The sequence below is a fragment of the Phycodurus eques genome, chromosome 3 (genome assembly GCF_024500275.1).
Source record: "Phycodurus eques isolate BA_2022a chromosome 3, UOR_Pequ_1.1, whole genome shotgun sequence".
Classification (NCBI taxonomy): Eukaryota; Metazoa; Chordata; class Actinopteri; order Syngnathiformes; family Syngnathidae; genus Phycodurus; species Phycodurus eques.
In genome coordinates this window covers 25661022-25733110 of record NC_084527.1, presented here as the reverse complement: position 1 = coordinate 25733110, position 72089 = coordinate 25661022, and the positions used below count along the sequence as shown (strand labels likewise).

Sequence of the window (72089 nt, the reverse complement as noted above, 5' to 3'; positions counted from 1 at the left end):
AAGCGGCAATACTAATTTTAAATTGTTTCATCCCTCCATCAAACCCACTGCCTGTACTCCATTACGATAATAAGCCTTGTTTTATTCTACCTCAGTTGTTGAAATAACAGACTGGTGCATTTACTGATGTGGGCATTTAGCTAGTTTCCACAGTCAAAGGGAGTTGCTGAAGCAATGAAGTCGGACATGATGGATTAGAGCAGCGATAGGGTCATTCTATTCTGAATTAGGTTACTACACTTTCAGGGATAAAGCTAGACAGATCCTTTATTTCCTTCATTACAGAAATAAAACTGAAGGCAGGATTTCAATTAAAGCTGGCCTTATTGAGGGGCATAAGAATAGGGATGGCGATCTATGCAGTGCTTAGGGCTTAGGGTTGTATAATGAAAACTGATTGATGGGATAATAACTTGTGAGAACTTGTGAACAGCATGTCTTTGGCGAAGAGATGAGCACACAAGCTGGCTTTTTAAGAGGTGGTTTTGCAGAACATGTAAAACTTAAACACACACACACACAATGCTAGCATGCTAGTGTAACAAATGCCACAACCACCAGTCAAGTCAACTTCATAAAATAGAGTTCTACTGATGTCATAGGAATAATATGTACAGAGAAAATACAGTAATTATGTTAGCTGGGGGTTGATGGTAGCTTTTACAGAGTTGCTTGCTATGACGAGTCTGAACAACAATAGCAGCCAAGTGAGTTATGTGACTCACAGTATATATAGATTAGTGCAAACAACCTAAATACGATTTAAAATACAATGCTCACAAAAAGTTAGATATTCGGCTTTTTGGGTGAACTTAAATTGACATTGTCTAAATTTTTGAATGCACATGTCAAACTGTCCATCCATCCATCCATTTTCTGAGCCGCTTCTCCTCACTAGGGTCGCGGGGGTGCTGGAGCCTATCCCAGCTGTCATCGGGCAGGAGGCGGGGTTTCATACTGTAGAAATGTGAACAGCATGATGAAGATGACTGTTTCAGTACCAATTCCAATTAAACCAGGAAATGTATTAGTCAATTTATGGATCAAACGTGTTGTGAATATATATATATATATGTGTATGTGCCCAGCCATTGGCTCGCGACCAGTTGAGGGTGTACCGCGCCTCTGGCCCATAGTCAGCTGGGATAGGCTCCAGCACCCCCGCGACCCTAGTGAGGATAAGTGGTTCGGAATATGGATGGGTGTACAGTATATCCTGTGAGATAGGAAACTGAGTATCTGGTTACAGACCAGCTGATCTGAATAAGTTCAATTAACTCTGAGGTAAAACGCGTGTACAGCCACAACAAGAAGACATCATTGGAGCCCCGATTTCTTGATTCACCATGACAAATAATGCATCTTGAATGTTCTCCACTGAAAGCTTTTTATTAATGACAATAATGACATTTTGATACTTAACACTTATATGAATATGCTGTATGTAATATTTATTAAGAGCTTAAATATGGATGGTATAATGTATCCTGCAGTGTCTTTGCGTACTGCATGTATGGTTGTTTGTGTGGCACGGTGACGACTGGTTAGCACATCTGCCTCACAGTTCTGAGGACCCGGGTTCAAATCGGGACTTGCCTGTGTGGAGTTTGCATGTTCTCCCAGTGCCTGCGTGTGTTTTCTCCCGGTACTCCGGTTTCCTCCCACATCCCAAAAACATGCATGGTGGGTTGATTAAAGACTCTAAATTGCCCGTAGGTGTGAATGTAAGTGCGAATGGTTGTTTGTTTATATGTGCCCTGCGATTGGCTGGGGACCTGTTCAGGGTGTACCCCGCCTCTCGCCCAAAGATAGCTTGGATAGGCTCCAGCACGCCCGTGACCCTAGTGAGGATAAGCGGTGCAGAAAATGGATCGATGGATGGTTGTTTGTGTTAATTTTCAAAATAAGACGTACAGCATATGGAGTATTGGTTAGCAGATCATTTAGTAACACAGTGGCCATAAAAAAACAAAAACAAAACAGCATGTACCTCATGATTGATTGCATACTCTAATGTCCATGTGAGGTAAATTGAAAACAGTTTATTTTGCCCAAGCTTTATGTTGGAAGTTTTCACTATTTGTGGTCTGACCATATTAATAACGGATTCAGCAGTGCCCCTGAGTGTGTGGCAGTTTGTCTTCCTGACATTTAGCTGTGTCCTCTATTAGCCCCTCAATTTCTCTGGGGAATCGACTCACTTAATAGTCATGACTAGGCAAACTCCACAAATCAATGTTCAAAGCTCTGCCAGGAGAGTTTTCAGACTCAAACAAGTGGTTTTTATTGTTGCACTTTGTTCTTCAGAATGAAAGAACAGGACAGGAGGCAGAGGGCCCAGGAAAATGTAGACTTTGAGATTAACTGAGACTGTTTTTTGGGGAGGCCTCCTGTGGTGTAAGCGCTGTAATGGCAGTATTAATATTGCTCATACTTATTAGGGGTGATATGCCCCGTCTATGGGTGTCCAGGACATAATATGAAACAAGGTTCACAGCTCCCTCAAGTCCCAGTCATTCACTGAGTCACTTCACTTTGTGTAACAAAAATAATTTATTAACACTTTGTTTTACCATCAATCTCAAATCTAACAAAAACGATTTAAGGATGAACCGATGGCAAAACAACAAACATTTCTCTCTCGGAAAAGTAATCAAAACTTAACAAATAGTGCAACCAAATGCAATTTGCTTACTAACACAAACAGGAGAAAACGACCAAAAATTGTGGCAGTTCGTCCCTGCTTGATACTGCAAGTACTTGATTGTTAAACAGTTTCACTAAGCATGGCTGGTTGGAATTACGAAGAGAGAGATGGGGGTTCCTCTTTTTCATGCTGTAATCACAGGTCCCTTCTGAAATGGGTTGGTCCTCTGATGGCACCAATCAGGAGAGACGATGTCCGTCCACCAATCAATCCTAATCACCACAACTAACCAAAAAACACCTCCTCGGACCTTGGAGCAGACAATAATACATAAACAATAAAACTTACCTCTGGTGTAACATTCGCCTGCTTGGGAGCAGCCCATATTAATATTGCTCATACTTATTGTATCTTATATATCCATCCATTTTCAACACCACTTATGCTTGTTAGGGCCACGGGGCGCTGGAACCTATCCCAGCAGACTTCGGGCGAAAGGCGGACTACACCCTGAACTGGTCGCCAGTCAGTCGCAGGGCACATATAGACACGGACAACCATTCCCACCCGCATTCACACCGTCACTGAGTGGGAACTGAACCCACGCTGCCCGCACCAAAGTCAGGCGAGTGTACCACTACACCATCAGTGACGTATCTTATATATTTGTTCTTCTTTTTTTTCAGACTCAATGCGCCCCACACTGTTGAATGTGCTCCCACAAATGCTGCACAAATGCAAACACAGAAGAAGCGTCATGAAGAAAGGCGGTGGACTGTGACATAACCCTGGACACATCACTGTAAAGAGCAGATTGCATTTACTTTACCTCTTAAGATCACTCTTAGTCTGAGCCACTGTACAGCTGGTATATAAACTGTGCATATGTGCAGTGCCTTGAAATAGTATTCATAGCCCTTTTGATATTTTACCACCTTACAACCGCAAATGTTTTATATTGAGATTTCAAGTAGTCGGCAAACAAAAAGTAGCACATAGCAGTGGTGTGCGATACTGCATATTTTGGTATGGATCTGATACCAAGTAAATAAAGGGCCAGTATCGCCGATGCCAATACTGATACTTTTCAGAAGAAAAGGTAGGTAGTTATCAATTGTTAAATCTCAATTAATTTTCACAACCTTTAAGTGTTTTTTGTGAGGACTTCTTTTTATTGTTAAATAGTTGAAACCCGGGACAGAATAAGGACAAAGTTTATTGGTAAAGATAAATACTTTATTATTTAATAATAATAATAATTATATATCATAATAATAAAGGCACGGTGGATGACTGGTTAGCACATCTGCCTCACAGTTCTGGGGACCAGGATTCAAATCCCGGCCCCACCTGTGTGGAGTTTGCATGTTCTTCCCGTGCCTGGGTGGGTTTTCTCCGGGCACTCTGGTTTCCTCCCACATCCCAAAAAACACCACCATCCTATGCTGTCTAGCCACACTATCCCCTGCCACTACTTTACAGTCGGTAACCTCCTTCAGATTACACCGTCTGCACAAAATGTAATTCACCTGTGTGCTTCTACCTCCACACTTTAGGTCACCCTATGTACCTGCCTCATCTGGAAGAAAGCCTTCACTGCATTCATTTCCATCCTTTTTGCAAAGTCTACCACCATCTGTCCCTCCAAGTTCCTTTCTTGGATGCTGAACTTACCCATCACTTCTTCATCACCCCTGTTTCCTTCACCAACATGTCCATTAAAATCTGCACCAATCACAACTCTCTCTTTGTCTGGGATGTTCAGAACTACTCCATCTAGCTCCTTCCAGAATTTCTCTTCCACCTCTAAGTTACATCCAACCTGTAGGGCATAGTCACTAATTAAATTATACATAACACCCTCAATTTCAAGTTTAGCCTCATCAGTGGGTCTGACACTTTTTTTCACCTCCAAGACATTCTGAGCTATCTCCTCCTTTAAAATAACCCCTACTTCATTTCTCTTCCCATCTACAGTGGGTACAGAAAGTATTAAGACCCCCTTACACGTTTCACTCTTTGTCATATTGCAGCCATTTGCTAAAATAATTTGAGTTATTTTTTTTTCCTCATTGATGTACACACAGGACCCCATATTGACAGAAGAAAATGGAATTGTGGAAATTTTTGCAGATTTATTCACAAAGAAAAACTGAAATATCACACAGCCGGAAGTATTCAGACCCTTTGCTCAGAATTTAGTAGACGCACTCTTTTGAGCTAATCCAGCCATGAGTCATTTTGGGAATGATGCAACAAGTTCACACCTGGATTTGGGGCTCCTCTCCCATTCCTCCTTGCAGATCCTCTCCAGTTCTGTCAGGTTGGATGGTCAACGTTGGTGGACAGCCATTTTCAGATCTCTCTGGAGATGCTCAATTGGGTTTAAGTAAGGGCTCTGGCTGGGCCATTCAAGAACAGTCACGGAGTTGTTCTGAAGCCACCCATTCGTTATTTTAGCTATGTGCTTAGGGCCATTGTCTTGTTGGAAGGTGAACCTTCGGCCCAGTCTGAAGTCCTGAGCACTCTGGAAAAGGTTTTCATCCAAGATATCCCTGTACTTGGCCACATCCAGCTTTCCTTCGATTACAACCAGTCGTCCTGTCCCTCCAGCTGAAGAACACCCCCACAACATACTTATGGCTGTGTGATCTTTTTTAATAAATTGCAAAAATTTCAACAATTCCGTTTTTTTCTGTCAATATGGGGTGCTGTGTGTACATTAATGAGGTAAAAAATGAACAAAGGATTTTAGCAAATGGCTGCAATATAACAAAGAGTAAACTATTTAACAGGGTCTGAATACTTTCCGTACCCACTGTACACCATAGTAAAATAAATTAAACCGTGCCCCTAAACATATACCCTTACTGCCTTTCCACCTGGTCTCCTGGACACACAATATATCAACCTTTCTCCTAATCACATGTCAACCAACTCCCGAGCTTTTCCTGCCATAGTCCCAACATTCAAAGTGTGTGTGTGTGTGTGTGTGTGTGTGTGTGTGCGTGGGTTTCCTTCCACATCCCCAAAACATGCATGGTAGGTTGATTGAAGACTCTAAATTGCCCGTAGGTGTGAATGTGAGTGCGGATGGTTGTTTGTTGATGTGTGCCCTGTGATTGGCTGGCGACCAGATCAGTGTGTACACCCCCTCTCGCCTGAAGATAGGTAGGATAGGCTCCAGCACACCCGTGACCCTAGCGAGGATAAGCGATACAGAAAATGGATGGATATTTATTATAAACAGTTTAATCACCCATTTCTCACAGAATCTCAGTAAGATTTTAATTTGGGTCTGATGGGTAAATTCACTTTTATATTCCTGATTCCTGTTTAAAACGGTAACACGTGGAGAGCTCACTGAAATGGAAAGTTTCAGCATTGTTGGACGGATCATTACGGATCATTACGACAGGTGGTCTAACAAGTTTGTTGAGCACTATATGTGGGAAATAGAAATAATTCGCCAAGCTGTACTGTCATTATAAAACAATAACTGTGCAGTCAGTTTTGTTAATAAAAATGAACCATTCTTAACAGTCATACAAGTCTAAAAATAATGTATCCATTCATTTTATGTAACGCTTATCCTCACTGGACCCTATCCCAGCTGGCTTTGGACGAGAGGGGGGTACACCTTCAGCTCGCCGCCACCCAAACGCAGGGCTCTAAAAATAATGTAACTTCTGCTATTAGTAAAATAGAAAAACAGTAAAACATTCAAGTTGTAATGTGAATGACAAATGATGAAGGCCGATGGAAAGAACATGTGAATTTTACTGAATAAAATAATTGTCAGACAAGTCTAAAATTAACCACGTTTAAACCACAAACCCAATTTTGATAACACATTATGCAAAAAAAAAATTGCAGAATTCCACAAATGTTATTTGTTTTGGGGAAAAGGTGCAAGTGGTATGGAACAAACCATTCCAGCCAACCAACCAGCCTCAGACTTTTGCAAAGTTCTGTATAGGCCTGCACAATATGTCGTTTGAACATCGTCAGTGCAATGTACGCATGTGCAATAGTCGCATCGCAGGGTCCTGCGCAATGTTGATGTATTGATATGCAGTCAATCAAATGTACCGGTAATATTAATAAGTGATGAGCAGAGGGACGTGGCTGGACATGCTAATAAGATTACCACCGATGTTACAGTAAACGATAACACATCAAACAACACACATGGAGCTGCCCAGAGTTTTATATATTTATATTTTTATATAACTATTAATTAGGGTGGCACGGTGAACGAATGGTTAGCACATCTGCCTCAAAGTTCTGAGGAAGTTTATATGTTCTGCGTGGGTTTTCTCCGGGTACTCCGGTTATCCGGTTTCCTCCCACATCCCCAAAACATGCAAGGTAGGCTAATTGAAGACTCTAAATTTTCCATAGGTGTGAATGTGAGTGTGAATGGTTGTTTGTTTGTAAGTGCCCTGCGATTGGCTGGCGACCAGGTCAGGGTGTACCCCGCCTCCTGCCCGATGACAGCTGGGATAGGCTCCAGCACGCACGCGACCCTAGTGAGGAGAAGCGGCTCAGAAAATGGATGGATGGATGGATGTTTCAACAAATTACACTTAGCGGGAGGAGGGAAAGCCGCAGCATTATTGAAGGGACCAACTTCAGGTGTATACAACGTGTTTTGCTATTGCACTCAAATACAAAAATACTAATGCATATGTTAAAACAGGTGTAAAATAACAGATTGATTAAAAACAAATGGAAAATTAGCAAAGAAAAGCAAATTTATTTACACTGCGCATTTCATACACAAGGTTACTCAATGTGCTTCATATGATCAAAAGCTTTTTAAAAATAAAGAGAAAACTAAAATGCATCTGAAAACTATTTAAAAACAAAGAAAAAAAAATAAAAATAACATACAGTGCAGGAAAGATCATTTAAAAATTGGAATGTTTTAAAAAGTATGAGGAAAAAAGAAGAAAAAAATTAATAGTGTTAGGGATATGCTAATCTCTACAGTATAACTGGATATAACAAAAAAATATTTTAACTTAATGTCTGGCTGGACTATTGCTCAATACTACATTGCATTTAAATACAGGATATTTCATGGAAATAACTCACACCTTTCTGCACAAATGAGCAGTTTTTCTAAAGGTAAAAGAGAAATGTGTGCTAGTGGTCATGTTATGTGTATATTATCCAGTATTTTTCACATTGCAATATATATATATCGCAGGGTTAAAGTCAATCACAATGTCATTTTTTTCCAATATTGTGCAGCCCTAGTTCTGTACCTGTATTTTGATGCATGAATTCTCACATTCATCTAACACATTTTGTAGAGACAGTGCCTTGAATTAGGAATAAGTGCCAATAAAAAGACAGAAAAACACAAAGAAAACGCTAAACAATAATCCTTCTAATGGCGGCTGAACTGAGGTCTCTTGTGGTGTTGTGCGATATGCTTATCTCATGTGAGGTCATGCATGATTGTTTGAATTCTGAGATGAGAGAGCGTTTTTAGAGGCATCGCATCATAGAAATTTCAAATTGTCTCACTTCAGGTTGTTCAACTTTAGAGGTTCCCTGTTATAGTCATTTAATAAATCCCTTCCTACAGAGTAGTTTAATGATGCTTTAATAATCACTATAAAATCACACTTACCCGTAAATACATTTCTCGCTATTGAGAATAATGAAGTGAGAATGCAGGTTTCTTCTAATAAATTGGTATGTTTGGTATATCGTAATGGACTATGTAACCCATTCACCCAATCCTCCACTCCTGGGTGCATTGTCAACATTGTTTGTGTGACTGTTAATGTAACAAGGAATCAGTGGTAGGTCGCTACTGCCTACTATGTGATTATACCCTCCCTGCAGGACTTCTGATCATAGTGCAGTGGAATAATAGCCATTAAGGTTGTGTGAGACAACATGAAGGATTCAAAGATCCTCCCCTCTCTCCTTTTCCCATCATCATTCTATCTCCTTTCTCTCTTGTGCAACTCACTTCTCTCCTGCTCACCATTGCAGTTCTCCATTAGTTCCTCTTCCACAGCTATTCTTCACTCTTGTTCCAGGCAATTTGAGCAGCTACTATGAGCAGCTACTATGCCCCCCCCCCCCCCCCCCCCCAAAAAAAAAGCAGAAGAAGCAAAAGATCCACTAAGAACCAAAATAGGGACTGATTGCTGGATAGATGTCAGTTTAGATTTCGAAACCTTTTCTGTAGCCCCGAACTGCTGACATCTCTAGCCTTCTAAATACTTGTGTATCTTTGAGAATCACAATTTGGAGTTCAACCAACATTTTCGCAATGAAAATTCCTTAAATGTTGTACAAATTTTGGACGTACAGCTGTCATATTGCATCATGTCTGCACCTCACTACAGGTCGTCCAAGCTAGCTGTAATACAATGCTGATTCAAGTTTTTGGGCAACCTTTGAGGGAGAATTTTGATTCAAGAGTTTGGCCAAGGCCGGCACAGTGCCGACTGGTTAGCACATCTGCGTCACAGCTCTGGGGACCAAGGTTCAAGGGTTCAAATCCCGTCCCCGCCTGTGTGGAGTTTGCATGTTCTCCCCGTGCCTGCGTGGGTTTTCTCCTGGTACTCCGGTTTCCTCCCACATGTGTGGTAGGTTGATTGAAGACGCTATGTTGCCCGTAGATGTGACTGTGATAGCTGGGATAGGCTCCAGCAGCCTGCGACCCTAGTGGGGATAAGCGGTAAAGAAAATGGATGGATGGATTTTGGCCAAGGTCTTAACTTTAACAGCCTTTGACTTCGGAGGTTTCACTGAAGAGTCGCTGACAGTGTGACGCTTCATTCAGCTGAAATCTGTGTGCTGTGCGGGTTCTGTTCCCACTCAAGGATGATGTGAATGTGAGTGTGTATGGTTTTCTGTCTCCAATGCCCCTTTTCATTGTACCGGTTCTACCCTCAACCAGTCTCCCTCCGCTCTGTGTGGTTGCTTCTCCATTACAATTTTTCGAGGGTGAGCGGTGACGATGGCACCACTTTTCAGAACCTCCTGCGACTTGGTTCTAACGCAAGCCGAGGAGGGCCGTGACGTAACTGTCATCTGATTGGCTGACAGATCTAGGCGTTTCGTTACGCACGGTGACTTGTCATTTTCACAATCATGGCGTCAAAAGGTTGCCGTACACCGAGCGCCGCCGCCGAACCCGACTGAACTGTCGCATATTGTGCGTGATTTTGACAACTGTTTTCACGAGTCGCCACTGGTTGTATCGTCTTAACGTTGCCGCAGATCAGCTTTCTCTCATGGGGAAAAGACATTTACGCGTTTAGCGAGCAGCACCGCATCAAGCAATATATATAGTATATAAAACATGAAATATTGTGTTTTACATCAATGGTTAACTATATTCATAATGTATAATGTACCTATAGATGAAAAAGCAAAGCTTGTGACCAGAATGTATGCGAACGTACGTACACGCTGGGTACGTTCAAATGGAGCCAGCGAGCCTCCTTTCAAATATCCAAACTCTCGCTTTTATTCTCACCAACACCCCTTCTCTTTAGCAACCTGCTTCTTCTTTAACTATTAGCCTATCGTTTTATGGTTTAAGAAATGTACAATATACTGTATAAAAATACAAGATACTGAATACACAGCATCAAACGCCTATACAGGGTCGCAGGGCATCCACTTGTGCAATCGCTCATGTGTGGAGGGGCATCGGCAACTCTACATGATGGTGCGGTCCAATTGGGTTCGACCACGTCATGCAGTGTGCGGTGGCCTCAAAGCAGCTTTTGTTTTGTGGTCGACTGATTTTTGTCCATATTGGCAGAAGATGAAATACAGCGACAAAAAACAAGGACCTTACCTTCTTCTTTATCCCGATCCAATCCCTCCCACTTTTGATTGTTGCCTGTTGAAATGAAAAAGCAATGCAGGCCAAGCGAGGCGGTCTGGAACTTGTAATGGAAAAGTAGTGCCTTGTGATTGACTGGTGACTCGTCCAGGGTTGAGTCCGCCTTTTCCCTGGAGTCAGCTGAGATAGGCTCCAGCTCCTTGTTACCCTGACCAGGATAAGTGGTAGGCTATAAAAAATGGATGCATGGGTTCCAGTCTGTTTCTACATATTCCAAATTTCACAACAAATTTTACTAACTTGTTTCGTGTGTGTGTGTATGTGGATTTGTCAGACTTGCAAACACAGTCCTAAATTGCACTTTACCAGAACATTATGCAATGTCCTTTAAGTCCTTGGTACCAAATAAGTATCCATCAACTTTTCCAAATATTTCCTAACACCCTGCCCTTCTTTATCAGCCTTTTTTTCGGCGCTAAAGGGAACGCTCCCTTAGTGTCTTAGCTGAACACCAGAGACTCCCCGCCTACACCCCTTTGTGTTGAAAGCAATTGTCACTTTCATGCTGATGTTTCCATAGCAACCTCAATATGTGGACAGCTGTGTGCACGAAAAGAGGTTTGTCTAAAAAGGATGGTACTCATTCCTACTAAAATGCTACTGTTTTGCCTCTGATGCACCACAGGAAGCAGTAGGGATTTTGTTTTGTTAATACCGTCATTGCATCAACTGTAGGAGATGGAAACATAATAGCACCCACACATGTTACACAATATGGCATTATTTAAAATTCAGGCTTACAGACATCTTGTTTTTAGTAAAATATGTGTGGGCTCTACCTGTGACATGACAACACACACACTCAGCCTCCTGGTTGGTTTTCAGCAGCTTACATTCCCTCTCTTTCTCTCTCTCTCACATACAGATACAAAGTTTCTCTCTGTGCACCTGTCCAGGTCAGGATTGAAAAGATCAAGTTTGAACCACTGTGTGAAGTGCATCAACAAAGTAACTCACGCCTTTTTCACTCAGAACACTATAGAAGCTGTTCAGCTTTAGATGCTTCTTGTAATTGATGCTGTCGAGTCAGACACACACACACACACACAGTGTAAAATAAAACAATGCAAACACAATTCGGAACTGTGATCGAAAATTGTAATCACTTATTCTCAGTAGTTGAGGACATTAACACATTTACACCCTGATATTTTGACACACAGCACATAAAACAGCCACTGCACAGTCAACAGCAGATAACAGTGAAGGCAGGAATAGATACAGAGCACATTTCAAAACATTGATAATAGAGAAGATACACTGTACATAGCATTTCAATTTCAAACCACAACAAAAGATGGTCTGGTTTTAGAGAAAGCCACTACAGTACAAAGGAACCATAACAGTTACTTGCTACGTTGCTTTGATGACAAAAAAGCATGAAAGTAACCAGCAATACAAAGACACAATGCAGGCTTACAGAGTCTGAGGGAGTAACTCAACATGCATGGCTGCATCCGATCAGTGTCTAACTCCACACAATCTCTACACAGCCATGTTTTACATTTACTGCACTGACACATGTACAGTACATTCTACTTAATGCGGTCACCGCAAAAGCCATGGTTTGGTCAAAAATGGGGGAACTAGCAGCTTTAAGGATATTCCAAGGTGTTCAAAACAATGCAGGACAGCTAATAGGCTTGGTGCAGCACACACTAATTCCTAAAAGCACCCTACACACCAGCACACCTATAGAAGTTAACACTTACTCATATACACACATGCGCAACTAAAATTAATGCAGTGTTTACCACAAAAAAAGGCTCTCTTTCAAAATAATTAAATATAAGAGTCCTCAGAACTGGAAGGCTGATGTGCTAACCAGTCGCCCACCATGCCTGTCTTATAACTTACAAACCCCAATTCCAATGAAGTTGAGCCGTTGTTTAAAATGAAGAAAACAGAATACAATGATTTGAGAAACCTTTTAAAACTATATTCAATTGAAAACATTACAAAGACAAGATATTTAATGATCAAACTGTTATAATTTTTTTGCAAGTATTTTCTCATTTTGAATTTGATGCTTGCGACATATTTAAAAAAAGCTTGGAGATGGGCAACAAAAGACTGAGAAAGTTGAGGAATGATCATCAAAAACCAGTTTGGAATATTCCAAAGGTGAACAGGTTTATTGGAATCAGGTGAGTGTCATGATTGGATATAAAAGGAGCATCTCCGAAAGTCTCAGTTGTTCCCAAGCAAGGATGGGGCAAGGTTCACCAATTTGTGAACAATTGCGTGAGTAAATAGTCCAACATTTAAAGAACATTTCCCAACGTACAATTGCAAGGAATTTAAGGATTTCATCATCAGATTCAGAGAATCTGGAAAAATTTCTACATGAAAGCGGCAAGGCTGAAAACCAACATTGAATGCCAGTGAGCTATATATTTCAAATTGCTTTTAAAAATCATGGACATCGTGTCCTCCTGGCCCAATAGGAAAAGGACCACCCGGATTGTTATGAGTGCAAAGTTAAAAAGCCAGAATCTGTGATGGTATGGGATTGTGTTCATGCCCATGGCATGGGTAACTTGCACATCTGTGAAGGCACCATTAATGCTGAAAGGTACACACAAGTTTAGGACTAACATATGCTGTCATCCAAGCAACGGCTTTTTCAGGTACGTCACTGCTTATTTCAGCAAGACAATGCCAAGCCATATTCTGCACTTGTTACAACAGCGTGGCTTCGTAGTAAAAGAGTGCAAGTAGTAGACTGGCCTGCCTGCAGTCCAGACGTGTCTCCCGTTAAAAATGTGTGGCACATTATGAAGCACAAAATACAACAACGGAGACCCCGGACTGTTGAGCAACTGAAGCTGTACATCAAACAAGAATGGGAAATAATTCCATGTACAAAGCTTCAACAATTAGTGTCCTCAGTTCCCAAACGTTTATTGAATGTTGTTAAAAGAAAAGGTTATGTAACATAGAGGTAAACATGACCCTGTCCCAGCTTTTTTGGGAATGTGTTGCAGGCATCAAATTTCAAATGAGTGAATATTTGCAAAAAAAAACCATTTATCAATTTGAACAATAAATATCTTGTCTTTGTAGAGCATTCAATTGAATATAGGTTGAAAAATCATTGTATTCTGTTTTTAATTACATTTTACACAACGTCTCAACTTCATCGAAATTGGGGTTTGTATAGCTCAATTGCACTTGTAATTGTGGAACGAGGGAGGATGGACAATATGTATTCCCAAATGTTTATATAGAAACAATGTATTGTTATGCCAAATAATTTTTGCTTTCCCTGTCAGGAATCAGTCAATCAGTGTCCCACACACCATAGATTAATTTTCAATATGCAATATAAATATTTCTATTTCAAATATACACCCATCCATCCATCCATTTTCTGAGCCGCTACTCCTCACTAGGGTCACGGGTGTGCTGGAGCCTATCTCAGCTATCATTGGGCAGGAGGCGGGGTACACCCTGAACTGGTTGCCAGCCAATCAAAATTTCAAATATCAAGGTTAGTTCTCCTTACAGAACATGAGCAACTATTCACATTCAAAGTAGCTTCATTTAAAGAAGAATGCTGGAAAGGTTTAATTTTGACTAACTGGAGCAATAAGTGGAGTGTTTTCACAAAATGACATTTTCGTATTACCCAGTTGTATTATTGAGATTATTATACAAGTATTGTGTTATTTACAACCAATACAATAAGAAATGAGCTCATCAGAGGGACGGCCAAGGTTAGATGTTTTGGAAACAAAGTTAGAGAGAGCAGACTTTGATGGTTTGGACACGTCCAGAGGAGAGATAGTGTGTATATTGGTAGAAGGGGGATGATGATGGAGCTGTCAGGCAAGAGAGCTAGAGGAAGACCGAAGAGAAGGTTGATGGATGTTGTGAGGGAGGACATGAGGGCAGTTGGTGTTAGAGAGGAGGATGCAGGAGATATGACACGCTGTGGCGACCCCTAACGGGACAAGCCGAATGGAAAAGAAGATGTTTTTCCCAACCCTTGGCTTTCCTTTTCATACACAGACGTACTGTCTGCAATGTTCCTTTCTTTAAGTTCGAAATATCCTACAGTGCTGTGAAAAACATTTGCCCGGTTCTTTCTTTCTTATTTTGGGAGGTTTCACCCGGTTAGTTAAATATTTGAGTATAAAATACATGTTTTGAGGCATGCTGGACCCAATTGTGCACACACACACACACACACACACACAACCACACAACCCAAGTCACCATGTGTGTGCTTGTACATATCTACGTGTGTGCTTTCCCCACTCCTCGTCTGTAATTAGCACGATTGAATGGCGAGGGATGGACAGAAACACAGGAAGATATGACGCTGATGAGATCATGCACCCTGCTATTTAGCCTGCCTGGCGCCTCCCCATAATAAACAACAACCTTTAGTCGACATCATCCACGGTGTGTGTGTTGGAGAGAGTGAGGTTACCACAGGCTCATTTAGGCAGCAGTCACAAACAAAGTGGATTAAACATTCATTAAAGCCCCAACATCTTCCCCTGCATCACTTGACCTGTTCAAGGAGAACATATCAGGCAATTAATTGTGTTTTGTGTTGACAAGGCTAGAAATAAAAAATAAAGATGATGAATTATATGATAATTAGTTGATAATATTCGCTTCTCATTCTACTTTCATTCTGTGTTGTCTCAGCTGCTGTAACATTATAATGGTTGGACTTGCAGTACAGTACATCAAATTAAGACAATTGTGCCCCTAAAATTTAATTTGCATTCAAATGCATCTTTATTATTTAACCTTGTACTGACTTAAATCAGATCGATTGTTGAATAACATTCCATACTGAGACAGTGATCAGAAACACTAAGCATTTTCACTCCGTATAAAATAATAAATGCAAGTTTTATATTTGGTGATGTGGGCAATTTAGGAACGGGATATGAGAATAGGCCCGATCAGAACTAATCAGAGAGTGAGTGTCATTAACATGAAGGGAATCTGTGGACGGTGACGAAAGATTCCGCACTTTGAACAATGGTCCTCAATTTAGTCAGCGAGAATCCACTTGGTCCCACTATCTGCATCACAATCAAGAAGCAAATCAACTCATATTCTAGAGCTCATTTAAATGCAGAAGGACACGCAGGGGGAACAGGGCCTAACTGACTCCAAATCTTCACAAAAGGATGCATTGAGGGGCTGGTTGCATTGAGAGTCTAATCAGATATCTCTAATTGAACCAACCGTTGCACTCTTTTCTCCCAGATTCTTCTGTTTGGACTTGTGTGGTACTGACAAGGCTTGCTGCCAATCCAGTCATGCAAATGATGGCTAAATATTGTCCTGCAGCCTGATGGACTTCTTCCAACTAAATTAAATCTGGACTGAATAAATTACTGGCTCGAGTCATGCTTACACAGGTTCAAGGGGCACAAGTACGCTCAAGTGAGTAAGGACACGTTTAAAAATATGCAGCGCCAATATTTATAGGGCTGTAAATATTGTCAATGTATTTTTATATTTTTATGACAATTTCTGCCCAGCATGCACAAGTGGAAACATTGACTGTATTAAATATTAACAACATAATGGAGCAGGAGAAAGATCACAAATTTGGTAGTTTTAAGGCTCTCGCAGATGCAATTGCGCTACACACAAAGGAATGGGGATATTTGTCTTTTGGATGAAATTTCTGGATGAAACTACGATGCACTATAAACCTTGCAGGTAAACTTAATTTAACCTTCTGTAACAATAGCAGCTCACCATTACAAGCTTTCAAACAGGATGTTCTCAGAAGGAAGTGGCCACTGACCCCTGCAGTCTGCCTACCGAGCAAACAGATCTGCAGATGATGCAGTCAACATGGAACTGCACTTCATCCGAGAACACCTCGACGGCGCGGGGACCTACGCGAGTATTCCGTTCGTGGACTTCACCTCTGTGTTCAACACCATCATCCCCGAACTCCTCTGCTCCAAGCTTCTCCAGCTCAACGTTTCGCCTGCCATCTTCTGGTGGATTTACAGCTTCCTGACGCGCAGGACACAGCAGGTGATGCTGGGGGACGCCACCTCATCTACACGCACCACCAGCACCGGGGCACCCCAAGGTTGTTTCCTCTCTGCCACAAGAGCTGTTGAGGCAGTTCTACACAGCAGTCATTGAAGCAGTCCTGTGTTCTTGTATCACAGTCTGGTTTGGTGCTGCTACAAAAAAGAACAAACTCGGACTGCAACGGACAATCAAATCTGCTGAAAAGATTGTCGGTACCCCCCTACCCAGCCTTGAGGACGTGCACGCTGCCAGAACTAAGACAAGAGCATGCAAAACCCTCTTGGATCCTCCACATCCTGGTCACCACCTCTTCCAGCTGCTTCTCTCAGGTAGGCGCAATCGAACAATGCAAACTAAAACAAGCAGACATTCCAACAGCTTCTTCCCTCTTGGCATTAACTTCTTAAACAGTTAACTTGCAATTCCATGGAATTGCAAGTTAAAAAAATTCCATTTTTGTCTTGAGTTTGTCACATCAGGCCAATTGTACATTACTTGTGCACTCCCTGTAGTGGTCAAGCCACGCTGCACTATTTGCATATCTGTTGTTGACAATTATTGACCACTCATGTGCCTGAGTAGCATCTGCAACATTTGCACAATTGATATCGTCCCAGATTATTGCACTACAAGTCACGTTAAACTGCATACATTTCTTGAAGTCTCGGCGCCCTTTGCACAATGGTCATTGCACCGGACTATTGCTCTATTAGTCTATTCAAACTGGTCTAATTGCTAGAGGACTTTGCATGTTTTTGCACAATTGTCAAAAATAAATAAATACATAAAATAAAATGAATAAAAATTGTAACGGCATTACCACATTACTGGCAACCTTTTATTGCTCAATTATCGTACTGGAGCGGTTCCAACTACTGGAGACAAATTCCTTGTGTGTTTTTGACATACTTAACAAATAAATATGATTCTAATTCTGATGCACCGCCTGCCACTGTTATAAATACATGGAGTTGCAGACAATTGTAGGCAGCAGAAGTCATTCGTTGTACTACTCACTTAAAGTCAATGCCTTTGCAAAAATTCAGAGCAAAGAAAAGGTTATGACCATATAAACACTCACATAAATATATGTGATAAATTACAGAGGGTTGGAAAGTAAGCAGAAGCATGCGCAGCACATCCTAGTTGAATAATACTGCATTAAGTGCTAATTATAATAATTCAAATATACTTCACTTCCTTTAACTTTCTATAAGCAAGACTAAATTCATACAATACACTGAGTAAACCAAATTAGTTTTCTGTAAATTTCCAGCTGAAGATACAGACATTCACATTAACGTTGGAGCATCCAGAGACAATGTGAGAGAGCTATGATGTTTATGTCCACAACACTCCACTATTAGTAGACAGTACCATGATTGTTATATAACACCAATGAAAAAACCGGTCCCCTAACCAGAGGTTTAGGAAAGACTGTTCAACACGTTGAAATGTACTGTATCTTTGCACTGAATGTGAATGCCTATTGTCATTGTCCCATTACAGGCCACCTAAACAAGCTTGCTCAATAAAGTAATAAAACAAAGATTGTCATTCAGGAGTTGTCCTGATTCACATCTGCTCCTCAGTTTCACATCAGTTGACAATGGAATTTAAAATAGCAGCTTTTGTATGCTGAGAATAGATCAGGAGCTCGGAGGTGGACTCGAGGCAGAGTGGGGGTATGATGCATTTCAACAGGTGATAGCTGTGTTGCTTAATATATGACCAAGCAACAAGTTGCAAACCCAACCATGTTGCCTGTAATATGAAAAATAACACTTCAGTGAAACAGATTTATCCAGTGACAGTAGTTGTTCAGTACTGGTGAAAGTGTGTGTAAACACAGCAGGTTTGAAAATCTGCAGGGAATCCAATCTGTTGACTTCCATGAATCCGCCTTTGTATAAATCAGCCTGGCTTCCATTAATTAACTTGACTTCTTAGAAAACAAATTTAACAATATTTTAGTTCCACTTCTAGCAATCAATCAGCACAATGAATTTGCATGAGAAACCTATACAGCTTGTCATTTCACACATTATACTGTTTACTGTAGTGTGTATGCGTGCGTGAATCCGAGCCTGCAGGATGCTAAATTAGCCTGGTGGACTTCTGGAGCTCACATTGCCTAGCTGTCCTTTTCCTGGACTCCACCAGAGCGAGCTGCCTCTCTGCTTCCCTTGTCCTTTTACAGTCATTATGCTAAGCAGCGTGGCGCATCGCTATACATTAGCGCCTCAACTAGAGAAGGATGCATGGGCAAATGTTCACAATGAGATGTCTACATAGCTAGGCCTATCCTATTATTACTTTTGACACTGGATTACATGTTGACTGAGCAGAAGAATGCTAGATGCAAATATAGAAGAGAAGCAAAAATCAATAAGGATCTAATAATGATTCTTAAGACAAAGAATAAAATGTATATTTAAATCTACAATATTATGTAATTGCTTCGCAATTGAAAACTATTCCCGAGTGTCTTAATTCATAACATGTCTGTGATATGCTTTTGTCAAAATGACACAAGGATAAAAGATACTGAACAGGTTGACTTAAAATAGATGCATACGCTATCATCTGTGCTGCTACCATCATCTGTGTCATCAGTAATGAAGATTTGTGAGCCCCTCCAAGAAGAAGTCAGGCAAGCTCAAACCATGACATGCCCTCCACTGAGTTTCAAAGGTAGGTTTTTAGGTTTGGGATCATGTGCAGATCCAGTCTCTCTCCAAACCTATGCTGTCTCCTCAATCCACACAACTTCATTTTGGGTCTTTCTTTACAGTTTTTGTTTGCAACTGCTTTGTTTTCTTCAGTCTACCCAATTGACTTCTGTTACACCAGGTGATTATTTTTTCTTCTGGGCATTCCAAATGATTATAATGGCTATGGCCAATGGCTCTGCAATGACTCTCATAAATTGATAAATCATTTCCAGATTTGCTTGTTTTCCATCCATCAACAGCTCCCTTGTTTATGTTGGTTACACCTCTAAAGAGTAATGCAGTGTACACTGGCAAAATCCAAATCTGAAACTGAGCGGAGACGTTCAGCGCTAATTTTTGTTTGGAAAATCAATGAATTACAAAACACCTCGGCAAAAAAAATACTCCAATACTTTTGCTTACATGAAAAATGGGTGGCTCAAAAAAGTTGCTATCTTCTAAGTTGTGTAGTACCTGGAAATAAAAGCTGATTTCAGTTAAATTCTTGTATCACAGTAATTTTTAAGGTCAAACACAAATGTTTTCAGTCTAAATAAAGGGAATGGCCTTACTGGTCCATTTGTTCTGTCTAATGACAATCGTTCGTGCATTTTAGCAAGTTTGGGTCCCAGGCTACCAATTTTTTCCTAAACTGAAAAAGATTGGGCAATATTGGCCTGAACTCGGGGTGGCCAAACCTTTGTGCGTATGGGTCACATTTGATTTGTTAAAACAGAGCCAGGTCATTGGTATATGAGGTAAACAAAAACAAGTGAAAATGTGTACGTAAAATACAGTATATACAGTATTTTACTTTGATAATAGTAAAATGTATTCATATTTTTATGGCATTATTTAAAATACTTTTAATTGCAAGTTAAATAATTAATTATTTTAATAACCAAGTTTTTAAACTAATGCAACAATTATCTCAGGACTTGTGATAATGCAGGCCGCATCAAAGAATGGCGCGGGCTGCATGCGGTCCATGGGTCCTACTTTGCGCAACCCTGGTCTAGACTGACTTTGATAAGCACAATGGACGTATCCTTTTGCAATTACCAAACAAGACTGAATGAACAACCCTGATAAATACAGTTGACCCTCAGAACTTAAACACAATTCATTCTCTGGCTACGTTAACAATTGTCAGGTGTTGTTCGGCTAAAACAAATACCGCTTATCCTCACTAGGGTCATGGGCGTGCTGGAGCCTATCCCAGCTATCTTCAGGCAAGAGGCGGGGTACGCCCTGAACTGGTCACCACCCAATCGCAGGGCAAACAAACAACCATTTGCACCTACGGGCAATTTAAAGTCTTCAATTAACTTACCGTGCATGTTTTTGGGATGTGGGAGGAAACCCGCACACGAACGGGGAGAACATGCAAACTCCACACAGGCGAGGCCGGATTTGAACCCGGGTCCTCAGAACTGTGAGGCAAATGTGCTAACCAGTCATCCACCATGCTGCCTTATTACATCATATCCATCCATATTTCTATAGCACTTGTCCTCATAAGGTTCTTGGGTGAGCTGTAGCCTATCACAATTGACTTTGGGTGAGAGGTGGAGTACTCCCTGGAATGTTTGCTAGTCAATCACAACCATCCATCCATCCATTTTCTGAGCCGCTTCTCCTCACTAGGGTTGCGGGCGCGCTGGAGCCTATCCCAGCTATCATCAGGCAGGAGGCGGGGTACACCCTGAACTGGTTGCCAGCCAATCGCAGGGCACATACAAACAAACAACCAGTCGCACTCACATTCACACCTACGGGCAATTTAGAGTCACCAATTCATGTTTTTGGAATGTGGGAGGAACGGTCTGCCTCACAGAGCGTCTGCCTCACAGTTCTGAGGACCGGGGTTCAATCCCCAGCCCCGCCAGTGTGGAGTTTGCATGTTCCCGCCGTGTCTGCGTGGGTTATCTCCGGGCACTCCGGTTTCCTCCCACATCCCAAAAACGTCCATGGTAGGTTAATTGACAACTCTAAATTGCCCGTAGGTGTGAATGTGAGTGCTAATGGTTGTTTGTTTCTATGTGCCCTGTGATTGGCTGGCAACCAGTTCAGGGTGTACCCCGCCTCCTGCCCGATGATAGGTCCAGCACTCCCGTGACCCTTGTGAGGATAAGTGGCTCAGAAAATGGATGGATGGATTAATGAATGAATATTAAGTCAATTGGGTTAGTTCCACACACATTGCCTTTTATTCATAGGTTTGATATTGATACTGGTTATAAAGAACCCTGAGTCAAATGTTCATTTTAGTCTATGCTGCGGGCTGCTAAGAAAATGGATGTTCATAATTTGGACACTCATTATTTAAACCATGCAAACTATTTTTGACCCAGCCCCCTATAAGAATCGGAATCGAGAATCGTTTGGAACTAGAATTGAAATGAGGAACCGAAATCGGGACCGGAATCGCTCAAATTCAAACGATACCCAACCCTCGTGAGAAGGCCAGATTACCCAGAGAAACCCCACACAAGACGCTCCACATTATAGCGAGAAACAGTATCATGAAAGGCACTGTTGGCATCCCTTAGACTTTTGGTCTGGTGATACAACTGATTACCAAACCAAAAGTGTGAACACAGGCCTTTCCTCTTTTATCATTACTGATAACCTTAGGAAAGTGTACAGGTATACACAATAGTGAAAACGTTAGCTCCATCCTCTCGCCCCATTTTTTTCAGATTCTTGATTTTTAGAGTTTTAGGCCATATTTTCCTTGAAACTATAATTCTATTCCTGAGCTCTACAGCAGGCACACTGTTTGAGTTCCAAGGGTCGACTGTAATAAAAGGTGAGAAGTGTGATGCAGGTATACCCAGCATGCTACAACAAAAAGGAAAAGGTTGCATGTATAAAGGTGGTGTTGGATATTCAGATGTATGTTTGACAGAGGTTGGAGTGCAAGTCAGAAAACTGCTGGGAAATACAGAATTTTTGTCACTTTAGTAGGAAACGTAAATCTGCTTTCTCTATCAAATCAATGTTGGAGCTTCCTTTCTGTGTTTGGTCTACACTGCACAGTTTCAAAACAGAAACTCTTCTTTTGTGTTTGTTGTTCCTGCTCAAGCTTTGCCTTTTCCCATTCACAGTCTTGGGAGAACCTCTATGATGCAGAGAAGATGGAAGCAGCTGTTCCAAGTCAGGGTTTAGCCTGGTGAAAGATGAGTCATGACTGTGTGTCAGGTAATTGGCAGAACATTCAGCAGCACCTGTTGGTGGTCCCACGAGCTTAAGACAAGCGCTCATTCTTGACGTGAGAGTTTAGAAAATCCTGCTTGGGGAGATATTGGCAATCTGATCAGAAAGTTCAAATGAAAACAACGCACTTTCCTCTCTAAAGAACCTGAGTTCTTCCAGTTTTGTTGCTTTTCAGAAAACGGTGTGTATTTGCAGCGTGCTGGTCTCTAACTGGCAAAATAGACTGTGTTAAGTGCTAAAGATAGTGGGATTGAAAATGTCAGAATCTTCCATGTGTAATGACCGAAGGCTGGTGTGACAAGCAGAAGCTGTGAAAAATTGAAGCACTGCGTCGGCTTCAGTGTACAAATTTCAAAGTGGAATGCACTCATGTTGTCCTCTGCACAAGAGAATTCTGGATTAGGAAGGACCGTGCTCAGTGAATAGGAATTCTCACATGCAAATAATGTTCCAGTGTAAGTCAAATTGTTCACAGTCACTTGTACATTAATGCCATCTTTTTTACATGCAGGTCAACACAAGTTTCGTCAGTTAGTGACTCAGATTCTCTCCTGGCTGTCTGACAGAAAGCTGCTTGTGTTTAACATCTGCTCTTGGAGGTTGTTGCGCGAGAAGAAATGAGACGCTTCGGACACGGTTTTGGAGACGCGGCGAGACGAAGAACCATTTGAAGTGAGTTCCACTGAAAAGTTTTGTTGTCCCTCCCCAACAACCGCTCCAACAGGCCCAGGATCGACCGTAGCTTTGGCCTTAGACTGCTCCATTTCATCCCCTGCCTGGACTACAGTTGACACGGTGGTCTCCATCCGGCTTGCCTTGTAAATGCTCGTCTGAGTTTGAAAGTAGCGAGTAGACTTGAGTTCGAGGCCTTCGTATGAGTTTTGAGGGACACAAGGGCAGCAGCGGAAAGCTTGTTTAAAACCTGCACGGAACCTGTAGGGGAAGTACATATTTAATTTGGTTATGCAAACATACACACAGCCACAACCGTAATAGACGATAGCTGGATTGACAGTCCAAAGGTACGACTGTTAATGGTTAACAAAACATCAAATTTATTTTTACTTCCTTTTTCAATTCCCTTTACAGCCCTGGCAAACTCGGAATTACTTCACTCTCTGCTGATTGCTGACAATTAGTGAAATCCCTTTTTTTTTTCTTTAAAGTTTTTCAAGCGACTATATACAAAAGATCTCTAATACAAATGTTGGACTGTACCTGATAAAAATCTGAGAAAGCAATTACTAATGTTATTTATTATTTTTTAAAATATTTTAATGTTGGTGAAAATGATACTATAGTTAATTATTTCTTAGGACAACTCTCAAAGGCTCTAAAGCTTATTTGTCTTTTATTTGGACAACACGCCCTCCCCCATATCACTTCAGTGATTTGTTTTTCAAATTTTTGTCATTGGGATGTCATAATGCATGACAAAATCTCAAGAGGTGTCAGATAGGCCTCATTTTTAGACAGCATTGAACGATCAACTGTGTGTTTTGCTTTTTCTAAGCTTTTTGGACTCCTTTACAGAATATTCCAGTTTGCCATTCTCACAAATCTTAAAAGGAGACATCACTTGCATATGATATGCCTGTGCAACATTATGTTGAGCATTTATAAGTGTATTTAGCTAATTATTGAGACTTTGTATTACGTATTTAGGTATAACCAATGCTGTACATATCAACACACACACACACATATATATATATATATCTATATCTATCTATATATATATATATAGATATATATATATATATACATATATGAACGGTGCAGATTTGGGAACTATTTAGTTTCAAAAGGTCATTCATATTTATTCTATCATTTTACAATTCTAAATACTTAAGTGAAATCACACCACCAACTGTCAATACCACAACAGGAGGGAATATGTACAGGTATATACTCTATGTATATGTATGTGTTTCATATACAGTACTCACCCAAAAATGAATACAGATAATACACTTAAGTCTCACATAAATGAAGCAATTCTAATTCTATAATCATTAAAAAAGCTCGTGTTCAATCTCTCAGGCAGGAATAACATATTGATTCTCATTCAACAGCATTTTATCAGTATATACTGTATTTCCCCCAATCATAATACTCACAATCATATGTCATCGGTCACAGTCATACAAAATGGCTGTATTTTCCACACCAGCAACCATTTTAATATCTCCATTTGCTTAATAGAATTGTACTGCGATAGCTTGAGCGATAGATGCCTTTGTTTAACTGAACTGTATTCGAATTAAACATTTGTGTAAGTGAACTTCATTGAGACAGTATTTTTGCAACACTTAATGAGGATAACATCTAAAACGATTCCAGAGTAAAAATAAGAGTAGTGACAACAGAAAGGACTGAGCACCCGAATTGAAAAAATCTGGTGAGGCAGGGTGAAATCACAAGCAGAGGAGAGAGAAGTGAATGAAGTGAAAACTAAAATGTTCATCGTGGACAAACGAGAGAAGACTATGGATGGAAGATGGAATGAGCGAACCATCATCGGTCACATTTGTTTTAATTATCTGAGCTGGCAGAGACAAAAGTCGCTCAGTGCCTTACGAAGAATGACTAAACCTCAGCTTGCGTCAATACACCCACATATTTTCAAATAATTTCACACTACATTAATTTTAGAAGCAAAAACAACTAAGTGTGAACTCTAATTTTTCTGACAACACAGATACAATTAACAGGTGGAAGACAATGTTAGAGGATTGATTGAATCTAACACGCACCATCTGTCTTCTTTTGTCAAACAAAATCCATTTGGCAGGCATCACGCTATTTTGTCACGGTGTGAGAGTCAATCTAAGAGTGCGAGCACGTTGGGCTTTTTAGACTACTGGGTTTATTCTACTATTTTAAAGTGAAGAACACTGTCTTTCAAGTGAGCGGGAGCTATTAAAAGGATTGCCAACGAGAAAATAAGGCTGGCAACTAATCAGGAGGTATGTAGCTCCTTGGATTATCTACAGTAAATTATTAATTCAAATGTTGTCTCTTGTTGTCGTCACCACGGTAACGATTAGTTAGGTTCTTAAGCACTGGAAAGATGGGAGCTAGTTGCTGGAAAATTGTTGCTCGTAGTCATTGCCTGTTCGATCGTGTGTTTTGCGTCCACATTTCATCTCGCACTTGTTTCCCCTTGTAAATATTTCTGGCTTTCCTTAGTCCTAATATTATCTTTTTTTCCTTTATTGTATTTCACATCAGCCTTTTGCTATGTAATTTTCATTTTTGTATTAGCCTTGCTTAGAAAGAAATTGTTTATTGGCTCTTATTACTGTGTTCGGTCTGCTTTGGGGTTAAAAATTCTGTACACGCAAACGTAACAGGCTTATTTCGCCGGAAACATTCCGACCGCCAAAATTTCAGGGCATCACCAGTAAGTACTACTGTGTTTTCTGTTATCAGCCTTGTGTAGGCTTTTGAGTTTGTTTTTGCTCTCTTACAGCAGCTTCCTCCTGTGGCACTCTGTCCACCTCTTTTAGTTTGTTCAGGTTAATTTTGGTTTTTCACGTCAGTCTTTTGTCACAGTGCTTTTTGTTGTTTGCATTATCACGCTTGCATATGCATGTTCTATTTAATAAGATCTGTTATACCTGCTCAGTTTGTGGTGTTTGCGTTGGGGTTCAACTCATTTGTGTGTTTACGCAGCCATGATAGTGGTGTTTGGTAACTCAAGCAAGATGTCCTTTTTTACTTTTCTGAAAAGTAGTGATTTTGGAGATGCAAGGAAATGTGCTAATCCATATACAGTCCTGTACATACAGTACGTCCTACTTGCTAATCCACTCATCTGAGCTCTTCCAATAATTAACAAACCATCTAAATGTGGTATGAGTTTAGAATGCACATGCTTACCTGTCATTAAGGCAGCAGTAGATGATCGGGTTGTACATGGTGGAACTCATGGCCAACCACATGATGCCCAAATACACTTGCTGGATGAATGTTTCCTCAAACATGTCGGGAAAAAACTGGTGCAGCAGGAAGTAGACATGGAAGGGCAGCCAGCAGATAGCAAATGTACACACCACCACAATCATCATCTTCACCACCTGCAACACAGATTAGGGCTCACATGTTCCTCCACACCAAAATTCACCAAAAATGACTTAAATGGACTTCACAATGCTTTATGTTCTAGGGAACAGTCATACTGGACCAGAAAATAATTTTCCCCAAACGCTCCAACAAGATAGGAAGCAAAAGAACTAAGTGTGTGTGTCTGTGTATAAAGTGATGGCATGCTCGTAACTCAAAAGGCTCACATCTCAAATCATCATTCCCTATTGCAATGAAGGGAAATGCCATTAATCCGTTCCAGCCGTTCCATAATACAGTTATGCAGACACAAACAAAGAATAGTTATTCTACGACTACTCTGACCGACTCTGTATGGTGCTGTTATATTAGTATTTTTTTTTTGCAGAGGATAAAGAATATATGCCTGTGAGTATTGTTACATTATCTATTTACCTCTGTTGCTCCACCCATTTGTGTTCAAATATCCGATCCTGTTTGTATGACAACGACGTTTACGATTATATGTTAGCATTAAGCTAGCGGGCCATTCTTCAAGGTAATGTTTTAGGATTGGTTTAAACACACAATGTGTAATTCTCTTTAAGTTTCGTTTGACAGTAAACTTTAACTTTGAGTGGCATTAAACAGCTTGAAGGCTCCTTTCTGATTAATTGTTCACTATTTGCAAAACTGTTGCTTATTGTGAAGTGAGTTGAATCGACTTCACTGCCACCATATAGTGCTGGTATTTCAAAGCAAAAAAATCAGCTTGGAATGACAACTTGCTGAGAATCGCTATGTTGGTTAGGGGGTTTGATTACCACAGAAACCTATGCAATGCTAGCATGTAGCGAGCTAGCTTTTAAAAAGTTGGTTGCATAAACACAAACTGTTGTAATTCCTACACCGTTGACCTCATTTGGATGTAAATACCCTCCAATTAAAGTTGAAAGTCTGCAGTTAAAGCACATCCTGTTTGTTTCATTTCAATTGCATTGTGGTGGTGTTTAGACCCAATAAGATGAGAATTGTGTCCATGCCCCAATATTTATGGACCTGACTGGAAGTATATATCTATGCAGCTAGTAACCTAAAGATGAAGTTGATAGAGTGAACTTTATGCATGAGCTGAGCTCATTCACATAATATTATCATCTGTAGACCTTTGTTGAGCCAAGGCACCTATTTACTTTAGAAAAACTTCATGCTCAACCACCCAACAAAAATATAATATAAAGTATGAATTATACTGAAAATAATGATCTTATCTCAATTTTGTCACAGATGTACTTTCTAAGCGTGAAGTGTATGGGAAGAAAATCCAAACTCCACACAGGCGAGACCAGATTTGAACCAGGGTCCTCCGAACTGTGAGGCAGACGTACTAATCAGTCGTCCACCGTTCCACCTCCATTCTATCTATCTATCTATCTATCTATCTATCTATCTATCTATCTATCTATCTATCTATCTATCTATCTATCTATCTATCTATCTATCTATCTGACTTGACAAGAATTTAAAAGCACATCAGATATACACAGATCTCTCGTGTAAATCTGTTTTACATTGAGTGTTTAAGTCCCCATAATTGAATACATTCACAATTATAATGTATACATTAATTAAATCTGTCAGCCCTTTAAATATCACAGAGCTGCAGGAAGAAAACAAACATGTCAACTTAATAAACCATGCACAACGGGACCAACTCAATTAATTATTCATGATAAGTATTGCCAGGGCAATGAAATTGGAAATTAATAGCATATTATACGGTATTGTGTACTTTTCTGCACATTACGTGCTGTCAATTGAAAAATGAAGCTGCTATACTTGGCTCCACCAAGGTCTATCAGTGTAGTTTATTGTTGATGAAGCCATTATGGATGACATGAAATCAAGACATATAAGAATCTTTAATTAGAGATTGTCAAATAAAATAGAATAAACGGTTGTGGGTGTACCTTGCGTTTGGCAGTCAGTTGCTCCTTATAGCGATCGGAAGAGTCTCCTGGGATTTCACTGGCCCAGAGGGTTAGTCCCACCACTAGATAAGCACAGCCCATCACCAACAAAGGAAGGAAGTAGATCAGGATGGCCACACACACATAATACCTATGGAACACAGCCAATCTTAATTAATCAAGGAGCCTTCAAATATAAATTCATCATCACTGCAGCACGCTGCTTCTCGCTGAATGACATTAAACGGTGCAGCGGGGAAGATCATTTTTTATAAATGGAAGAACACCAGTTAGCCAGCAGCTTTAAGTGGAGGTAGTCAGAAGGGTAACTCAATAAGCTTGGCCTTTAGTGACAAGCAAAATGTGCATCATAAAACCAATTCAGTGACAATGGACGCAATTGAAGGATGCATGTGGGGCTGTAGAAGCTCAAGAATTCTTTTAAGACTGCATGTAGCAGGCTTGAGACCCACCTCAGAAGGAGTTGTTGTGGAAAATAAAAAGGACTGCTTTTTTGGGGAGAGACAATTTTTTTATTTAGTTTTTTTGTCTGAATGTTTATCCTGTATATTGTTTGTGTCAATACTGGTTAAAACCGAAAAAAATCCAACATGCATTACTTGTCTTGCAGTATACAAGTTTTATTACTGTGCTTGAGTGTAATGTCCTATCTCTACAACACAAGAAAAATAAAACATAGCTATTTTATTTCTTTATTATTTGAAGCTAAAACCCATCTCATCCAACGGGCATGATACACCATATGTGATGCAAAGCAAGACAGAAAAGACAGGCAGAAACATAAGGGTAAGCAGTTGAGCATTGGACTGATTTGTACTACAAATCCATATTTTTATATTGTGGCCCTTCCTACAGGTTTGCCTTAAAATGCTTTGGGAGACATGCTATCACAGAGAGCGATTAAGGCCTGCCCCTGCAAAAACATTTTGGTTAATGGAAACTAAACTTCACTGACGGGTATGTCAGCAGACTTTGTCAGAGTCACTACGGCATCAATGGAACGCCCCACACCCCAGAATCGTCACGGCACCACGTCTTCCATCAACCTGGAATTAGCCTGCAAACTTACAAATACGACAACCCGCAAATGTTTTTAGTGAGTGACATTTTAGTCATATGTTCTTTATAACATTGCAAAAACACAAAATCTAATGGTGGCCCAAGATTTCTGCACAGCATTGCTTTTCTACAGGATACGGTATGTAGGTGTAGGTACGATATGTTTTGCATCTTTGCCCATTTGAATGTCCTCTTTAGGGACTAATATAATTCCTTTACTTCTTGTTTCTTCTTTAAATTTAGGGTTTTTTATTATTTTACAAGCTCATGAATACAATAAACATTGCGGTATCATTTCAACCTCTCCTCCAGTAAATGTCCATTGATTTTAAACCCTTTACAATGTAATCAAATGTGACAGTTTCAGTGATTAGCAAATTTTTCATGCATAATTTATCATAGACACGTTTTTTCCCCCTTTTTAATCATGTTAACCTTGGTAAATGGACATGTCTGATTATGCAGCGTCGTGTATAAATCTGTATGTGTGTACATTTTTGCTATGCAAAAATTAGAAAATAAAACACACAGAGCACAGAGAGACACAATCTGTTTGCTCCTCAGCGAATGCTGTGGAAGAGCCTCACAGGCCATTTCTATTGCTATTGAGTACAATTATGTTAAATCCACTGAAATTCCCAGTGGCTTTCGTCAGGGTGAAATTGACCATGCACGCAGACATAAAGTTACACTGCAAGAGGTAAGGTTACCAAATAAAAGGAGAACTGTTGAGAAGCTCAAATATGGAGCTCAGTGGACTTAATCTGTGTGTACAACCCAGCAAAATGATTACGGTAACAGCATAAAAGGCAGTCGCTATTTGCATTAATATTGAATGTTTATGGAATAAACAAATGGAAAATCTAAAGTGGGGGGCCTGCATTTCAATCTCAATCTCAATTTCAATCTCTGGACTCTCATTGAATGGCAATGACCTACGGGCTCCCTCAAAGGTCAGTTCTTGGACCCCTCCTGTTTAGCCTGTATATGCTACCCTTGGGTCAAATTCTTCAGAAATGTAATTTTGACTATTATAGCTATGCAGATGAAACAGTTATATCTAGCAGTGTCTCCAGATGACTACAGTTCAATTGAGGTGTTGTGTCACTGTCTAAAACAGATAAATAACTGGATGAGCCAAAATCTTCTTCAATTAAACCACAACAAAACTGAGATAATTGTTTTTGGCAATAAATAAAAGAGGATTGCTGTTAGTAAATACCTGGAGTCACTTTCTTTAAAAACAAAAGGTCAAGTCCGAAAACTTGATGTTGTGATAGATTCTGACCTGACTTTCAACAGTTATATCAAATCAATAACTAAAACTGCCTTCGACCGTCTGAAGAACATATCCAGAGTGAATGCTTGTGTGTGTCAAGCGGACCAGGGGCCTCATGCACAAAAGGTGCGTACGCACAAAAACGTGGTGTACGTTCTTTTTCACGGCAAAGTTCAGATGTATCAAGAGTGACATGACCGTGGAAATGTGCGGTGCCTCACGCCAACTGCATGGCTGGCGTAAGCACGTTTCTGCAGCTATTGGTGCTTTGGCAACACTTAGAGGGGATACTGAGAAACTGTTATAATAAATCTGCACATCAGAGACATGAACAGTTAGGACTGATGAACAATTCATGCCCGACAACAATTGATTTCGACAATGTAAAAGAAGCAAGGACTTGGAATTCACTTGTTGACCAGCGTATTTAATGAATCACAGATATTTGTGAGGACGCCAAGGTGATCATTTATGCTGCCTATTGCCCTCACAATCTCCTCCTGACTCCAGCACAGCACGGGTGAGAAGACGGCCAGCAGCTGGTTGTTGGAGTGTAATTGCGTTGGAGACGCTGGGGATGCCGGAGGAGACGCAAAGGAACGGTGGACGAAACCTCCGCGTTTGCGTGTGTGCCATTTTAAATTTTTTTTAGAGAAGGGGTAAATTATGTCATTGTAACACATTTTAATCATGTGCAACCGATGTACATGTTCAAGTTAAGGAAAATCAAATTAGTCTTTTTTTCAGTGAGGGATGTTGGAGGAATCCTCCACGTCTGTGGGGACGGTGGACGTATACCCCGAACATGTAACACGTGGCTGCGACTGCGTGTTCTCTCCTGTGTATTAAAATAATAAATTGAGTAATCAAACAGGAGTCACAGTTTTTGATATCCTCTTTGATATGTGCTTCTATTTGAATTCAAAAGGTTTATTACAAATACCATACATACATTTATGCATGAACCTTTCTCTCATAGGGCTGAGTGTAGGTTACTATGAACACATTTGTTGTGAGTTATAAAAATACTTACCTTCTGTGGCGATCAGATTCAGCCACGTGCCCTCACCACCCCTGAGAGAGCAGTGTCACCCATGATTGCAGCGACTCTCTCCTCAAATGTGGTGAGGCCCTCCGCGTCGGTTCCTCCGCTTGTTTTGGGCAGACTTTGGCAGTGGGCAGCTGTCCTCCGCTTCACATCCACCTGAATGTCTGCACTTCTTTTTTAGTTCAGTGTGTGTGCGCTGTTCCGATCCCACAGCGTTGACAGCCGCATCATGCTGTCCCAATCGCTCCCCTTCGCTTGTTGTTAACACCGCAGGACAGTGTGCCAAAGAGGATTTTCTTGCGCACCTCCACATTGAGCAACTTCACATTCAGAATTTTTTTTTTCTTCATTAGCTTCAGGATCTCAGGCGCAGGGTTCATTTGAATATGATTTGCAGATTTAAATGTGGGCGTGGTACAAGGAGGGCCGGCTCCTCCAACATGTGCGCTCATTTCCACGTTGATTGGGATCAGAATCAGAATCAGAATCAGAATCATCTTTATTTGCCAAGTATGTCCAAAACACACAAGGAATTTGTCTTCGGTAGTTGGAGCCGCTCTAGTACAACAGACAGTCAATTTACAGAACACTTTGGGGACATAAAGACATTGACAAAAAACAATTGTGCAAAAAGATGCAGAGTCCTCTAGCACTTAGAGCAGTTCGAACGACTAATATTGCAATAGTCCGGTGCAATGACCATTGTGCAAAGGGCGCTGAGACTTCAAGGAGTGTATCCGGTTTAAAGTGACGAGTACTGCGATCATCTGGGACAATGTTGGTTGTGCAAATGTTACAGATACTCCTCAATCAGTGTGCAAATGGAGCAGATGCTACTCTGGCATGAGTGGCCAGAATATGCAAATAGTGCAGCATGGCGAGACAACTACAGTGAGTGCACGAGTAATACGTAATTGGCCCCACAGAAATGTGGCAACGAACTCAAGTCAAAAAATTTCCAGCTTGTTGTAATGGAATTATAGGTTAGGTGTTTAAGAAGTTGATCGCAAGAGGGAAGAAGCTGTTGGAATGTCTACTAGTTCTAGTTTGCGTTGATCGGTAGCGCCTACCTGAGGGAAGGAGCTGGAAGAGCTGGTGACCGGGGTGCAGACGGTCCGAGAGGATTTTGCACGCCCTTGACACAAAGGAAATGTGATGCACAAAGGAAATGTGCTTGGATTCATGCGTACACACAGATTCATACATCTGGATATTTTTGTGCGTACGACGTTTTCTGGATTTGAGCGGACGCCATGTTTCAGTAGGAAATCCACGCAAGTCTTTGTACATGAGGCCACTGGAGAAGCTCATCAATACTTTTATCTCAAGTAGACTTGACTATTGTAATGGTCTTCTGACTGGACTCCCCAAAAAGAACATAAAACAGCTGCAGCTCATTCAGAATGCTGCAGCTCGGGTTCTGACCAGAACAAAGAGGTCAGAATATATTACTCCAATTCTAAAGTCTTTACACTGGCTTCCAGTCAGCTTTAGAATTGATTTTCTGCTACTGGTCTATAAAACACTAAATGGTTAAGATCCTGAATACATGAAAGAAATGCTAATGGAAAATAAACCCAGTATGGCTCTGAGATCGACAGACTCAGGTTAAATAGTGGGGCACAAAGGCCAAAGCAAAAATGGTGAAGCAACAATTAGCTATTATGCTGCACACAAATGGAATAAATTGCCAACAGAAGTGACATCAGACGCAAGTGTGAATGTTTTTAAGTCCAGGTTAAAAATGCTTTTTAGAGCATTTCCACTCTTAAATATTTTTTGCATTGTATGCTGTTTTAATTATACTTTTTCCTTTGTTTTAAATGTTTATAAGCAGTTTTTTCTTTGTTTTGAAATGCTTTTAATCATGTAAAGCACATTGAGTTACCTTGTGTATGAAATGCGCTATATAAATAAATTTGCTTTGCTTTAAATCTTTTAAAAGAAAATTTATAAATTAAAATCTCTTCCAGGAAAGTGACACAGGCTTTTTATTGAGTCTCTGAGGTAAAGAATATAATTCTTGTGTAACATTTAGTTGAATGACTACACAAGCGATCCATCCATCCATTCTTAATACTGTTTGTCCTCGTCCGGGTCACGAGTGAGTTCGATCCTCATCTTAGCTAACTTTGGGCAAGAGGGGTTCAATCTCAGGCCACATACAAACTATTTCGCGAGTAAAAAGGTAGCCTCTCTGCCTCTCACTGAACAGACTGACAGACCTAATTCTATTTTTCTCATTTTAATGTTGAAACGGCTTGGATAGTGAATTTGCTCCCTTTTATAAAACATCACCACCAACACCAAGTGGCGTCAGATACAAGTGGGAGGACTTTTGAAACAAGCATTGCCAACATGTGTCTGAGCCAAAAGCTGAATTAACACTGCTAGGTGCAATTCTCCTAAGATCTCACTCGGTGGATGTTGTCACTGTAATCATTGCTGAAGATGACTCACTTAGAAGCTTGGGATGTAATTTTGGAATTGATGTATACAGTATGTACATTACTTTGTGAAGTGCACGCTCCTTTTAACCCTCCACTAACCTGTGAAATGCAAGCCCCTGCTGCATTTACATCTTTGCAAACATTCACAACTGCAAATAAGTATTTTACTTTTTTTGTCTGGTCTTTATTTGATCTTATTTCTTATTCTATTCTATCTATCTATCTTGCGACTTACTGGGGCACCCTGGGACCGTGGGTATCAAATTTCATGCCATAACATGTGTAAATGTGTGTTGGTATGACAGTTACAGAACTTGAATCCTTGAATAAAACAATAAATACTGTATTCTCATGCTTTTTTGTCGTCCTCTGGCTTTCACGTAGTATGTCATACACTATTGTAAATGCCTCCAAACTTGAAGTGCCATATGATGATTCACCTACGCGAGACTTAGAACAGCCTCTGGAATGCAAAAGCGGGAACGTGCTTAAGTCTTTGGGAGAATGCTAGACTAGATTTGACAGGGGACGCCCACATTTAAGGGTTTCTCCACTCAGCGTGCGTAACTGGTGGGAAGGTGCACATATGACTGAATTAAATGGACGGAAGAATGTGCGCTTTCAGAAATGGGCGCAGCACATTTTCTTACATAAGCGCAGAATATGCCCTAAAAAATGTTCCACAGGGTGCACGTAAGTTCCACAAGCCATATTGCAGCACCGAAAAGCACAATTTCTATAAATATCAGGACTGCCAACTATTTTGAAGCAAGATTGGTTGAAGTATGAGCTTGTACAAAGAGAATGAGAGAGTCGTCTCCTTGGGGGGGCGGTATCACATTCCCTACTTTGACTGATGGGTGAGGCTTCATGGCAGAAAAGCTGCACTACGTTGTTGTACTGTCACACATTCTGAATCAATAAAAGCTTGGTCACCGCATACCACACAGCCACTGAAAAATTATACACAGCGGGGCTGCTACTTTGTCTCTCGTCCAAACATGAAAGCATGCTTCAAATGTTGGCAACAAGTGCAGTATATTTTGGAATATGGACAAATATGCTCGGAGAATTAGCTTGCGGTTAACTTTATGTTGTATGTTGTCTCCTTACTAGTCCAGTTATTACAATAAATGATTGGTAATGTGGGGAAACATTTATATGCATGATTAATATGCATAGATGTCTATTTAAACATGTGTGAGTGTATCTGTTTGCATGATTAATGAGCGGGTGAATTGGAAGGAGAGGCAGCTGCTCAAAAATAGAAGGGACAAATAAAACAGGACACCCCACTCTCTGCTGAATTCCTGATGTTGCAGAAAGCCCAATTTAAAGGGGATAAATCACAGAGAACGAGGTGCTCAAGCTATGATTTTATTGGCGTGCCTACTTCACAGTATACAGTTTGTGCATTTGCTGTACAAACTCAACATGACATTGATTTACTTTGTGAGGTGTTCTTGTTTTTCTTTGGTCTTAAAGGAGGTTCAAAGCAGGTATAATGGCAGCATTAAGGGGATATAAGGAGTCAACCACTTTGGAGCAAGTCAATGCAACAATTCAACAAGGGACCATTTCGTGTCACGCTAACGTACACAAGCATGCTCTGTAGTCACTTCAGAATTGTGTTTGATTTCATTCAATGGTGTCATTCATCACCTGAATTCTGGAAGAAAATAAAAAGATATACCACAGTGGTAATAGCCATACATATGTAGAAGCTGCTAATTTCCTCTCATAAACCCATTTTCTACCAAGTTGAACATTTCAGTTTAGTATGGTAATCACTTTTTTACAGTCCAGAGTAAAAAGCGGAAGCGGCAAGGCCGAAAACAACACCCAGAAACCCCGCCGGCTTCTCACGGGATTCAGGGCCCACAATTTCAAGAATTTCAAGAATTTATTTGTTTATTTTTTACATAATTTGGGCTTCCAGCTCATAAAACCCACAAAATCAGGAATTCAAAAAATTTAAATACTGTGAAGAAATCAGCCCAAATTTAAATTTAAATCAGCCCATAAATGTTTTAAACTGAGTGTCACACACTAATCATCTACTAAACTCAAAGCACCTGCACAGGTTTCCCCAGGTGTCATTAAATTTCTTCAGTTTGGTTCAATTGTCTCAGTTGGGTTCAATAATTCCTTGTGTGTTTTTTTGGACATATTTGGCAAAATAAAGATCATTCTGATTCTGATTCTGAATATGGGGAAGACGGCAGACTTAACAACTGGCCAGAAGACTATAATTGATACCATCCGTAGGATGGATAAGCCACAAAAGTTCATAGCTAAGCAGGCTGGCTGTTCACAGAGCGCTGTGTCCAAGTATATCAAGGGAAAGTCTAGTGGAAGGACAGGGTTAGTGTCAGGAGAAGATGCACCAGCAAAAGAGATGACGGTGGGCTTCCAGAAAGACTGGAATGAGGCGGGAGTCATAGCTTCAAAAAACACCACATTCAGACGCATCTGGGAGATGAGCTACAACTCTCCACACAGGTGGGGCCAGGATTTGTCCTTAGAACTGAGAGGCAGATGTGCTAACCAGTCGCCAAACGTTTTTGAATTAAATTTAGAGTTAATAGTTATAATTTGTTGTAATATACACCCACACAGGCACAGGGAGAACATGCAAACTCCACACAGGCGAGGCCAGAAGTGAACCCGGGTCCTCAGAACCGTGAGGCAGATGTGCTAACCAGTCGTCCACCCTTCCACCCAAACCATATCATTCTCATAAAATATACCACATAATCCATAAACATCTCTCAAACTACATAATACGATAAAAACCGTCTGCACCGTCTTCCGCACTTTCGTCACTGCCCGTTGCATCCGATGTATCCATACAAATTGGTCAAACACGATTGTATCCACAAGAACGTCAGCGTCGTGTCATCCAGCGGCTGTGCACCTACTGCGGTCAATCCGGTCACTTTATTTCCTCGTGCCCCCTCCGACCAGGAAGACCAGGCTCACCACGTCCCAAGAGCGTCGAGGTGAGCAAAACCTCCGTTCCCTCAAGCTCTCCCTCGCGCATGACCGTTCCCGCTTGCATTATAATTTCTGCTCATAACACCCCCATCACTGCCCTTATTGATTCCGGTACCGATGATAATTTTATTCATGAAGAACTAATTCACCAGCTCCAAATCCCTCTCCAACCAATTGCATCCCCGAAAAAAGTCACAGCCCTGGATGGCCAAGTAATTTCCCTGGTCACCCACCAAACAGTGCCCATCACACTCCTTATTTCAGGCAATCACCGTGAAAAAAATTCCCTTTTTGTCATTCCTTCCCCTGAGACCCCCTTAGTTCTTGGTATTCCCTGGCTCCAACTCCACAATCCTGGAGTCGTTTATCCATTACCAGATGGAGTCCTCATTGCCATTCCCACTGTCTGCTTTCTGCCGTTCCACCCTCAGAAGACCCACTACGCTCTACGCCCCAGTGGACATCTCCCAAGTTCCAGAAGAATATAATGACCTCTCCCCAGTATTCAGCAAGGACTTGGCCATCTCTCTACCCCCCTACCGCCCATATGATTGCTCCATAGACCTCTTGCCGGGAGCTCCACTTCCCACCAGCTGACTCTACAATCTCTCCCGTCCCGAAAAAAAGGTTAAGGAGGATTACATCCGCGACTCCTTGGCTGCTGGCCTCATATGCCCCCCATCGTCGCCGGTCGGGGCTGGATTTTTCTTCGTAGAGAAAAAAAACACCACTCTCTGCCCATGCATCGACTACCGAGGACTCAATGGGATTACAATTAAAAATAAGTCAGTGCTACCCCTGATCGACCCGTCCCTTGAACCCCTCTGCAAAGCCCAAATCTTTACCAAATTGGACCTCTGTAACGCCTACCACCTCATCCATATCCGAGAGGGGGACGGGCGGCACGGTGGACGACTGGTTAGAGCGTCAGCCTCACAGTTCTGAGGACCGGGGTTCAATCCCCAGCCCAGCCAGTGTGGAGTTTGCATGTTCTCCCTGTGCCTGCGTGGGTTTTCTCCGGCCACTCCGGTTTCCTCCCACATCCCAAAAACATGCATGGTAGGTTAATTGACGTCTCTAAATTGCCCGTAGGTTTGAATGTGAGTGTGACTGGTTGTTTGCTTATGTGTGCCCTGCGATTGGCTGGCGACCAGTTCAGGGTGTACCCCGCCTCCTGCCCGATGATAGCTGGGATAGGCTCCAGCACTCCCGCGACCCTAGTGAGTATAAGCGGCTCAGAGGCTGGATGGATATATATATATATATTTTCCAATTATTTATCTTGGTAACATTTTTTCACTATCACAAAACGTTTAATAGTCACGTCCTTTGTTATTTTATTTTTGATTGTGTTAACATAAGTAATGTAAATAACGTAAGTTAGTCTTTTTTCTCTCTTAATTTTGGCAATATGTGCCCTTTTTTTCAAACAAATAATATGTCCCCTTGAATTACGACTAACTGGCAGCACAATCAACACAGGGTAGTCAGAGTAAAGGCGCCATAAGGTGTAGCCTCAAAAACGGAACATGTGAGACCTCCACTGTGTCAGTCCTAATCAGCTACTAAGCTTCAGCAGATGATCTAGGCAGCTGTTGCATTCTCACTTAGATTCTGTGTTCCATTAAATGTGTTTCATTTTAAATAAATAAATAAATGTGGAAGTGATACTATCATGATTAATTGAACGGGTGTCATGCAATTTATTACGAACTATATTTCCATGGAGAAATATAACAATCTGTGGAAAAGGAAGGCAATGGCTGGCTGCAGAGCAAGAGAAACACCAAGCTGAGAAGTTGCTATGAGCAGAGCTGTAATGAGATCAACGCTTCTTTTGCGCATCATTGCATGGAAGTGTGTGTTCTCTAATTTGGATATTTGTGTGAAAGGGCTCATGTTGATACAAGTTCCTGTGTATAATGGCTGGTGAGACCAGCGGAATTAGAGAAATATAAATGAAAGAAACGGAAAGGGTACGGGGGTGCCACAACCTGTGAATAGATCACTTCCAAACTCCCTGCATTTATCCTGTTTTTCTATAACAGCCTACAGAGGTTCATCAATCACAGCATGATTACAGTGGGTGCAGGCATGATTAACACCAACATTTGCACAATAATAAATTTCCCTAAGCTTCCCTTTGAACATTGATCATGGTGACAAAGTAAGATGCAATTAATGTGCTTCTGTGAGCAATGACAGATTTATTTGCTTTATCTTTCCTACAAAAGACACACATGTTGGGGCTTAAATATTTCACCAGGTTTGACATGAGACCAGTTGGTTCTATTTATAGCGGCCTGTGGACATATGATATTTGGAGGAAAGGTGACTCGTAAACTCTGACTTTCAGCTGTAGTGTCACTAAATCAGTCTGCAAAGCTGCTGAATCACATTTGCCAAAGAGTTTACATTTTCAACGTTTATTGCTTATTGGTATGTGAACAGGAATAGGCACAAAAGTGGATGTATATTATGGGGTGCCGTTTGTAAAGAGGCTCACACTGAAAATAATAGCAACATTTTGTCACATTTAGCATCAAACAGTGTTTAAAAAAAATGGTGTGAATTTTGGAGTCACTTTTTTGCACATGTAGAACAATATTTGTTAGCTTTACAGTTAAATCCAAATCTCAAATCTAAATGCTATATATCCATCCATCCATTTTCTGAGCCACTTCTCCTCACTAGGGTCGCGGGCGTGCTGGAGCCTATCCCAGCTGTCATCGGGCAGGAGGCGGGGTACACCCTGAACTGGTTGCCAGCCAATCGCATGGCACATACAAACAAACAACCATTTGCACTCACAGTCATGCCTACGGGCAATTTAGAATCTCCAATTAATACATGTTTTTGGGATGTGGGAGGAAACCGGAGTGCCCGGAGAAAACCACGCAGGCACGGGGAGAACATGCAAACTCCACACAGGTGGGGACGGGGATTGAAACCCGCACCTCAGAACTCTGAGGCTGACGCTCTAACCAGTCGGCCACCGTGCCGCCATGCTATATATGTATTTAAATATTAAATATATATCTAAATATGGATTTTAAATATAAATGTTCAATATACACTGGATATATATATATATATATAATCATATAAATACTTACATTGTTTTGAAGTCACATATTGTGTATTCGGGCCAGTCAATGTAGCACACCACCCGGCCGGGGAGCTGGTCAATGTTGGAGTAATAATACTGAGGAAAGGCCAAGAGCAGAGCCAGGACCCAGATCACTCCTACAACTACCTTGGTCTCTGTGGATGACATGCGCTGCTGGAGAGGGTGGATGATGGCCATGTACCTGCAATGGGAACATACAATAAACCCCAGCTTAGATGGCATTAAGTTCCATAGTGTTTCTACATTTGGGTTGAAAGTTTATGATGCCAACGTTTCTTTAGTTTACCTAACCTAGTCGCTTGGTATCTTGCACTGCTCTCTAACATCCTTTTTTTTCCCTGAAAAAGGGCAAGGAACAATATTTGTTAACTTTATTGCGGAGTTCACACTTTTCAGCAGTCCGAGACAGTAGAGCCCCACGATTCCCAAGCAATCAGGATTGAAAAATATAGATAATAAAACTGAATTTTAAATGTAATATGTTAACACATAAAAAAAGGTTGCAAAAATAATTACGTTCATGCACTTGAATAATTGTCTGTGGTTGAAATATTGCCATTCCAAATATTTTTGACGGCATAACGTCCTGCATATAGTTCCTTAGCATTTTTGTCTTGATGATTTTATATGATGAAAGAAAAGGATGCAAAGAGAGCAAGCGCATAAACTTTCCTGCTGTGAGACCAGCTGAAATTTTAGGTTACGCTACAAAATGTATCTTCAGTTGTAATAATGAATTCAAAGAAACTGCAGTGTTGTGAATAAGTAACAGCTAAGTGAAACAGAAATACACAGCAATGAATGTGAGCGACTACTTTGCCATTTAAGGTAAAGTGTTAATGGGTATTGTTACAGATAAATAAGACGATCATTTCCACACATATACTGCTTGTTACAGGTAGATACAGTACATAAGAGCAGGGACTACAACATCAGCTGTAACCAGTGGCACAGCCAGAAAATATTTAGTGGGGTGGTCAATGTTTTGGTGACGCCCCTTGAAAAGAACAGCACTGATCACAATTACGCAAAAATGCTAAATTTAGAACAACGCACTGCGCATTGTAGCGTATACGGGTTAAATCAAAACATTATTAATTTAGGAGAAAAGAATGATCTGGAGCGACGCCTGCGTTACTTCCGGTTTATCGTAATTTAAAATTACAGCGTTATAAATCAAGATATTTTATCTATAAGAGGGGCACCACGTCGCTTTTTATGAGGATAAAATTTAGGAAAAGCAACGAGAAAACTTCAGTCTCGTAATCTGAAGGTTGCTACATTTTAGGAAAATCTGATAAGAGTTCTAGACGCCCAGAGGTTTCTTTCCTCGAACCCAAAAACACACACAACAATGCAGGTCGTGAATTTTATGGAAAATATAATGATCAAACATGTGGAATCTATAGGCAAAGAACACAGAAAAACACAAAACAAACAAAGTACAGGCGATCATTGGCAAAGGAAACTGACTTGTGACGTGAGATTGGTAGAATGAGCGTGTAGTGAATGAGTATAGCTGGGGATTCCTGTTCTCATTAATTTAAACCCAAATATGCACTAATCTGTACTTTTAGTAGACCGCAATGTTGGACTTATGTATCTTGAACACGTTTGAGGCAGGTAGGTCAAGCTTCCACACCGGGAAAGGGTGGATTTGGCAGAAAGGAAGAAGAAAAAGGAAAAAAGGAACCCAAAAAGTTCGCAGGCAGGACGGCCGGAGCCAGGGTGTCTCGTCTCGCAAGACGTTCGGAACAGGCACGTTGTGCCCGCTTCCGTTCCCTCGGGGTGAGCTCAGGCACCCAAACAGGGTAGGGGATGGTCCGATGTGTCCTCGCCACCCCTTCCTTTCTCACCACCTTCGGGACCAAAAGGGGAGCTGGACCGCCTCTGAGTGTTAATTTTCCATTTTGGGATTATTTTGTGGTTTAAAACTAGTGGAATAAAATATTAATTATTGGATTTAAGATCACAAGACCACTTTCCCGCTTTGCATTGTCCCATGTTCATCCTCTTTAATACCTGTAACGAATGTTTCAAATGTTATGTGGTTGTTGAGAACACTTCTATTTTCAATGTGACATTTGTGTGGTGTCGAATGAAACATTTCATCTGGTTCAGTTGACAACAGATTTGACATTAGACATTCAAGTTTGCAGAAATACAGCCACTAGTGGCGTTCATAAAATATTAACTCCCAGCCAAGTCCGGTAAAGACTGTTTAATGAACCTGCATCTCCAGTGCCGTTCTGTCGCCTGTGGGTGCCTTTGTTGTTGAAATCCTCCAGGCTGGCTGGTGGTGGAAGGTAATTCATTTAGCGTTGTAGTGCAGACTAGGTATCTTTGGTCTCCGCTTTGATGCTCCAGGTGCTGGTAATTCACTTAGTGTTGGCATGCCAAAGCAAATGTCTGCGTCTTGCTTGTGATGATCATGGCTGGTGATTCACTTCGCGTCTGTATGTGAAGTTACGTCTCGCCACTCCGTGGTCGTTTATCTCGGTGGGAAGAGCAAGTCTCGCCGGAGACTGTGGTGCTGGGTGTCATCTTTTCATGGCGTGTCCGCCACAGCATGCACCGGGGCCACATTTGTTTTGGATTAACTGTTTAGCGGGACAGTGTGCATAGCATGCTTGTATGAGTTAAATCAGTGAACCTTACTAATCTACCCAAATATTGCCTCAACAGACATATTATGGTAACAAAACACTGCTGCTTTGGCATCTGTCCAGTTACTCGAGATATGGGGATTGTGATCATATGGACAGAGTTATTTTCATTCCCCTCCCTAAGCCTGGAAGGAATCCCGAGAAATTTCAACGTTGGATACGAGCTTGTAAGCGAAAGGGATTTATAGTAGAAAATGTTACTAAAGACCATATGTGCTATTTACATTTCACCGGTGAAAAGGGGCCTACAATTGGAAATCCAGATCCAATACCGGCGACTGCAACTTCTGTGCAGGTACGTTTAGTTGCCTTTTTCCCAGCGGAATGAAAAATCAACAGTCAACAAACAGTAATCGTAAACACACCTTGCACTACAACACAAGATATTCAGACCATGAGTTAACCTTAGGAGGTCCCTGGCCCTTCAATCTGTGTCAAAAGAGTAAAAAGATACTTCGTGAAAATGTCGCTTGTGTACTGTGAGTACTGAGTATCTGCTTGAGCGTAAAGGTCTGATTTATGTGATGATATGAACAAATGGAGGGGTAGATTTGTTTTTTCTGTTCTTCCTTGGTGTCTTGGGTGAAAGTCTTGCACATGCAGCTGCCTTTCACGCGGATGGTGCGGGTTCAATATGTGGTCCAGATAAAAATGGGTGGGCTGTGTCACGAAGGGCGTCCGGCATAAAAACTGTGCCAAACAAATCATGCGAGTGACTCGCTGTGGCGACTCCTAACAGTGAAAATGTGAATGTCACACCACTTTCCTTGGTGTCTTGTGGCTTTTTAGGAATAAAAATTCACATTCATGACAAAGATACACACGAGAGGGGTGGCCATCGGGATGGCTGAGTTTCTGTTTATGGTGGCCGCGGCCACCCCTAGCCACACCGTTGGCTCTAACTCACTAAGATAGCTTGATAAATAGCACTACAAAGCAATTACAACCAAGAGAGAGACAAAATAATGTTTTCCGTTACATATGTCCATGCATTCATTAGGAATTACATTGAGCTTTAAACATGTTTCAGAATGCTTTGAGATCATTTTGGACCCAAAAAGATGTAAAATGACTAAGTAGGAGATCAAACTAAAACAGAAAACCATGTTTAAATTGTTGACTGATTATGTGGGTCAACAACATTGGAAAGCATATGGATTACTGAGAATACAGAGCAATCTTAAAAAGATTAACTAATTCAATGCCAGCCGTTTTCAGAAAAGACAGACCCTTGCGTCCCAGCTGTTTCTGAGTATTTTGACCGATCTTTCAAGGCTTGCAGAATACTGTGGTCTATGATTATATGAATAGCAAACATACCATATCAAAGGATGAACTCTCTTCTTTCAGCAGGAAAAAAAACCTAGCTCTACCCTTTTCGTTCTTGAGTTATGTGCAGTGAAACATAGGTAAGTTGTACATTTATTGGTCACGTCTCAGAATATGGAGATAATTAGGTTTTTGTGAAAAGCAGCGTTTATGCGACATTTTTTTAATTTTCTTTGCTTTTTGTCACACCTTGGACACCTGAAAGCGTTTTCCTTGTATAATCCAGCTAAAACAACATTTAGGAATGGCAAAAAAATAAATCATGTATTTACTTATATAATGCGCTGTGAGTGACACAAACGCACCAGAATTCACCTCAGTCATGACGCTTCGTGTTGTTTAGTGGCTGTTGACATGGTGACCATGATCCTCGTTATACAAGAGCTCAGTTATGCACACTTCTGGCACAAACACACAATTGTGCTACCGCAATTCATAATCTGTCTGAATACGATACATGCACTTTATCTCTTCGAGTGTAAGAATACTACAGCTTGTTCGACTTCCAGACTGTGCTCGCCGCCATTTTTAGCCCACAAACACTGCTGTGTGCGTACAATCAAGGCTCTGAGGGCTGTTTGTCAAATCTAAAATAGTGCATCGCTGCCCTTTGCTGGCAGTTGTGCCTCAGTAAAATTCTTCTCACTCTGTGGTACTGCGTCAGCGCCTCCTCTACCACTTCCCATGAAAAAATGTTTGCCACCTAGTGTTTTTTTTTTAAGACGGTATTCATACATTGTTGGCACTAAATGACAGATAGATTGGTTGCCCCTCAAATGGCATGAAAATAACAAGATAGAACTGCAAATTTCTACACAACAGTGTCCGCTAAAACCATTAGCATGGTCGTTGCAGCAATTTCACCGCAAACCAATTATTATTTTATTTATATAAGAAAATAATTGCACTGTAGGTCTTTTTTTACGTTATGGGATATGATAGTTGTAGTCAGAATATATCTACTTGTTGATCTGATTGACCATTAATGAATGAGACAGACAGCATTTGGACAACGTTCCTATTTTGAAGTGCCTGCCCTTATCCAAACAATTTTAATAGTCTCTTCGCCAGAAAGGATTTATGAAAGAAACATTTATCTTGCTCATAAAACAATCCATCTGGTGTGTCTAGTTAGTGATTCAAGTGCTTAAAGATCACGCTGAAGAATGAATCACTTCATCCTCATAAATATATGCTAGCGATGAACCTGTCAAATTGCACGTTGACAGAGAACATAATCGTTATGAAATAGAACATGGCCTTATTTTCTTTGTTAGATAGAGTATCAAATAATGGCAAGTAAAGCTTAACTTAATTATTTGTGGCTACGTATTGTATTCTAGGATAATTGCTAAAAAAAAAAAAAAAAAAAAAAAAAAAAAGTCAGCATTGACATGGCTCATGCTCAAAAAGTAACAAAGTGTTCAATTAACATTGAAGCAAAAATGTCGATTGATTTTCATGTCATGTTCATGGTTATCATTCGTCACTGTTTATGTTATCACTTTCTATTATTAGGTTTTCCATTGACGAGACACCTCTCGTTAGTTGCAAGCACACATCATCATGGGTGGAAATATAACTGCACACCTATCACACTGACAAATTACAGGATAGAACTGAATGAATTGTGTTTACTCAATATGCAAAAACAGTCATACATTGACAATGTATTTCTTTATGGAAGCTAAATTATTTGATATACAGTGGGGCAAAAAAATTATTTAGTCAGCCACCAATGGTGCAAATTCTCTCACTTAAAAAGAGGAGAGACCAATCATTTTTATCATTGGTATACCTCACCTATGAGACATCCATCCATCCATCCATCCATTTTCTTCCGCTTATCCGAGTTTGGGTCGCGGGTGCAGTAGCTTTAGCAGGGAAGCCCAGACTTCCCTATCCCCAGCCACTTCATCCAGCTCTTCTGGGAGGATCCTGAGGCGTTCCCAGGCAAGCCGTGAGTCCTGCGTCGTCCCCATGGTCTCCTCCCGGTGGGACGTGCCCGGAGGAGGCGTCCAGGAGGCACCCTAAACAGATGCCCGAGCCACCTCATCTGACTCCTCTCAATGCGGAGGAGCGACAGCTCTACTCTGAGCCCCTCCCGGATGACCGAGCTTCTCACCCTATCTCTAAGGGAGAAACCCTCCGGAGGAAACTCATTTTGGCCGCTTGTATCCAGGATCTTGTTCTTTCGGTCACGTCCCACAGCTCCTGACCATAGGTCAACAACGTAGATGGACCAGTAAATAGAGAGCTTCGCCTTTCGATTTAGCTCTTTCTTTACCACAACGGACCGATACAAAGTCTGCATTGTTGTAGACGCTGCACCGATTCACCTGCCACGCTCTCGTTCCATTCTTCCATCACTTGTGAACAAGACCCCAAGATATTTGAACTCCTACACTTGGGGCAGGATCTCATCCCCAACCTTGAGAGGGCACTCCACCCTTTTCCCACAAAGGACCATGTTCTCAGCTTTGGAGGTGCTTATTCTCATCCCAGCCGCTTCACACTTGTACATGCGATGTTGCAAAGGCGAGTCAACCAGGACAGCCCCACAACATCCAGAGCCTTTAAGAACTCCGGGCGAATCTCATCCACCCCTGAGGCCTTTCCGCCGAGGAGATTTTTCACCACCTCGGTAACATCCACCCCAGAGATAGGAGAACCCGCCTCAGAGACCCCAGACCCTGCTTCCTCATGGGAAGGCGTGTTGGTGGAATTGAGGAGATCTTCGAAGTATTCTCCCCACTAACTCACAATTTCCCGAGTCGAGGTCAGCAGTGCCCCATTCCCACAATACAAAGTGTTGATGGTGCACTGCTTCCGCCTCCTGAGACGCCGGATGGTGGACCAGAATTGCCTCGAAGCCATCCGGAAGTCGTTCTCCATGACCTCACTGAACTCCTCCCATGTCCGAGTTTTTTGCCTCAGCGACCAGTTTGGCCAGCCGGAACCCATCAGCTGCCTCCCACAGGTCAAAAAGGCCTGGTCGGCCTCCTTCCTCAGGTTGACGACATCCCACACCAACGGTTTCAGGGATTGTCGCCACGACAGGCACCGACTACCTTACGGCCACAGATGCGGTCGGCCGCCTCTGCAATGGAGGCGCGGGAACATGGTCCACTCGGACTCAATGTCCCCCGCCTCCCCCGAGACGTGGATGAAGTTCTGCCCTTCTGACAGGGGATTCTGCCAGACGTTCCCAGCAGACCCTCACAATACGTTTGGGCCTACCAGGTCGGACCGGCATCTTCCCCTACCATCGGAGCCAACTCACCACCAGGTGGTGATCAATTGACCGCTCCGCACCTCTCTTCACCCGAGTGTCCAAGACATGCGGCCGCAAGTCTGAGGACACGACCACAAAGTTGATCATCGAACTGTGACCTAGGGTGTCCTGGTGCCAAGTGCACGTGTGTACACCCTTATGCTTGGACATGGTGTTCATTATGGACAATCCCTGGTGAGCACAGAAGTCCAATAACAGAACAACATACGGGTTCGGATCGGGGGGGCCGTTCCTCCCAATCACGCCCTTCCAGGTCTCACTGTCATTGCCCACGTGAGCAACGAAGTCCCCCAGCAGAACAATGGAGTCCCCGGCGAGAGCGCTTTCCAGCATCCCCTCCAAGGACTCTAAAAAGGGTGGGTACTCTGAACTGCTGTTTGGTGCATAGGCACAAACAACCGTAAGGACTCGTCCCCCCACCCGAAGGCAGAAGGAGGCTACCCTCTCGTCCACCCCAACGTGAACCCCAACGTACAGGCGCCGAGCCGGGAGGCAATAAGTATACCCACACCTGTTTAGCGCCTCTCACCGTGGGCAACTCCAGAGTGGAAGAGAGTCCAACCCCTCTCAAGTGGACTGGTACGAGAGCCCAAGCCATGTGTGGAGGCGAGCCCGACTATATCTAGTTAAAACTTCTCAACTCGGGCTATTTCTCTGCCAGAGAGGCGGCATTCACTTCCCTAGACCCAGTGTCTGTAGTTGGGGATCGGATCGCCAAGGTCCCCGCGTTCGGCCACCACCCAGCTCACACTCCACTTGACCCCTATGGACCCTCCCACAGGCGCTGAGCCCACGGGAATGGGGACCCACGCAGGGGTGCAGGCCCGGCCACGAGGTGCTCGAGCTTCGATCCGGACAGAGGAGCCTCTTAAAGAAGAAGTTACAGGTCTGTGAGAGCCAGAAATCTTGGTTGTTTGTAGGTGGTCAAATAATTATTTTTCACCGTAATTTGCTAATGAATTCTTTAAAAATCAGACAATGTGATTTTCTGGATTTTTTTTCCTCATTTTGTCTCTCATCGGTGAGGTATACCTATGATGAAAATTACAGGCCTCTCTCATCTTTATAAGTGGGAGAACTTGCACAATTGGTGGCTGACTAAATACTTTTTTGCCCCACTGCATTAAAAATGACAAGACATTACGAAGAGAATATAACTCCAGAGGAGCAATATTATAATAGTGTCGATAAGAATCAGGTGACAAGATTTGAACCCAGATAATTTACCTGATCAATTGACACATAATCGCGTGTCATAATAATGCTTCCTGGTTAGATGACAACCGCTTCAAAAGACCTTGTTCATTATTAGTGCTACAACTCATCAGTATAATAAATTAGTTTGAACCGCTTTTGCTGGCATAATCAATTGGCCTTTAGTGTAACCAAAATAAACGAGGCTGTCTGGAGCATTTGATTCATGGCATCTTACAAGCCTGTTATCATTTAATAACAGATTTTACTATCCCTGCCAACAGTATTAGTGTTATATTAAAATTAAGTACATGTCAAGAAACATGCTCATTTGAAAATGCGTGCAAAAAGCTGAGCTGAATATGATAATGAATTGTATTTATATGCATCAATGAATGTGGCAATGTGTTTTTTGAGGCATTCTGGATAACCGAACAGGTCTAATTAAAGGCTTATTCCCATTAATAAATCAAATGAATTTGTTAATTGACTTCTCATGCTAATTGTTCAAACACAAGACGCCTTTGAAATCTCTCAGTGGTGTGTTTAAAGAAAAAAAAAAAAACGATTTACTTTGTCCTGGCTTCAAACAGCTCTGAAAGCCATGTAACTTTTCTTTGTGTAGACATTGGGGTTATGGATGCCAGAATCAAACACACACCTGGCAGTGGTCTGACCTCTGCTTGCAGCAACGATTCAGATCTCTCCAGCGAGCATCTCAGTCGGGCATGTCCAAGTGCACCCCCAACTCCATTTTTACTGGGTTACAAGCTATTTTAAAACCGATAAGCATCAAACTTGTGCTTGTCTAGGTTTTAGTTTTGACTCATGACACGCGATAGCACTGCTCTAACAAGACTGTAGCAATCATTGGACGAAAAGAAGTGGGCATGTGAAACATAACAAGCCACGGTAAAATGTTTTGGCCTTCCAGGCACAGTCAAGAGAGGGTGGCACTAATGCTGCAGAAATTATAGACAATACTCTAATGTTCAAAAACACATTGGAGAAGGTGTCATTTGGACAGCAAAACGTTAAGCACACAACCACAAGCTTGCTAGCTTACCTCCATTTTTGCTGTGCCAAAAAAAAAAAAAAAACTTAAAACCCATCAACCATGTTGTCTTACTGATGGGAGGTGGGCCAACCTTTCTATGAGAGTGACATCATTATAAAATGTCCCATCATTGAAGTCACTGGAATACACACTGAAACGTCATCCTGAAAGAGCAGATGACAGACACAGAGTTGTTTTTTTTTCTTTGCAACATGGCGATGATATATTTTGTATCAAGAAAAAGTTGCTTAACTATTAAGCAAGGAATTAAGCAACCCACCAATTGAGTGAAAATGATCTAGAGTGGGCAGCTAGACCAGACTGGACAAGCTTTGTGATGTTGTACTCAAAAGTAATCTATTGATCAAAGATAATACCAAGGTTCTTAGCAGTGTTATGTTTACGTGAAAGCAACTAACAGACTGATCAAGAAAAGCAGCAAAGCTCTTTCATTTTCTACTGCTTAGCATGTGCAGGGTCACAGGGAAGCAGCTCAACAAGCAGGGAGTGATGTGAATTTTTTATTCAGGTGATTGGTCTCTGGGAAGTGTAATTGAATAATGTCAATGCAAGAGTGATATGATACTTTGGGAAATTGACTGAACAAGTGAGCAAAGGGGGGAGAAAGAGCATTGTTCTGAGAACTAACCCTTGAGTGTCAGTGTGCAATCTATAAAGACAAAGTCTTTGTGAATGATATCAGTCTACAGTAGTGCTGTACCAAAAAGGTTATGTGGCCTTCCTTAAAGAGCAGTTGTCACGTCAACTAAAATGAAAATTAAGCGCCTGATTGACTAAAGGTTTGCATGTGCAAAAACAAGCGCAAACGTGACTGGTCAAATAAACACATTTTGAAGTTGATCTACGAACTAGGGCATACCCAGGATTGCGTCTGCTAAATGCGCAAATTTGCAGCACATTTGATTATACGCGATCTGGGAAGAGTCTATTCAAAAAGATTAATTTAGCACGCGTAATGTGATTACTCAAACATGAGATCAATTGTGATGGCTGAGTCTGCATCTTTAAATACCACCTGTGAAAGGCAGGTGAGAAGCGGCACACACAACAGTGCCAGAGTAGCACAGGCAAACAAAATAAGAGATGGCGGTGAGAACGTCCGCTCATATAAAAAAAATTTGAAAAACCAGAAATGAAAATAATCAAGACCTGTTGTCTACTCCTCAATGCAATTTTAGAGCTTCTGGGTTATTTCAGTGTGAGTCTGTGACAATTGGTGCTGGCCTCTCTCAAAGCTGTTTTTCAGGTGTGCTGTCACAAGTTTTACATCCAATTTCTATGTACTTGGTGAGATTTAAATCAAACTAAACCTGGCATGTATGTGATTACTGGCTTCTCTAAAATTGTCAGAGCTATTCATTTGTGTAACTCTGTAACACAGTATATTTGTCTGCCACTAAGACTTCCAATTCCAACACTTCAAATGTCATTAAGTGCTTGCGGTGCTGTTACAAATTACAAATTTTCCATGGTGAAAACCAACAAAGCTACCTAAAGTGCAAAAACCTCTTTTAAATACTGCGGTCTCCACCACTTTTACACCTGTTGCCAACAAGGGTAGCTATCGGCGTGAATGAACAAGATATTTAGCGCCTGCTGTTTGGGATCTTGGTAAACAAACACAATCCTAGTAGATCATGGGCAACACGTCCAACAACAGTGCACACAATCTCTTGTGAACATGCCAATTAGCGCTCGCTATTTAGGATGTTAGGAAATTAGGCCCTAAGTGTTTCTATGCTCTGCATTGATTAAAATGTTACTTCAAGTGATGCTGTGGTTGAGATGCAATACATTTTCACATACAGTACATCCTTCATGTAGATTTAATCGAAACTACATTCATTGTCTGTTAATACCATTCGTCTACAGAAATCAGGCCCTTTCAGTAAGACTAAAACATGCTCATCATGACTGGAGGTGTTACGGCCCAAGGTATTTTTCTGCTTTTCGTCTGTATTGCTTATGTGCTTCGGTATGCAATTATGTGCTCGCTTGTACTCGCCTTGGATTGGCTGTCACCTCTGACAGCTTGTCTTTGATTGGCAGTCCTCTTCCCCAAATCGACCCACCAATCCGTGTTCGCCAAGATGGCTTGGCACCCAATTAGATGATTGGATCATAGAAACTCTCTTCATCAAACAGCTGCATCCGTTTTCCATTATTCACCCGGCACAGTTATATAGAAAGGACTCTTTTACCTTCCATCAGTCATTATTTAATGTGAGCAGTCAGTCTCTCTGCCAAGATTGTCTGAACCAATCGCACACATAATTTGTAAGATTTTACTTTGTTAAATATTTGAATTGTCTGTGTGTTGTAAATGCTGGCAGATTGTACTGGTATGTGTATTGTATTGAGGCTCGAGCAAAGTACTCTGTAGTTGTAAACACATATACACCTAAGGACACATTTATGCCATTTAGTTCCAACTCCTCACCATCAACATCAATTTTCCATGTTGCTCTTGTGTCTGTGTTTAAAGAAGCTGAAATATATCCCCGATGCTTTTGTTTACCCATAAAGCAGCTGAGAAGTATTTGTGTAGAATGCCTGGTAAAAAATTCACATCTCAAAAACAACACCTTTGAGACTTTGGATTTCAAATAATGAGTAATATGTGGTTCCTTCTCACAAGGTGGAAAGCATGGTCAAGTATGGTCAGCTTGTGCTAGATGGTGAGGGTGTTATACACATTCAATTATCAACGGATTGCACCTAAGCAACAATGGCAAGGCAGTGGTTCAATATAAACATCATGAGGCTGCTGTGCTGCGTTCTTGCAAAGTGAAGTGTGACGTGTTCAGTGATTAAAAAGCAATCCTCCAAAGAAAGCAACCGCTGAAATTGGCTTCATGCCTCGTAGTATTTGTTTCTTTTTACTTTTTGTAAATTATGTTTGACTGTATGGTTGCAGTAATCTGATCAAGCATTTATTTCCACTTATTGGCCTTTTAGGCATGTTTTTGTGTGTTTTCCGGAAGGAGAAGAAAGGCAGGGATTGAGCCTCTGGTGTCTATATTTGCGAGTGTCATGGCACACGTTATGCATATACTTGTATATTTATATACTGTATGACCATTTCATGTACTCAGATCGTCAATCACCAGCAGACACTCAATTTCCATCTCCACCATTAACCTCTCCTCTTCCTTCTACTATAGTAATAATTGGTATTACTAGAAATCAATGGTGACATCATGTATCCAAACAGGCATCCTCCACTTGTGTAAGTTCTGCACCGTGGATCCCCACTTAGTTGAGGTTCGCTATTCAGAAATTCACCTATTCATGTTTGTAAAAAAAAACCTTTTTGTGTTCTTTCTGAAACGCCCCAAGACTGGGGTCAGCATGTGGTTCCTTCATCCTTCTGCTGTGGCTCTCTGGTGACTTTGAAATGACATACTGTGACATTGCTGAATCACACAAGAAAACAGGAGCTCTTTTGAGTCCCAGAAGAAGACAGCATCATTAAACAATTTCCAGGGAGAACACGTTTGCACCTTCCTCAGCTGCTAAAGAAGAGTTAGCTAAGAATGTCTTGGAGGTGAAAAGAGTATCAGATCGAGTGATGAGGCTGAAACTTGAAATTGAGGGTGTTATGTATAATGTGATTAGCGGCTATGCCCCACAGGTAGGATGTGACCTAGAGGTGAAAGAGAAATTCTGGAAGGAGCTAGAGAGTGAGTTGTGATTGGTACCGATTGTAATGTACATGTTGGTGAAGGAAACAGGGGTGATGAAGGAGTAATGGGTAAGTATGGCATCCAAGAAAGGAACTTGGAGGGACAGATGGTGGTAGACTTTGCAAAAAGGATGGAGATGGCTGTAGTGAACATTTTTTTCCAGAAGAGGCAGGAACATAGGGTGACCTACAAGAGCAGAGGTAGAAGCACGCAGGTGGATTACATCTCGTGCAGACGATGTAATCTGAAGGAGGTTACTGACTGTAAGGTAGTGGGAGGGGAGAGTGTGGCTAGACAGCAGAGGATGGTGGTGGGTAAAAGATTACGACGACAAAGGCAGAACAGAGAACCATGTGGTGGAAGCTGAGAAAGGAAGAGTGTTGTGAGGCTTTTTGAGCAGAAGTGAGACAGGCTCTAGCTGGACAGGGGGAGCTTCCAGAAGACTGGACCACAAGAGCCAAGGTGATTAGACAGACAGGCAGGAGAGTACTTGCTGTATCTTCTGGCAGGAAAGGAGAGAAGGTGACTTGGTGGTGGAACCTCAAAGTACAGGAAATCATATAAGTAAAGAGGTTAGTTAAGAAGAAGTGGGACACTGAGAGGACCGAGGAGAGGAGAAAGGAATACATTGAGATGCGAAGTAGGGCAAAGGTAGAGGTGCAAAGGCCAAACAAGAAGCATATGATGACGTATGCCAGGTTGGACACTAAAGAAGGAGAAAAAAATCTATACATGTTGGCCGGATAGAGGGATAGAGATGGGAAGGATGTGCAGCAGGTTAGGGTGATTAAGGATAGAGATGGAAATGTGTTGACTGGTGCCAGTAGTGTGCTGGATAGGTGGTAAGAATATTTTGAGGAGTTGATGAATGAGGAAAATGAGAGAGAAGGGAGAGTAGAAGAGGAAAGTGTGGTGGACCAGGAAGTGGCAATGATTAGTCAGGGAGAAGTTAGAAAGGCATTAAAGAGGTGGAAAATGGAAAGGCAGATTGGCCTGATGACTTACCTGTGGGGGTATGTCAGCATCTAGGAGAAGCGGTTGTGGAGTTTTTGACCCACTTGTTTAACAGAATTCTAGTGGGTGAGAAGATGACTGAGAAATGGAGGAAAAGTGTGCTGGTGCCCATTTTTAAGAACAAGGGTGATGTGCAGAGCTGTGGGATGTATAGAGGAATAAAGTTGATGAGCCACACAATGAAGTTATGGGAAAGAGTAGTGGAGGCTAGACTCAGGACAGAAGTGAGTATTTGCGAGCAACAGTATGGTTTCATGCCCAGAAAAAGTACCACAGATGCATTATTTGCCTTGAGGATGTTGATGGAAAAGTACAGAGAAGGTCAGTATGAGCTACGTTGTGTCTTTGTGGATCTAGAGAAAGTCTAGGACAGAGTACCCAGAGAGGAACTGTGTAATACAAGCCATGTATGAGGGCAGCAGTACAGCGGTGAGTTGTGCTGTTGGTGTGACAAGATGAATTTAAGGGGGAGGTGGGACTGCATCAGGAAACAGCCCTAAACCCGTTCCTGTTTGCAGTGGTGATGGATGGGCTGACAGATGAGGTTAGACTGGAATCCCCGTGGACCATGATGTTTGCAGATGACATTGTGATCTGCTGTGAAAGCAGGGAGCGGGTGGAGGAACAGTTAGAAAGATGGAGACATACACTGGAAAGCAGAGGAATTAAGATTAGACGAAGTAAGAAAGAATATATGTGCATGAATGAGAGGGGTGGTGGGGGAAGAATGAGGCTACAGGGAGAAGAGATAGCAAGGGTGGAGGACTTTAAATACTTGGGGACAACGGTCCAGAGCAATGGTGAGTGTGGTCAGGAAATGAAGAAACGGGTCCAAAGCAGGTTGGAACGGCTGGAGGAAGGAGTCAGGTGTGTTCTGTGACAGAAGAGTCTCTGCTAGGATGAAGGGCAAAGTTTATAAAACAGTGGTGCGGCCAGCCATGATGTACGGATTAGAGACAGTGGCACTGAAGAGACAACAGGAAGCAGAGCTGGAGGTGGCGGAATTGAAGATGTTTTTGGGATGTGAGAGGAAACCGGAGTGCCCGGAGAAAACCCCCGCAGGCACACGGAGAACATGCAAACTCCACACAGGCGGGGCCTGGGATTCAACCCCGCTCCTCAGAACTGTGAGGTCTAACCAGTTGGACACCGTGCCGCCCAAAATGAATATTTGCAACAACAAAAAAAGTTGATCAGTTTGAACTTTAAATATCTTTGTAGTGGATTCAATTGAACAAAATGGTCAAAAGGACTTGCAAATGATATTATTCTGCTTTTTATTTATGTTTTACACAACGTCCCAATGCCGGCATGGTGGGCGACTGGTTAGCACATCTGCCTCACAGTTCTGAGGACCCGGATTTAAATCCTGTGGAGAGTTCTCCCCGTGCCTGTGTGTTTTTTCTACGGGTACTCCGTTTTTCTTCCACTGTCCAAAAACATGCAGGTTAATTGAGGGACTCTAAATTGCCCATAGTTGATAGGCCCATGTGAGTGCAAATGGTTGTTTGTCTATACAGTATGTGCCCTCCGATTAGCTGGCGACCAGTTCAGGTTGTACCCTGACTCTTGCCCAGTCAGCTGGGATAGGTGGCACCATGCCCACAACCCTAGTGAGGACAAGCGGTACGGAAAATGTATGGATAGATGGACAACGTCCAAACTTCATTGTAATTGAGGTTTATAGCTATTTGTAATTCTGCCCCTACACACTACTCACGACTCCCACCTATAATTCAAATGAAACAAAAATTTTATTGCATAAAATCTATGGGAACTTAATAGCAAAAAATATACAATTTTGGCCCATGTTGAGATCTTAAGTATTGTTTCAAATTATGAATTGGCTAACTTTGGCTAGCATGATTAAGCTCACTTTATTTACTTTTAATCATTGTGAGTTGTGCAATCGAGGGATGGGACTCTCTTAGTGGATCTTTCCTGTTGCATGTCAGTGTCATATGTATCAGCGGATTATAAATTACAATACATAACATTGAACAGACTTGTTGAGACTGAATCAACAGTGCCACTTCATGTAGCAGCCAAATTGTGCATCCTCCAGTTTCAATTAATCAAAAATTAATCACACACAAGCATTAGAATCGTCAACGCTCATTCAATCAACATGGGCCAAAAATTGTTGTGCTGAGCGAGAGAAAAGAGGTTGATTTACAAATGAAAAATGCTTTCTACAAAGGACACAAAAATAAGTTGGTAAAAGTAAATATACTGTTTACAAAACATTTTTCCGATTATAGAGTTGGAATTGTTTACAAGGATCTGCCTTACAAACTGACCTCCAGCAAAGCATGTCCAGCCTAAATGCTATTTATCAACATCCAATCAGATGTCATTTCTCCAATGATTAAAGCGGGCTGGTGTTGATTGGTCTGTTGTTTATTAATTTTGAGGTGACATGGCTGCAAGGCAGCTGCTTAAACGTATCAAAGTGTGTGACATTGACTCTGATTTGGACTGATGCACCAAGGCTCTCTTTTAAACAAGGGAAAGACTGAAAATGAAGGGAACTAAAATTACCTCTCTCAACCAGTCCAACTAGGGCTGCACGATTATGGCCAAAATAATAATCATGATTATTTTGATCAATATTGTAATCGCGATTATTAATCACAATTGTTCCTCATGTTCGGGAAAACTCTTTATTTTTATTGCACTACTTTTTAACAAAAAAAGATGCAACAGTTTTCAATTCAAAATGTTTCTTTAAATAAGAATAAATGATAGATAGTAACTTAAAAAATAAATATAACCAAAAAATTCTACTTAAGCAAGGGTTAAATGTCCATCCATCCATCCATTCTCAATACCGCTTATCCTCTTCAGGGTCGAGGGGCTGAATAAATGTGCTATTACAAAGCGCAATCACAAACTGCAACTTAATGGAAGCAAATGCAGTTAATGGATAAAAGGCAATAATATTATTATTCGTATTACTATTAATATTTAAGTTGAAGATATAGTGAATTGTCAAGGTCGGTACATCTCCGTTGTTCTGCTTGACCATTGGTCAGTTGTGCAAGGTCACAAATTGCAAAGAACTTGACAGTTGTGAGGTTCCTCTCTATGCAGGGGGTCAGGCCAGCCGAAACGTTGAAGTCAAGGCAGCCGCTACAGCGATTGGTAATGTTGTGTTACCGTGACATGCCGAGAGGGCCATCTTCAAAATAAAAGCTTCATATATTACCGCATTGGACATCAACGCCATTTTTAGGCTTTTATTTTGAAATTGGCATATGTTCACCCCCCCTTGGTGGCTGGCTGACTAGGTTGCAGGCACTGCTGCAAATGAAGCGTTTTTCATCTGCAACCATGCCCGCTTTTTAAATGTAAAAACTCACTGACGATCAGGCTCAGACCTGTCATCCTTGGAAATAAACATTGTATCCTCTTTGAGACTGTATGAAGTGTCTGCATTGTTCATTTGGCGAATAGTATGATCATAGTGACATAAAACTGCCCCCATTTCATTCAGCCTTGTGTATTGTTAGCTCCTGCAAGGTATCTATGCAGTGTTCCTATTAATGATGTATTTATGCCTTTTCAGTTATTAGTGTGGAATAATTTCCACTACTGATGTACCTGCCCACAAATCCAGGTGATGTGATGTGCAGAGATGTCAGGCGCCAGCATATCATTTCATGATAATGCATCATGATCCCTCTGGGAAAAACACACAGAGGATAAAGAGGAAGGAGTGTATAGAAAAGAAAGAAAGAAAGAAAGCCAGGCAGGCGATAACAGTAAGGTTTTCATTGATATACTCCACAGGTTGTTGATATGATGATGATACCATGATATGGTTGAATAATAAAAAAAAAAGAGCCTTCCCATTTAGCTACAGCAGGTGGATAAATGCTTTAACTAGTTTCACTTTTCCTGACACTTCACATTGTGCATTCACATAGAAGTGAGAGAAACATATTTTCGCCACTGAAAGATTTTATTTCCCTTGGCAAATAAGCGAAGTTCTTTATCCTCAACAGCCGATGTCGCACTCTCAGAGGTAGAATTTAACCCTGAGTTATTGTACCTATATACAGAATACACAGGATACAGTCAGTACTCCTGACACAGATAACAATACAATGTAACACTGCAGCGATTGGGCCAGCTGCTGGGAATAGATTTGATGACTTCTTTACAATGCCCATAAAGAATTACACTGCAACCCTCATCTCTAGTTATGGAGATGCTATACACAACATATGGACAAAATGAGCATGACTTCAACCATTGGTTTGAAAGAGAAAGCAACTTGGCGATTATTTCACTATACAGTTAAAGATGGTGAAGCTGGAGAGGAACAATAAGTGGAGAAACAAATGCTGTGTATACTATTAAAATGCACCGGAAGACCATAAATGTAGTAAGAAAAATGGTTATGAAGGAAACAAATCATTTGAAACTGGCCGTTAATCTCAAAAGTTTTGTATTTTAAAGGTTTGTTTAATTATTTTTGACATCCTATTGTCAGAGATGTCAAAGGTACTGGTATTCGGTACTTACCGTAATTTCTTGTGTATAAAGCGCATTTCCCCCCCCCCCCCCCCGCCCCCCCCCCCCCAAAAGTGTCAAAAGTCAATAGTGCGCATTATACATTGGTATAGGGTAAAATGGGGGGGAAAAACACTTTCACATTTTATAAGTCTATGCCGCCATAGAGAGGTTATGAAAAAGCTGTACACTTTCATTCTAATATGCCACCGCCAACTCGAGGTTATGAAAAAGGTGTAGCCTCCAATTCCATTCCAATATGACAGGGGTACGTATGACTGCATATATATACAGTTGTGCTCATAAGTTTACATATCCTGGCAGAATTTGTGAAATATTGTTTTTTTAAATATGACTGATGACTGAACAACAACCATCATTACTTTCTTTATTGTTATGTTTGATTTAACAACAATGCTTTTCTGAAATGCTTGACAGTTTAATTTGAATCCCGTTAAAATAAAATTAAATGTGTTTCACCTGGCCCTTCATGTTTTCTTTAAAGAATTGTTCCCATCTTACAAATTATGCCTGAGTAATCAAACATACGAGCACAACTGTGTGTTTTCTCATTTACTAAACAATAGTAGGGCTGTGAATTTCAAAATAAAACCAAATAAATAAAAAGAAAGTATTACATGCTCAAATAAAGTGTTTAACTTCAGAATAATTATTTGAAAAAACTAACACTAAACAGATAATACTTTTGATCATATGGGTAGAAGCAAAAGCATCGGTAGAAGGTTTTCCAGAATTTTTAGATCAACTTTGGGGGTGCATATTATACATGGGTGTGCATTATACATGAAAAATTACGGTAAGTAAAAAAGTACTGATACTGATACTGATACTCTGGTAAAAGTAAAAATTCAGAAGTACTTAAGTAAAAGTACAAAAGTACACACTTATGAATGTAGTTAAATTTAATAAAAGAAGTAAAAAGTAAAACAACATATTTTAAACCATCCATCCATTTTCTGAACCGCTTCTCCCCACAAGGGTCGCAGGAGTGCTGGAGCCTATCCCAGCTGTCATCGGGCAGGAGGCGGGGTACACCCTGAACAGCCAATCGCAGGTCACATAGGAACAAACAACCATTCACACTCACAGTCATGCCTACGGGCAATTTAGAGTCTCCAATTCATGCATGTTTTTGGAATGTGGGAGGAAACTGGAGTGGCCAGAGAAAACCCACGCAGGCACGGGGTGAACATGCAAACTCCACACAGGCGGGGCCGGGGATTGAACCCGGGTCCTCAGAACTGTGAGGCTGACGCTCTAACCAGTCGGCCACCGTGCCGCCATATTTTAAACCCAATAATAAAATACATATAGTGAGATTTTTGTGTATCCTGGATGAGTGGAATGCTTTCTCTGGGGGCAACAATGGACAAAACAGCCATCCATCCATTTTCTGTACCGCTAATCCTCACTCGAGTCATGGGCGTGCTGTAGCCTATCCCAGCTATCTTCGGGCGAGAGATGGGGTACACCCCGAACTGGTCATCAGCCAATCACAGGGCACATAGAAACAAACAACCATTCACACTCACATTCACACCCACGGGCAATTTAGATTATTCAATCAACCGACCACACATGTTTTTGGGATGTGGGAGGAAACCGGAGTATCCGGAGAAAACCCATGCAGGCACGGGTAGAACATGCAAACTCTACACAGGTGGGGACGGGATTTGAATCCCGGTCCTCAGAACTGTGAGGCAGATCTGCTAACCAGTCAGCCTGGACAAAACATACAAAAATAAAAACAGGTTGGCTTAAAAGAAAAGATGAGCATTTATTTGTACTATTGAAATAAAGTTATATACAGTACAAAGTAAAGCAAAGCAAATTTATGTATATAGCGCATTTCATGCACAAGGTAACTCATTGTGCTTTACATGATTAAAAGCATTTTAAAACAAAGAAAAAAACAGCTTGTAAACATTTAAAACCGAAGAATATAAGAAATTAATAAAAGTACATTTAAAACAGCGTACAGTGCAAGAAACATCACTTTAAAATGTAAATACGTGAAAAAAGAAGAGTTTTTAACCTGGATTTAAAAACATTCACACTTGGAGCTGACGTCACTTCTGTTCACAACGTATTCCATTTGTGTGCAGCATAATAGCTAAATGCTGCTTTGCCATGTTTGCTTTGGTCTCTGTGCTCCACTATTTGACCTTAGTCTGTCGATCTCAGAGCCCTACTGGGTTTATATTCCATTAGCATTTATTTTATGTATTCAGGACCTAAACCATTTTGTGATTTATAGACCAGTAGCAGAACTTTAAAAACTATTCTAAAGCTGACTGGGAGCCAGTGTAAAGACTTTAGAATTGGAATAATATGCTCTGACCTCTTTGTTCTGGTCAGAACCCGAGCTGCAGCATTCTGAATGAGCGGCAGCTATTTAATGTTTTTGGGAAGTCCAGTCAGAAGACCATTGCAATAGTCAAGTCTACTTGAGATCTACTTGGATAAGCTTCTCCTGGTCTGCTTGACACATGCAAGCCTTCACTCTGGATATGTTCTTCAGATGGTAAAAGGCAGTTTTAGTAATCGATTTGATATGACTGCTGAAAGTCAGGTCAGAATCAGAACACCAAGGTTTCGGACTTGGTCTTTGGTTTTTAAAGATAGTGACTTCTAGTCACAATTAGTGACTAACAGCAATCCTCTTTTCTTTATTGCCAAAAACAATTATCTCAGTTTTTTCGTGGTTTAACTCGAGAAAAGTTTGGCTCATCCAGTGATTTAACTGTTGTAGACAGTGACATAACACCTCAATTGAACTGTAGTCATCTGGAGATACTGCTAGGTATAACTGTGTGTCATCTGCACAGCTATGATAGTCAAAATTAAAGTTCTGAAGTATTTGACCCAAGGGTAACATATACAGGGTGAACAGGAGGGGTCCAAGAACTGACCCTTGAGGGACCCCGTATGTCATTGTCATTCGATGAGATTGCACACTTCCAATGGTTACAAAATAACTCCTTTCCTCCAGGTAGGACCTGAACCATTTAAGGACTGTTCCATTTAGTCCTACCCACGTTTCCAACCTGTTCAGCAGTATATTACGATCCACCTTATCAAAAGCTGACCAGAATTGACACCTTTTCCCGAGTCAGTATTTATTTTTAGTTAATTTAGAATAATATGACTCAAGTAAAAAGTAGTCCTTCAAATAATTACTTGATTAAGAGTATTAAGTATAGTATTCAGTAGTAAGTATTCAGTGACAACAACTACTCAAACACTGAATAATTGGCTAGTAACCGACTGACCGACTAATTAGCACATCTGCCTCACAGTTCTGAGGACCTGGGTTCAAATTCAGCCTCGCCTGTGTGGAGTTTGCATTTTCTCCCCGTGCCTGCTGCGCGGGTTTTCTCCGGGTACTCTGGGTTCCTCCCATATCCCAAAAACATGCATGGTAGGTTGATTAAAGGTTCTAAATTTTGGTTGTGTTTGTTTATATGTGCCCTGCAATTGGCTGGCGACCAGTTCAGCGTGGACCCCGCCTCTCGCCCAAGTTAGCTGGGATAGGCTCCAGCACGCCCGTGATTCTTGTGAGGATAAAGCGGGACAGAAGACGGGTGGATGAATACTAATATTAATGATAATAATAATAATAATACATTTGACTTTCTGTATATAGCACTTTTCAAGGGACTCAAACGCGCTTTACAATTGCACGCATTATTCATTCACTCCACAGTCACACCTTGGTGGTGGTAAGCTATTTGTGTAGCCACAGATCATTAGTCAGTTTGAAAACGTTGCTTCAAGTGTTTATCTTGGATTGCTGAAAACAGAGTCATGTGACAGCGCCCGAGGCACTTTGATGAACCGAAACAAATATATTGTGCAAGCAATTATAGATAAAGTTCAAGCAGAAGGTAGTTCAATGTAATGGAGTGAAAGTAGCCTTTCTTATTAACAAACATCCATCCATCCATCCATCCAATGTCTGAGCTGCTTCTCCTCACTAGGGTCGCGGGCGTGATGGAGACTATCCCAGTATCCGGAAAAAACCCGCGCAGGCACGGGGAGAACATGCAAACTCCACACAGGCGAGGCCGGATTTTAACCCAGGACCTCAAAACTGTGAGGTGGATTTGCTAACCAGTCGTGTTGCATTAAATAAAAAACTTTAAAATGGTGTGTACGTGTGTGTGTGCGCGTGTGTGTGCGTGCGTGTGTGCGTGTTTGCATGTGTGTTTCATAGGGCAGTGCAGCTTTAACCATAACCTCCAAACCATTATCCTAGGGGTTCAGATGATGAAAATTTGCAAGGTGTGTGTAATAAAAAATTTTTTTGTTTGGTATAAGTTTAAGCAGACTGTTGGTTTATTGTTGTGACTTTAATGAAGATCGGATCACATTTTATGACATAATCATGATTCTATGAAATCCAATTCATTTTAATTACCTCATGAGGTACTGTTAAGCATCCTTGGGTGCCTTGAAAGTCGCTAATAAAAAGTTAATTAATCATTTATATACTCCCTAATTCCCATTCATGTGTCACAGGCTGATGCCAACCACCAATTTATTGCAGACCCGCTGATGCAATTCAAAGTTATTTTACTTTCATGTCTATAAAGATGGAGGGACTGAAGAAAGCCACACAATTTGCATATGATAAAATGCTTTGTGTACGACTGGTTGGCACATCTGCCTCACAGTTCTGAGGACCCGGGTTCAAAATCCGACCTCCTCTATGTGGAGTTTGCATGTTCTCCCCGTGCCTGCATGGGATTCCTCCGGGTACTCCGGTCTCCTCCCACATTCCAAACACATGCAAGGTAGGTTAATTGAAAACTCTAAATTGCCCGTCGCTGTGAATGGCATTCAGAAAAAATGGACAGACCCCTGCAAACATAAGCAGGATGTAAAAATAAATGTATTATTATTATTATTATTCTCATCATTATTATTTCCATTTAAACATAGCACTTGTGTCGTAGTGGTACACGCTGCTGCCGGTTGGATTACTGGTCAAAACCCTACCACTGGAGCTCTGCAGTGCCGTTCCCAAGCACGGATAAATTGGAGAGTCGCATCAGGAAGGGCATCTGACATATAAAATGTGCCAAACAAATCATGTGAGTGACTCGCTGTGGCGACCTCTGATTGGTGAGTGCCGAATGTCAGCGTAAACAAACTTTTATTGGATAAAAACACCTGGCTCACAATTTTGCAATGAAGCCTGGTATTTTAAGTTTTTTTTTTTTTTAAATCAGAGCCACAAAGCCCTTTCTTCTCACTGTGTTTATTGGCATCATGCCTTTCGTTAAAGAATATGTGATCTTGATGGGGCTTCAATGTTTTCTCATACGGCGTAACACTAGCGAAACAGGTTAGGTGCCATCAGTTGAACATTTGTGTTACTTGACGTTAATAGCCTTGTTTTCTATAAACATCTTGACGACTTTGAAAACTCTTTCTTCTCCTTGGTTGTGATGCAATAAGCGGCTCGAAAGACTAGTTACTGTTCCCCTGGTAGTTGGAACTTGAGTCTCATATGCCTTGCATACTGTATTATCTTTCTTTGGTATCATCCATCCTGAATCCAAAATGCTGTATCTCAAAGTAAGTTTTTTTTCTCAAATAGTCTTCTATTAAGAACTTCTAAGGGCATGTTTTACTCACCGCTGAAACTCATCACAACTTTTATAATGGAGCTTTTGCACTGTATGTTGTAGTTCCCTTGTGCCAAAACAAATCAGATTATGGATGTAATTGTGTGTCTATTACTATTCTATTCTATTCTATTTTCCCACACAACATCAAAAGGCCAGGAGAGGGGAAAATAAAAATAAAAAATACCACCAAAAAAATAAAATAAAAAATACCATCAATGGCTACCTCCCCCTTGGTCCCCCATACTACTGTACACCACTGCATCAGCTCAGTCTGATTGGATGCTTAAGAGGACCAGGGTTCAAAGTCCTGCGATTGGCTTGCAACCAGTTCAGGGTATATCCCACCTCTCGCCCGAAGATTGCTGGGATAGGCTCCAGCACGCCCGCAACCCTAGTGAGGATATGCAGAACAGAAGATGAATGAATTTTAATTGTCACACATTAGAAAACATCTGTATCGCTCCACTTAAGATCAACGAGGCAACCAGCGAGCATGTAGAGCAGCCATCCCCAATTAGCGGCCCGCGGGCCGGATATGGCAAGAGCAAAGTGTCCGGCCCATGCCCACTCAATGACACGAAAACCTTCCATAAGGTGAATCAGGTGTGTTTGGCTCATTTGGACCTCATCCCACACCATACACTTGACCAGTTATGTCCTTTTTTTTTAAAAAAGTGTACGCAGTAGGGCGTGTTCTTCCGGGATACAGCCGCCAATCATAGTGCAGCGGCGCGTGTCCTGGATCCAGTAATATTGGGATAACGCGGAAGGCTCGTGCAGACTTCCTTGACCATGTCAGTAACCATCTACCGACCGCCTTAGAAATGTGAAATATGACCTGTAAGTAATATTAATAATCAACTGAGAACATTATCGCCTTTGCAAAGAATCGCAAGGTGGACCAGGAGAACAGTTAGATCAAGTACCAGTGGACAAAACAGTTTTGTTTTATATTACCGGAACATGCCAATGCAAAACCGACATGCTTAATCTGCACACAGACTGTTACTGTCTGCAAAGCTGAAAATCTAAAGCGGCACTTTAACACCACGCATGCTATCAGCTTGAATGCCAATTACCCAACAAAATCGGATCAGTGTAAAAAGAAAATAGCAAGCATGTTGACGGCATACAAGCAGTACGTTTCTACTTTTAAACAAATTCACATCAGCACAAGAGCGTGCAAAGGCTGCATCACTGCAAATTTCATGGACCCTTACAAAAGCTAAGAAGCCATTCGCTGATGCCGAGTTGATTAAAAAGTGTGCAATTGAAATGGTAGTGGACGTTTTAAGTCATAATGAGAAAAAGAAGAAAGAAGCTGTGGGGCTGTTAAAGCAGGTGCCTCTGTCGGCTAACACAGCAACAACAAGCGTAGACGTTTCAGCAGAGGATTGTTTTTCCTGTCTACTCACCGAATTGAAGAACGCAGAAGCCATTTCACTTGCCATAGATACATCCTGTGACCGAACAGCTGGCGGTGTTTGCAAGAAAGTTTGATGGGAAGACATTTCAGGACGAGCTGCTTGTTTTGTCTACTTTACCGGGGCGCACAACCGGGGAAAGAGTTGACATATTTCTTCAAGGAGAATGGGTTGGATTTGACAAAAATTGTGTCCGTGTTTTGACGGACAGACCTCCATCGATGGTAGGACACCGCAAGGGCTTGGTGAGCCGGCTTTCCGCCGTTAACCCAGCACTGCTGACATTTCTCTGCATCATACACAAAACACTGTCCTGCGCTCAATTAAGTGGAGAAATGCAACAGGTGATGGATACTGTGACACGACTTGTTAACTTCGTTCGTGAGAGCTCCAGTCTGCAACATCGTCTTCTCAGAGGATTTCAATGTCAGATGAAGACGAAGATCTTTTGCTGCATAACGATGTTCGCTGGTTGAGCAAAGGCCGTGTGTTGGAGCGGGTGTGTTACCTGCAGGATGAGCTTGCATCATTTTTTTCCAAGCTGCAGAACAAAAATGCGTAAGAATTTCTGTGTCATGATCCATGCCCTAGAGTTCATTTTTTGGAGCTTGGGTGGCGTTGTGTGCCTTGTCTCTCCGTCTCCCCCTCTGTCTCCCTAGCAATCAGCAGCAACTGTGCAGCGCACCTGTCTGCAAGCAGCACTGATTACTACCTGCATTTAAAGCCCGTCAAGTTCTACAGCCGTCGCCTGAGTATTGACGTTTGTTGTGACTCACTGGCCGACTCTCGTACTGCCAGGTTTTTGTGATACGATTGCATGATCCTACAACCCGCACCTGTACTCACCCGATTGTATTCTTCCCGGTCTCCAGTGTTCCTTCCGTGCCTTCCCTGTCTCGCTGACCGCTCCAGCCATGCCGCCACACCACCTGCTCACATTCCCGCGTTCTGCTTGCTCCTTGCTCCCGACGGCCCGCCACCTCGCCTTGGATATCCTTACCCTGTGCAAATCTACAATAAACCATTCTAAATCTTGTCCCTCCGCCTCAGTCTGCTCTTGGGTCCAATTCACATCCTACTACGCTCTGTGACATTCGGACCTTTTTAAATGATAAGAAGGTGATGGCAGATGTTAGTTTTTTATGCGACATCATGTCCCATCTAAATCCCCTAAATCTGGAACTTCAGGGCAAAAACCAAACTGTTGCTGACTTGGACAAAGCAGTTGAAGCTTTTCTGTCAAAGCTGAACCTCCTTGAGAGAGGCCTTCATGGAAGAAAGTTGCACTTTCCATGTCTGCGGGAGCATGGTGAAAAGCACCACATGCAGGAACATCCTCGTTAGGATAAGCGGAACAAAACAATGGAGGGGATGGATGATTGCGTTTAAAACTTGGGACTGCACACCTGGAAAACTTCTCTGGGAGCCTCGTAGGTCCTGACTAAACTTGTTGGATGAACTGATGAAGCCTGCTCGGATGAGAGGCGAATCGTCTTCCAAGACGATCAGAACAATCCATTTGCGATCAAGTCAATCCCCCCGAGAAAGAAATGACCCGGATGAATGAAAATATTCACAGGCATATTCTCTGGGAGAGGCCAACACAAATTGCTGCAATGCGCTGAAATTACCCAAATTGGTGGAAATTCAAAATTGAAAGGAATTTTGTAATTGGTGCTATATATGACTCCTTCTTGTGACCGGCTCAATGTCATCCCTGAGACCCAGACCAGAGACCTAACAGTGGCTATTATGTCTGTATTATCACTGATGGTATAATATGGCACAGTCCTATTACTAGAACAGGAGTGAAACTCATCTTCGTCGCAGGCCACATCATGGTTCCAGTTTGCATCACGGGGCCCTTATGATCGTGAAAATCATACAAATGTACAATTACCTATTCAGAAAACTACACGTATTATTATATATGCATTATTTGCTGTATAATTTAACAACAAATTGTAACTTGAAATCAGAAGTCATGGAAATTAGTGACAACATAATATAACTATTGTCTAATTCATGTTAAGAAGGGATTTGGAAAATATGAATGGTTGTAAATATGGTGAACTGTAAAATATATTTTAGAAGTTATCATTTATTTGCTAAGCTTGCATTAGTATTATGGACAATTTTTAGAAAGAAAGATGTCTCGCCTTCAAGAAGATGACTCAGCATCATCCGATGGAAGGGCCCCTTGACCAAGGACGTGATCGGATGTGGTCGAGGACGTGACAGGTGTTGGTCTGGTCCCATGTTTTGTGTTGTGTCTTAGTGCTTAGAACATTATGTCTTGTAAAACCCTCCTATTTTCAAATAAATGTAGGAGCGACGGGGGAGATTGTTTAGAGCGTGTTGAGAGGCTGTAACCTGAACAATCTCCCATGCGCCCTCCTCATGAGAAAAAGAAACCAGCGTCTTCATTCCTTTTGTGTCTATTTTTTATAATGTTGGGGGAGATAAATCCAACATGAACGTAAACAACAACTGCACTTTCAGTACTGATTTTCTGCCATTCCATCCATCCATCCATTTTCTGAGCCGCTTATCCTCACAAGGGTCGCGGGCGACTGAAGCCTATCCCAGCTATCTTCGGACAGGAGGCGGGGTACACCCTGAACTGGTTGCCAGGCAATCGCTGGGCACACATAAACAAACAACCATCCGCACTCACATTCACACCTAGGGGCAATTTAGAGACTTCAATGAACCTACCATGCATAGTTTGGGGATGTGGGAGGAACCCGGAGTGCCCGGAGAAAAGAAAAGAACAAATCTAGCAAGAAAAATGAAGTAGACACACCTTATTTCGTTTAGTTGTGTGCCACACACTGTTTGGCACCTGCTGCACTTTTTCTTTTTCTTTTTTTTGTTCTGGCAGCATTACGTTATTTAATAATATATTATAAAAATGTATTAATCGATTCCTTTAAATCTGAACCTTGAGTATTTCTCCCACCCCGACACCACAACATCATTTTCGAAATATATCTTCGACCACGGCCCTAAAATTAGATGCAGCGTAACTTCAGCAGCATATTTTTTTTTTTATTCCATCCCCTTTCATTATTGGGGCCAGAGGATCAGCATACACTACTGTTGTTCTACCCAACTGGCAAACAGATGACAGCGCTGAGTGCATAGTGGTGTGCTGTTCTCATATTGCTGAGAAAAAGAGTGGCAGATGTTTATAGAGATGAAGGTGATAGTGGATTTATAATACACATATTCTATTTTTTTTTAAAATGATGTACAGCTTTTGCGCATCTCATTTCGTATCAGCATCACTGACAGAAAGCGCATCCCCATTCAAGAATAGGCTTCACACAACATAGGAAAGGCATGTGGAAGGGACCAATAAAATGCAAGGTGGCGAGGCGCAGTTTACCTGTCCAGGGCGATGGCGGTCATGGAGTAGATGCTGGCAAACACGGCCGCGATGGGAAAGAAGTTGTGGAAGCGGCAGTAGACCAGTCCGAAGTACCACTCGTTGTGCACGGCGTAGATGAAGTTGATGACCGTGTTGAAGGCGGACATGGAGGCTTCGGCGAACGCCAAGTTTAGCAGGAAATAGTTGGTGACCGTCCTCATGCGTTTGTGCGCCATAATAATCCAAATCACTGTCACATTGCCAACGACCGACACGATTACTATACAACAGTAGGCGATGGCCCACAGGAATATTCTCCATGCTGGCTGCACAAATTGGTTCCAGTACACGGTCCCGTTGTTCGTGTCGTTGGAGCTCGTGGTCCAGTTGACTTCGTCCGCGCCATCAAACATAGGGTCCATTTTACCACTCGTGGATAGTCTCGCTCTCTCACTCAGCAGTCTTTTTCAATTCGATCTGATCGATGAAAAGTTTCACATTCACTCGAAGAAGTATGCAAGATTCCCACTTGCACTGTTTTGGACTCAATTGAAATGTAAATTGTGCGACGTCCGAATTTGCGCGATGCGTAAAAAGCAGCGCGTATTTTACGCACGTCGCCGTGCGACCATGGGAATGCAGACCATTCTCCTCGATGCGACTTCAGCTCACTGCTCACTCCTGCCGTTGCTGTCATGGTGCTTCTTCCTCTCACTGCTCCAACACGCTAGGGGGGGGGGGGCAGGGGGGGGGGGGGGGGGGGGGGGGGGGGGTGTTTGGACAAAAAACAACTCACGTTCATTTCTAACCTGCCTCCTACTGCCCCCTGTGGTACCACGGTATCGACTTTTACATCAGTCGTAGGTTTTTCATTGGTGCGAGTGTGTTTGTTGAGTTTTTTTGTTTTGTTTTCATTCATTGTTATTGATACATCGTAACCCACGTAGCCAAATGGTGACAAAAACGAATGTATCAAAAAATACAGGATATTCATTTCTTCTTACTTTCATGGATTTCTACCTCTTATCCTCTTCTTCGGGGTCATGAGTGAGTCAGAGCCCATCCCAGCTGACTTTGTATGGGGAGACCACTGCTACAGAGAAATCAATTGCAGGGCATATTGCAAGCATTTTTGGTCACCAAACCCCTTTTTACAGTAACTTCAACAATAGCTGAACCAATTATTATTCTTTTAATCTGATTGAAAAAGTAGATATCCATCCAATAGTTGTGTATTTGTAATGTGCAAGTTGATTAAACATTTATATGGTTTACAGTAATAACAGCCCTCTGAGGGAAAACATAACTATAATGTGGTCAGTGACAAAAATGAGTTTGACACCCCTGGACAGTATAAGTTCCCTGCGATTGGCAGGCGACCCGTCCAGGGTTTAGGTCGTCTCTCGCCCAGAGTCAGCAATAGACTATAGAAAATGGATGGATGGGTGACAAAATATAACTCATCCATCCCTTTTTCATACCACCTATCCTCATAGCATTGCGGCGGAGCTGGATCCTACCCTAGCTGACTTCGGGCAACAGACGGGGTACACCCTGGATGGATTGCCAGCCAATCGAGGGCCGAGAGGGGTCATACTCTGGAAAATTGACTTTTTCATTTTTTTAGTTTGTTCTTTGGCGTGCCTACCCAGTGCCCAGCTACCAAGTGTGAAATTAAACAACGATGATGGTACCGTCTTTTGTGAGCTGCCTATTTCCGGAAATCTGTCTGTGACCAAGCCATTCTGAGTTTAGCGAGTCAGACAGGACTGTCTGAAACACAGTTATGTTCATGTCTAAGCCAAAAGCTGAGTAGAGCTAAATTGAGTTTTGTGTGGATGTACAGACGAGCATTAGCTAACAGCGTGAGCATCTGATAAGTGGCACATGCATTGCTGGTCCAGTGATTTACAAAGTATGTTTGGTGCGCTATCTGCTGCATGCTCCACATACTGTACATGGATCTTGGGGCTTACAGTCCTGTCTCATGCCACCTGTCAAAACAGGACTAATTTGTAGCACAATAAATATTCAGGGTGTAAAGACTGATATCATTCTTAATTGTTTGGTTATTTTGACAAAAGCATGTCACTGTCAACCATTCGCACTCACATTCACACCTACGGGCAATTTAGAGTCTTCAATCAACCTACCACACATATCTTTGGGATGTGGGAGGAAACCAGAGTGCCCGGAGAAAACCCACCCAGGCATGGGGAGAACATGCAAACGCCACAAAGGCGGGGCTGGGAATTTAACCCCGGTCCCCAGAACTGTGAGGCAGATGTGCTAACCAGTCGCCCATCGTGCCGGCAATAAAAACAATAAATAAACAACCAAATCATTTAGGGGGGCTTAA

At 41.7% G+C, this 72089-nt stretch overlaps 1 protein-coding gene across 1 annotated transcript; it reads right to left on the bottom strand.

Annotated features, from left to right (window-relative positions):
- Nucleotides 1-23034: 23034 nt before the first annotated feature.
- Nucleotides 23035-70232, bottom strand: tacr1a (tachykinin receptor 1a). The gene is made up of 5 exons (XM_061671024.1): nt 69749-70232; nt 40483-40677; nt 28513-28663; nt 26381-26577; nt 23035-23428 (listed from the first exon to the last, which is right to left on the bottom strand). Exons 1-5 carry the CDS (start codon nt 70150-70152, stop codon nt 23035-23037), a joined length of 1341 nt encoding a protein of 446 aa, XP_061527008.1. The 5' UTR covers nt 70153-70232.
- Nucleotides 70233-72089: the final 1857 nt, after the last annotated feature.

What these genes read in the sequence shown, in the direction of transcription:
- tacr1a (XM_061671024.1), bottom strand. Translation starts at nt 70,152, where the DNA reads ATGGACCCTATGTTTGATGGCGCGGACGAAGTCAACTGGACCACGAGC. An exon ending in ACCGCCATCGCCCTGGACAG is followed by an intron (nt 40,678 to 69,748) that starts GTAAACTGCGCC and finishes TTCCCATTGCAG; the next exon opens with GTACATGGCCATCATCCACC. An exon ending in AACTGACTGCCAAACGCAAG is followed by an intron (nt 26,578 to 28,512) that starts GTACACCCACAA and finishes TCTGTGTTGCAG; the next exon opens with GTGGTGAAGATGATGATTGT.